This window comes from Eptesicus fuscus, chromosome 15 (genome assembly GCF_027574615.1).
Source record: "Eptesicus fuscus isolate TK198812 chromosome 15, DD_ASM_mEF_20220401, whole genome shotgun sequence".
NCBI classification, from domain to species: Eukaryota; Metazoa; Chordata; class Mammalia; order Chiroptera; family Vespertilionidae; genus Eptesicus; species Eptesicus fuscus.
In genome coordinates this window covers 78,148,721-78,215,448 of record NC_072487.1, presented here as the reverse complement: position 1 = coordinate 78,215,448, position 66,728 = coordinate 78,148,721, and the positions used below count along the sequence as shown (strand labels likewise).

Below are 66,728 nucleotides of genomic sequence, written 5' to 3'. Positions count from 1 at the left end.
GGTGCCGCGGGGCAGCGACTCGTCCGGGGCCCCGGAGGGCTGAGTCGGGGTGCTGGCGTCAGTGCCGCCCCGGGAGGCCCACAGGCGGGGTCTCACCTGGCGGCATCACCCTGAGAGAGGCCGCGTGGGGCTGGGCGGACCTCACCGCGCAGGGGGGAAGGTCACGGCTTCCCGCCGCCCTCCCGTTGGGCAAGGGACCGCCCAGGGCCGGGGAGGCCACGTGCGGACATGGCGCCATGAGGGACCGCTCGGTGTGCTCAGGGGACGCCGAGGCACATCAGCCCCCCTGCCCGCCCCCCCCCCCCGTGAGCACCAGCTGTGCCCTGGGTCCCGGCTGGGCGTGGGGGCCCTCACTGTCTTCCTGCCGCCCCTGAGCTCCCCCGCCCCGCTGCCTTCCGCACCCCGCCTGGGGAGCCCTCCTCTGCTCAGCCCCCGGGCCCAGGGCAGGGGCTTCTCCGTCACATCTGTCCACATGTGTCCGCCCCGGCTCTCCCACCACCGGGGGCCGCAGGGGGATGTTGGGGTCACAGGAACACTGCCGCCCCAGCATCCTCCCGGAGCCCCGGGGAGCGAGGCCTCCGGATCCCAGCGGCAGCAAATTCCAGAGCCTCCTCCAGGCCCCCGCCCCCGCCCCATGGCCCTGCCCCCCTCCACCTCCCGGTCTCCCCTCCAGCCGAGCTCCTTCCTGATGGATGGCGGTTGCCCGGCTCAGGCCGCCTCCATGTTCGCCTCCAGAAAGAGCGTCACGGTGACCCCGGCCGGCCCACCAGCCCGCCAGCTGTCCAAACACAGGGCCGCGCTGGCCTGGGGGGACCGCCTGGGATGTGGGGCTGCCCGGGGGCTTGGGCCGCCTCCCTGAGCAGCCTGAACTCCCTCCTGCCCGGGACCCCTGGCCAGCCCGTCACGTCAGGCCTGTCACCATCGGTGGCCTTTAGGAGGTGGCCAGAGGGGTGGCGTGGGAGACTCTCAAGGGAGAAGTTGGAGGAGAAGTTGGGGGAGAAGTTGGGGGAGGCGGGGCTCGGCCTTGGGGTCCGATGGGCTCTGGGGGGTCTGGGCCCAGGGAGTCCATGGTGGCGCGTGTGACTGAGCTCAGGAGGTAGCACAGTGCAGAGTGGACCCGTGGGCTGCGGCTGGGGACCTGGGTGTCTCCTGAAACAGGGTCCTCGGCCAGGGCGGCCGCGGGAGCAGAAGGAGCTGGGGAGGCGGGGGGCACCTGGGGCAGAGAGGTGCCATCTTGTCGGGGGGACAGGGGTGGGCAGGGAGGGACGGGGTTGAAGGTGTCAGGCAGGGGCTCCGTGGGTCAAAGGTGGGGGACAGGAGCTGGGGGGGCTGGTGGGGTTCTGGGGTGAGATCGCTGGGAGAGCAGCTGCCAGCAGCCTGGCCGACCCAGCTCCCCGCCCCCCCGGGCCGGGCCCTGCCATGCGCCTGCCGGGGAGCAGCCGGAGCTCACCGAGGGGCCGAGGGGAGTCTGCGGGGGCCTCTGCGGGGGGCTGGGCCTGGGTGGAGGGTGGGGCTTCGGGGTGAGTCCCCAGGCCTCACGGAGGCGGTGGGTGGGAGAGGACACTGGAGGGGCAGCCTGCCTGGCGGGGGGACTTGGGGTGAGTCTCCCGGGCTCTGGTCCTGAGAGCCCCGCCTGCAAACTGGGACGATGGCAGCCCCTCTAGTGGCTGCAAAGTGAGGGAGACTGGATGGCAGAGGTGCCCTGTGGGAGCAGCGGCAGGTTTGGGGGGTCGGGTGGCTGCTGGGCTCTGAGCCTGGCCCTGGCACGCAGCTGCTCCCGGGCCCGTGTTCACACACGCCCGGGACTCGGTGCGCTGCGGGGCTGCTGGGAGCCGAGGCCGGAGCGGACAGGTGCAGGGAGGCGGGCCAGCGCTGGGGAGGCCGCGTTTCAGGGCAATAAACTCCCCACCAGCCGAAACCGGGGGAAGGAGCTGGGAGGAGGCGAGCGGGCCTGCTCAGCCCGAAGCCATGCTATTACGGGAGCCGCGCCCGCTTGCCTGGCCCGCAGCCCACGCCCGGGAGCCGCTGCAGGGGCCGGGGCTCCGCTGGGCTCCCCCGGGGGGGGGGGGGGAGGGCGGAGGTCAGGGGGCTGGTGCTGCCCGGCCGACGACCTCGGGGAGGCGTGTGGGAGGGGGTCTGCTCGGAGCGAGGGTTCCTTCTTTTCAAGGAAAAGATGATGTGACCTCAGATTTATCGTCGGCAAGAGGGGCGAGACCTGTTGTAAAACGGAAAAAAAAAATAAAAGGCAGCCGCTGTGAAATGCGCCCAGGCGCGTGGCCTGTGAGAACGTGGGGCGTGGGCTGCGGCCAGCAAAGGGGGTCTCCAGGTCAGGCCCCCTGTCTTTCCTTCCTTCCCTCCCCCGCATCTGCCGGGTCCTGTGCCCTGAGCCGGTGCCGCCCGGCCCACCCCACCGCAGTGCCATGGGTGCGGCTGCGGGCAGGTCCCGGTCCCACCGTGAGGCCTGGCTCCTGGGACCGAGCCTCCCCGGCCCCACGGCCCTGCTCCCCCCGCCCCGTGACCTCCCGGACAGGCCGTGTCATCGCCGAGCCCTCCTCCTCGAGGGAAAGCATCACCCCTTACAGGTGAGGAAACTGAGGCAGTCAGTAAGCGCTTAGGGAGCGCCTGCTGTATGCCGAGTTCAGTGGAGGGGGTCGGGGAAGGGCGGGACATACCCGCTGTCCCCAAGGGAGTGGAGGGGTAGCAGCAGGTGGGGCAGGCCTCCCCGTTGCCTAGGGAAGCTAAGCCCTCTCCAGGTAGAGCAGTCCAGGAGGACTCCCTGGAGGAGGCATTTCAGGCGCCTCTCTGGACCTTCAGTTCTCCTCTGTGGGGACTGCACGAGTCTCTGTGGCCCAGTGTTCACCGGTGAGCCGGGCCCAGGGCAGACCCAGGCTGTGGATCCCCCCAGCCCGGCTCACAGAGCCGGGGTGCAGCTCAGGGACCTGCCGAGGGATGGAGCAGCTAGAGGTCTGCAGCCTGACCGGGTGCAGGGGGGGCCCGGTCCCCGCTCACCCCCTGCCGAGGCGGCAACAGAGCAAAGAGGAAGCGGCTGGGAGTCAGTGGTGCAATCGGCCCTCTGTGTCGGCGACCTCACGGGCTTGTGCAATGGACGTGGGTCCGGAAGGCTGGCCGCACGCAACAGGCGGCCGCGGGGTCACCCGGAGGCAGCCCACCGGCTCGAAGGGCCCAGGCCACAGTCACAGCCGCCCACCAGCTGGGCGGGGCCGGCCATGGGATCCCAGCCCCCTGGGCCTGCGGTGAGGCCACACCCGCCCTCGCTCCCGTCCCACTGTCCTTCCTCCCAGCCCCCGCCCGTTGCCTGTGTCCCGAAATCCCCCAAACCTGCCCCCAAGGCAGAGCAGGAGGCCTGGCTCTGGTCCTAGAGCCGCCCTGGGGTCCCAGCCGCACCCCCCTGCCCCCCGCACGTGATCAAGACCCTCCCTCCTCTGTACACGGGGTGGGGGGATCCACCGCAGGATTTGGAGGCCCTGAGGAGTCCAGGGCGCACGCCCTCGGCCACTGCCCTCGGCCAGGCCCGCCCCGGGCCCTGCTGGAGAGGCTGCAGGGGTCAGGCCAGGCTCCGGCCGACCACACTGGGCAGGAGCCATGCGGTCACTGCAGGCCCGGGGGCAGGGGGGTGAGTCCGTGCGTAGATGGGCCCCGGTGAGCCCCGAGGGGGCGGATGCGCTGGGCCTGGTGGCCCCCACAGCTCCGGCTGCACCGTGGGGAGACGGGGGGAGTCAAGATGTTCCCCTGGCCCCCAGGAGTGGCCGTCCCCCAGAGGACAGCCCCCGGATGTGGGAGGGAGGGGACTGCAGACCTGCCCCCAGGACACCTGGGCCCCGGCGGCGGGTGTGGGGCAGGGAGGAGCGATGGGCCGGTTATCTGGGCTCCCTGACAGGGCGCTGGATACAGAGCCCAGAGCCCCGCCAGCCGGTTATCGGCGCCGCTAGCTGAGCTCACCAGGCCCGGGCTGGGCACGGGGGCGGGTGCCCAAGGCGTTCCCGGCTCGTCCCGTGCCCGCTATCTGGGGTGGCCTCGCCTGTCCCAGATAACTGCCCAGAGCAGAGATAGACGCTGGGAACCGGCTCACGGGGCCCGCTCCCAGCAGGGAGGAGGCTCGGCCAGGCCAGGCCGCAGTGGGGGGCTGGGGCGCCCGGAGGCGGCAGAGGCCTGGCCCAGGGCGAGCGCTGTGGGCGGAGCTAGAAAGGAGAAAACTGAGGCCCAGAGGGTTAAACCGAGGCCGCGGGGCTCAGGTCGGCCTCCTGCCTCTGCCTCCTCCTCTCACGGCCTTTGCCGCCCGTGCTGCAGGCCCGCTGGGCTCTCTCCACCGGGGAGGGAGGCGCAGGGTGGAGGGGTGCGCCCAAGGGTGCTGACCCCGCACGGGGCTCCCAGAGCTGCCCGGCTCTGCCTGGGACCGCTGGCTCCAGCCCCTGCCCACGGGCAGCCTCTGTGCCAGGCCCAGCGTGTGACTTATGGCCCAGGAGGGGAGGGGAGGGGAGGGGGGGGGAGACACCCATTCCACGCCCACCGGGGCCCCGGGGCCTGGTGTGGGCTCGTGGGAGCAGAGGGGGGGGCCTGCTGCTGTGGGGGGTGGGGCTTTCTGGGTTCCCACACGCAGGGCCTCCAGGGCCCCGGCCCGGACCCTCCCAGCGCCCGTGGCCAGCTTCCTGCCCGCTCTTGCGACACGGCTGAGTGCGTGGCAGACACCTGAGTCTCGGGCTCAGGCCCCGACCTGCCCCTGCCAACCCGATTCATGTGGCTCTTCTCCTGGGGTGTGGGGGGAGCCAGGGACCAGGCCCCCATGGCTCCAGCCCTCAGGTCCTCAGGAGGGGGCGACAGCAACACTGAGGGGCCCCCAGGGGCTGGGCAGGGGCCTGGGCAAGCCCACTCCGTCCTCACAGCTCAGTTTCCCACCTGCCAGCGGGACGTCTGCCCCCAACCCTCCTCAGGCACCTCTGGGAGTCTATCCACTGCCCCTCCTGGTGGCAGGGCCGCCGCCCCGGGCCGAGCCTGTGCCGGTCCTGCCTTCTCCAGGGCAAGGCCACAGTGTCTGTCTCCCGGGACCGGGGTTCGCTGGGGAGATGGCGGCTCTGCCCGGGCACGTCGGGCCTCGGAGCTTCTCAGGACCAGGCAGTCAGAGCGGAGAGAAGCCACAGGTCCGGGTGGGCCCTGGGCGCTGCTGACCCCCGGACCTGCCCGTCCTGGGCCCGCCGACCCCTCTGCTCCTCCGGCCGGGCAGGCTGGGGGCGGGGGGGGGGGGAGTGGGGGGGCGGGCGCCCTGCTTCCTGCCCCCAGCACAGGTGCCCGAGACAGGGCCTGCCTTCCTCCCGGCAGAGGGTGGAGGAGCGGGGTGACGGGGTGCACAGGCGATGGGCCCCCTCCCTGTGGGGAGCGGCGGGGCAGGGTCCTCAGACGTGGGCTCGAGGGAGGGGGCTGGCCCTGCGCAGAGGCTCCTGGGGGCAGGCCGTGTCGCCCACGCGGGCCGGGCCCTCCAGCCCTCCAGCCGCTCCGCACACCCAGCCACAGGGCTGCCGCGTGGGGTGCAGCGGGGTGCGCTCTCGGCTGAGTGTCAGGGCAGCGGCCTGTCCACACGAGGCATCTTTCGTTTCTTTTTAAAAAAAATATATTTGTATTGATTTCAGAGAGGAAGGGAGAGGGAGAGAGAGAAACATCCGTGATGAGAGAGAATCATGGATTGGCTGCCTCCTGCACCCCCCACACTGGGGATGGAGCCCGCACCCCGGGCCTGTGCCCTGACCTCCTGGTTCATAGGTCGACGCCCACCCCCTGAGCGGGGCAACACGAGGCACCTGTCTGGAGCACGGATCGGGGTCTCCCTGAGCGCCAGCGTGGACCCAGGAGGCAGACTGATCCTCTGCTGGCAGCTGCCTGCTGCCCCCTCACCTGCGTGACCCCTGTGACCCCCACCACGGCCCTCGGTCTGGGTCAGGGTCTGGGTCGCACTTGCCCTGCGGGGGGTCCTGCCTCCTCCGCGCTCCCCGCTGCCCTGCTGTGCCCATCGGAGTCCCGGCCACATGGGCCGTGCTGCTGCCTGGCCCCCGGGACCTCTCCCCCGACCCCTGCCCTGGGTCTGTGGGCTCTGCCAGGGCGGGGCCTGAAACAACCCGCTTCGGAGCCCACAGAGATTTGGGGGAGGCGGGGAGGGAGGGCGGGGTGGGCACGGGCTGTGGGACCCAGGACCCGGGTGGTGAGTGAGCCGAGGGGTGGGGAGCCCCTGGTCAGGGCCTGGCGCCGCCCCAGGGGCTGGGTCAGCACACGAGGTAAAGTGCCCCCGTCAGCCACAGAGGCCCCTGTACCCACCAGCCCCCACGCCCCTCAGCCCTGCTCCTGCCCCCCGCCTCCTGCACAGATGTTGGGGGGGGGGACCCGACCTTCTGGATCTCACCCTCCCCCTGCACAGGGACCTCAGCACCTCCCTGACCCCTGACCCCCTGCCCGGGCAGCACCTCCTGGCCCTGGCCCCCTCCTCCTTCCCCCTCCTTCTCTGCACAAACAGGAGCCCACGAGGGGCCAGAGGCCAGACCATGTGCTCCGGGCTCTCAGTGACCACGGGGCCGGGCGCTGCCTCCTGTTGGGGAGCAGGGGCCTCTCGGGGAGTCTCCGGGCCGGCACAGCGCTGGCTTCAGTGGCCTGACGGGCGAGGGGTGGGCAGTGCTCTGGGACCTGCCTCTCGGCAGACCTCGGTGGCCACGTGGCCACACCGCCCAGCTCAGCCTCCTGGTGGGACACGCACGGGGCTACAGCTGTGGGCAGCGGTGGGTGGTGGTGGGCAGTGGTGGGCAGCTGTGGGCAGCGGTGGGCAGTGGGGGCGGTGAGCTGGGCAGTGGTGGGCAGCGGTGAGTGGTGGTGGGTGGTGGTGGGCAGTGGCGCGGTGCTGAGGGGCAGAGCTGATGGGGAGGGGGCACTGCAGCCCGAGGGGAAGGGGTGGTGCCAGGCAGCTCCGGGAAGGGCGAGGAGGGGGCACTTGGCTGCTGGTGCTCACGCCCGGCCTCCTGCCACACCTTCCTCCGCGGCATTTTCTCACGCTCGGAGCTGGCACGGGGAGCGGGCCCGCCGGGACTTGTCCTCCTGATCCTCCGACGGCGGGCGAGGCTCTCCTCCGGGCCCGGGGCAGGGGCCCTGCAAGTCGAGACACGGCCGGGAGTGGGAGCAGCTGCGGAGGCCAGCCCTCGGGGGCACGTGTCCCAGCCTGCCGCCTGCCGCTGCACCCCCCCCCCCCAGGGCAGAGGGCAGAGGGCAGAGGGCACGGGGCGGGGTGGAGGAGGCAGGCTCCCGGCCTTCCTAGAGTGGGGCCCAGGGACCTGGGCCAAGGCCTGGCCCTCTTTGGTCCTCAGTTTGCCTCCTTTGTATGTTTTTTCTTTTTGTTTGTTTTTAAATATGTTCTTATTGATTTTGGAGTGAGAGGAAGGGAGAGGGAGAGAGACAGAAACGTGGATGAGAGAGAAACATCACCAATCGGCTGCCTCCTGCACGCCCCCTGCAGGGAATCGAGCCCGCAAGCCGGGCTGTGCCCTGACCAGGAATCGAACCGTGACCTCCGGGTTCCTAGGTCGACGCTCAGCCACTGAGCCGTGCCAACCGGGCCAGTTTCCTTCCTTTGAAAGTGGGGATCCCTCCTTTGAGGGTGGGACACCTACAGGGAATGAGGCAGGCAGAGTGCTCAGCACCCTGTCAGGCCCCGGATGGTGGTCGGCGTTGCTGGCCTCAGTTTCCCCCTCTGCAGAGTGGGGTGAGGGGGCGGCTGCCCGGCTGGTGGGAGGCTCAGTGGGAAAACCTCGCAGCTGGGTCTGCGTCCCCCAGGCATCATGGAGGCATCTTTGAGGCAGAAAGTCGGGAATCCCTAGGGGCCCCCGAGTCTGATGGGCAGGGGACAGAGGCCTGTGGCGCCTGGTTCTCGGGCCTCGCCCAGGTCCGGGCTGCTGCCTCGGCTCGGCCCAGCAGAACCGACAGGCCCCCTCCAGCTGAGGCTGGAGTCGCCCATGGGCCTGCCCAGACCTCCAGCGCCGGCCAGTCCCCGCAGAGGTGTCTGGGCCCCTCCGGTGACAGACCCTGCGTCCCGAGCGAGTCGGTTTCACTGAGGTCAGGCCGGCCTGTGGGTCTCCCCAGCCCACCGGGTCCCGGGGGGGCCTGTGGTTCTCAAAGACAAACAGGTTCCTTCCTCTCTGGACACCAGCCCACAGGCCGCAGACGTGGGCGCGGGAGCAGTGGACGCAGGACAGGCTAGAGGGGTGCCTCGAACAAACCCTCCTCTTTCTGTTGTCGGATGGGGACACTGAGGCCCCGGCAGGCGCAGCCCCAGGGCTGGGGTCATGAGCCAGGCCAGGCCCCGGGGAAGCAGGCCTCCGAAGTGCTCCACCGCCCCGCCCGCCTCGCTGGGCGCCGGGGCGCAGACCCCGCAGACTAGAGCTCCCTCTGCAAGCCCCGGGCGCCGTCAGAGGCTGGGGATGCACACCCCCTGGAGCATCCCCTGGACACCCCACCGCTCCTGGCGGGCCCCCAGCCAGGCGTGGGAATGTGACAGGCGGGAATGGAGCCTCTCCCCCGGGAATCGCTGCTGGGAGCCGGCCAAGAGGAAGCAGAGTTCAGCTGCAGCAACTCGACTTGGAACCACTGGGGACAAACACACTGTCCAGACCAAGTCCTGGCCCAGCTGAGCCCTGACCCCAGCCACAGACTCAGCCCTGATCCCAGCCACAGCTGAGCCCTGATCCCAGCCACAGACTCAGCCCTGATCCCAGCCGCAGACTCAGCCCTGACCCCAGCCACAGACTCAGCCCTGATCCCATTCATAGACTGAGCCCTGAGCCCATTCATAGACTGAGCCCTGATCCCATTTATAGACTCAGCCCTGATCCCATTCATAGACTCAGCCCTGAGCCCATTCATAGACTGAGCCCTGATCCCATTTATAGACTGAGCCCTGATCCCATTCATAGACTCAGCCCTGATCCCAGCCACAGCTGAGCCCTGATCCCAGCCACAGACTCAGCCCTGATCCCATTCATAGACTGAGCCCTGATCCCATTTATAGACTGAGCCCTGATCCCAGCCACAGCTGAGCCCTGATTCCAGCCACAGACTCAGCCCTGACCCCAGCCACAGACTCAGCCCTGATCCCATTCATAGACTGAGCCCTGATCCCATTTATAGACTCAGCCCTGATCCCATTCATAGACTCAGCCCTGAGCCCATTCATAGACTGAGCTCTGACACAGGCCGAGGCCACGCCCCAGGGTCTGGAAGGTGATGGATGGCCCTCCCTGCTGGGTGTCGTGGCCTCTCCTGGACGTGGACCAGACAGAGTGGAATGGGGTTCGGGGGAGAACGAACTGCAGGCCTGGGGTGCCAAGGGAGCCTGGCGGGCTGGTGGGACCAGGGCTGCGAGCCCCTGCTGCGTCAGCACGTCACCCCCACACACACAGAGGGCGTTTCCAGGGGCCGCCGTGGCGAAGAGGAGCCCCTCTAAACAGGAACAGTGATTTGTGGACGTGCCCCACACGTGACCCACACGTGACCCAAGTCGGTCTGACCAGAAGCCCAGTCGGCCACGTGCTGGAGACAGGCCTCAGCCTGATCCCACCGGCACCCACCTGGGGGCGGAAGCTGCCTTCAATGGGTGGGCCCCTTCGGGGGGGGGCGAAGAGGTGTGGGAGACCCCGGGCTGGTAAGTCAGAGCTGGATCCCAACCGGGGGTGGGGGGGGAACGGGGTCAGCCTGGCTCTGAGGCCCCTGTGCCATCCAGGGTCGTCCGGGAATCTGCTGGGGGGCGGGGAGCGGTTTATTGGCAGCTCTGATCTCCATGCTTATCTGGCATGTTTGCCCATCGAGAGTTCAAACACGGGCTGAGGCCACGGGCCGTGGGGAGGGGCTGACAGTGTGTGCAGGCTGCTCCCAGCGGTGCTATAAATAGCACAGGCGCTCAGCGGGGAGGGGACCCCGCGGGCACCAGGTGCCAGCTGCTGGCCTGTGCTGTGGACATTCCCCAGCTCCAGTTCGGCTTCCGACGGGCCCCCGAGGGTGCGGCCAGCGTGGCCCTTCTCATAGGGGAGCCCTGAGCCAAGGCCGCGTGCCCCCGCCCCCCGGCTGAAGCCCACACCGGGCTGTGGGAACGTCCCCTGCGAGGGTCCCGGCCAGGCCCCCTGCTGCCACCGGCACTGGCTGGGGCTGAGAGCAGCACAGCCCGGAGGAGGCCGGGCCCAGCCCCAGCACAGCCCCCCCCCCTCCCCCCCGGGTGCGAGCTCAGCCCCAGGAGCTGGGGAGCCTGCCGGCGAGGGGGCAGCAGCGTCAGCGTCAGCAGCCTGGGCAGGGTAACTCGTGGAGCCTCAGTTTGCCCAGCTATGAAACGGGTGCTCGGCCCACGTCACCCAGTTATGGGGAGACGGCTGACATACCCAGCCCCCAGCCCCCTGCCTGTGCCCTGACCAGCCTCGCCCGCTGCTCCCAGGAGGCCCTTGCCTGTCTGGGTTTCCTGGGCCTTCATCACCCTCATCACCCCGTTTATGGGCCTCCGGGCAGCTTCAAAGCCCTGTTGGTGCCAGCAGATTGGGGCCCTCCTGCCCCCCAGATGGGCGCCCGCCGGCCGTTCCCCGAGGCCGACCGAGCCCATGGCCCCGCACGGCTTTGAGGCTGAGGGACCAGAGTGAGTCAGGGACATGCCTGATGGCCTGACCCCGAGGGCCTCGAGGGACAGCCAGCCCTGCCCGTGCCATCGCCGCACCCACCGGCGCTGTGGGGGGCCTGGGCCCAGGCACAGGTCTGGCAGGCGGTCAGCAAGGCGCTTTGCCGTCCCGAGCCTCTTCCTCCAAAAAGAACAAAAATAGTGAGAATTAGGTTGTGTGGTTGTGTTGGTCTAAAGAGAAATACCAGATAAAAATTGTTTTTTCTTCTGACTAAAAGGCATGGACGCCCCAGCCGGTTCGCTCCGTGGATAGAGCGTCGGCCCCGATGGAAGGGTCCCGGTTCAGTTCCGATCCAGGGGCCGTGATTAGGGGAGGGAGGCACTGATCTATGTGTCTCTCTCTCTCTCCCCCTCCCGCCCACTCTCTCTAAAAGTCCGTGGGAAACGCCCCTCGGTGAGGAGAAAACAGAGAAAGACACGAAGGGACTCCCCTGGGCTCCTGAGTGTCTCCTGGGCCGGGGCCCTGGGCCCGCTGAGGATGGGCCCCTGGGCGTAGCATGGCTCCGGAGCCACCTGCCCTGGGCTCGGGCTCAGAAAGCGGCTCAGAAGATGTGCCCCGGAGCCGAGGACCAGACCTGAAAGGAGCCAGCACTGGGGGGCGGGGGCTGGGGGTACGGGGGCAGGCAGAGCAGCAGGGCCTCCTAGAAATGGAGGAGACAGGTTCCACCAGCCTCCAGGCCATGAGGCTGGGAATGGGGGGCTGGGGGTGGGGCCTGGGGGCGGGGCCTGGGGCAGGGCCTGGGGCAGGAGCCACCCACCTGGTGGGCAGGGCTTTATTCTGAGGGCAACGGGGGAACCACAGGAGGTTTGAGCCAGGCCCGGCCCGTGTGGCTCAGTGGTTGAGCATCGACCTATGAACCAGGAGGTCACGGTTCGATTCCCGGTCAGGGCACAGGCCCGGGGTGCAGGCTCGGTCCCCAGTGTGGGGCGTGCAGGAGGCAGCCGATCCATGACTCTCTCTCCCTCTCCCTTCGTTTCTGAAATCAATAAAAATGCCCTTTTTAAAAAGGGGTCTTGGGGGCACGGACAGGTTTCCATCTGCGTCTCAGGGCCCGGGAGGGGGCGGGGGAGGCGAGGCTGGCGCTGCAGCCCGGAGGCAGGAGACGCTGCCGTAGGCGACGGGGTGAGGCAGGGTCCCAGCGAAAAGGGGCTGCTGAGGGAGAGGCCAAGAGGCTGACTGGGCCCCAGCCTCAGTTTCCCCACCTGCACATGCAGGGTTGGGCTAGTTGGTCTCCAGGGAGGTCCCTGAGGGCCGACAGAGGAAGTGTGGGCTTGGGGCGAAGGGGGGGTCACTCAGGCTGAGGGGTCTTTATCCAGCTTTCCAGGAGGGGTGAGGGGGAGGGCAGGGCAGCTCCCCCGGGCCCCCTGCACCGCAGCTTCCAAGCCTCAGAGCTCGGCCCCCCCCATCCCCCCGGCCCTGCCCACCCCAGGGGCCTGTGGCCTGTGGTTTCCCAGCTGCGCCTCCCTCCTGCTCCGGCTCCCGTGGCCAAACCGCCATCCCCAGGCCTGCGACACCTGTGGCTCATTCCCACGATCCCTGCCCGCCGCCCCCTGGGGGGCCCGCCCACCCTCTGCCGGACTCGGGGGGCCCAGAGGCCCTTGGACCTGAGCCAGGAGTCCGGGCCTGGCGGCGGCAGCCCTCCGTCCGTGAACCTGGGAGACGCCGGCCACAGTGCGCGCAGGGACAGTTCCCGCCCCTCACAGCTGCCTCGGGGTGCCCGGCCCGTTACAGGTGAGGAAATGGGCACCGGGGCTCCCCTGCCCTGGGCTCTGCACCTGAGGGGGTTGGGAGCCGGGAGGGCCCTCCGCTGCCCCTCCCGTCCCCCCGTGTGCGTCTGGGAGCCGCTCCCTCTCACGTGTCAGGGCTGGAGGCCGCCTGCGGAGGGAGAGGGCGGCCACGTGGTTCCTGAGATGTGCTCAGGGGCTGGGCGGCCTGGGGGCGCCGTGCCTGGCTCGAGGCTGCCTGTTCTGGGGCTCCCGGCATCCTGTTGGGGGGACCCAGAGCCTGCCCTGACCAGCTTCCTGCTCTGTACCTCAGTGTCCCCGGGACCGTGACTCTGGGCCAGGACAGGCCGCAGGGAAGGGACAGGCAGAGGCCGGCGACCAGATGCTGCAGCGCTGATTTGTGTGGGGGGCCTGGGGGCTGGCACACCCTGCCCCGCCCACCTTGGCACAACAAACACCCCTTAGCCCATGGCCCCTCCCACTCAGGGCACCCCAACCCCCCACTGAGCTCCCTGCCCATAGCGCTGCAGACACTGCCCACCCGTGGGGTGCGCACTGTGGGGGCTCACGGCTCAGTCCCTGGGGGGAGGGGAGGACGGGGGGGGGGGCTGGCACAGCCGGAGGCCTGACGGGGGCTTGTCCTCCTCCTCGGAGACCCGCCCGCCTCCTTCCCCCAGTACCCGCTCCAGGCCCACCCTGCCCAGCCGGTGCTGCAGAGGGAGGCTCCCTGGACCACTGAGGGGTGTCTGCCTCTCACCCACTCACCCTGCATCCCTGCCCTCCCAGCCTCCCCCAGCCTGCACCTAGCCTCCCCCAGCCTCTCCCAGCCTCCTCCAGCTTCTCCCAGCCTCCTCCAGCCTCTCCCAGCCTCCTCCAGCCTCTCCCAGCCTCCCCTAGCCTCCCCCAGCCTGCACCCAGCCTCCCCCAGCTTCCTCCAGCCTCCCCCAGCCTGCACCCGGCATCCCCCAGCCTCTCCCAGGCTCCCCTAGCCTCCCCCAGCCTGCACCCAGCCTCCTCCAGCCTCTCCCAGCCTCCCCCAGCCTCCTCCAGCCTCCCCCAGCTTCCCCCAGCCTGCACCTGGCCTCCCCCAGCCTCTCCCAGCCTCCCCCAGCCTCCCCCAGCCTCCCCCAGCCTCTCCCAACCTCCCCCAGCCTCCCCCAGCCTCCCCCAGCCTGCACCCGGCCTCCCCCCAGCCTCCCCCAGCCTGCACCTGGCCTCCCCCAGCCTCTCCCAGCCTCCCCCAGCCTGCACCTGGCCTCCCCCAGCCTCTCCCAACCTCCCCCAGCCTCCCCCAGCTTCCCCCAGCCTGCACCTGGCCTCCCCCAGCCTCCCCCAGCCTCCCCCAGAATGCACCCGGCCTCCCCGCAGCAGTGATTAGTAAGTGACGTGGGACGAGGAGCCTGAGCTCAGCAAGGCCCCCACACGCCAGGCCAGGGCTCAGGGTTAGCCCAGCCTCCCGGAGGAGGGCGGGGAGATGGACACCCCCAGAGAGCTGGCCCCCTCCCACCCCTCCCACCCCTGCAGCTGGTGGACCGTCTACTCCCTGAGCTCTGGCGCCACCTGCTGGGCCCAGTGGACCCTGCGGCGCTCCACCCGCTTAACCACTGACACCACGTGGGGGCCCAGAGGGGGAGGGGCTCCCATAGGAAGGGGCCAAGGGGGGGAGGGGCTCAGATGGGGAGGGTCTGAGGGGTCCTGTGAGAGGCTGAGTGGCTAGAGGAGGGTCGGTGGCCACACACACACACACACACACATACACAGACACACACACACACACGCACACATACACACACACCACACACACCACACGCACACACATACACACACACACACGCGCACGCACACACACACACACACGCACATTCCTGGGTCCGCACTGCCCCCCAGTGGCCGCAGGTGGCTCCATGCGGAACCAGTTCAGCAGCCCGGCCCCGTCCCCGTCCCCGAGGCCTCGCAGGGACGCCCTCGCAGGGCGGGGCGCTGGGCCATGCGGGCAGCCGGACCCCGAGGCCTCGTGAGGGCAGAGCCTGGCACCCTGCCCCGTGCTCTGTCCCCCAGTCCCCAAGCTTAGTCTGGGGCTGGGAGCCTGGGTGTCAGACCAGGCCGTGCCCCACCCCGTGGCCAGTGCAGGAGGAACCGCACCCCAGCCCCCTCCCGGAGGGAGCCCGTGGGACCCAGACCGCCCTCCGGGGGTGCAGGCCCGGCCCAGGACTGCGGGGCGGGACCAAACCCCACAGAACTCAGGGCAGAGACCGGGGAGAGAAAACGGACGGACCCGAACGCTGGAGATCGGCGAGGGCCAGTGACCCTGACGCGGTCCCGTTTGGACTGATCGAGACGAAGGAAAGGCAGTGACCACTGTCAGGCACGGGAGGGGGCCGCCGCGCCCGGGTCTGCGGGCACGAGGCGATGATACTTCCCGTTATTAATGCTCCGAGGCCCACAGTTTGGCCATTCGAGCGGCATGGAAACATTCCTGAGACACGAATGATCAAAACAGGCACAGGAGAGAACAGCCCTGTACCTGCCCGGCCGGCGGGCTCAGCGGTTCAGCATTGACCTATGAACCAGGAGGTCACGGTTCGATTCCCGGTGGTCGGGGCACAGGCCCGGGTTGCAGGCTCGATCCCCAGTGTGGGGCGAGCAGGAGGCAGCCGATCGATGTTTCTCTCTCATCGATGTTTCTAACTCTCTATCCCTCTCCCGTCCTCTCTGTAGAAAATCAATTATATATATATATTTATATATTTAATTATATATTATATATATATATATTAAAGAAAGAGCATTAAAAAAAAGAAGACTTTTAACAAAATCTGGGTAAGTCGCCCCGGCCGGTGTGCTCAGTGGCTAGAGCAATGCCCCAGGTGCCAAAGGGTCTCGGGTTCGATTCTGGATCCGGGTTTCGGGTTGGATTCCCCCATCGGGGCGCAGGCAGGAGGCAACTGATCGATGTTTCTCTCTCACATCGATGTTTCTCTCTCCCCCGCCCCCCCCCTTCCCTCCTTTCCACTCTCTCTAAAAATCAATGGAAAAACATATCCTCGGGTGAGGATGAACCAAATGAAAGAAGGAAAGAAAGAAAAAAGGCGTGATGCTATCGGTAGAAAGTTCTGTTGAAATTACAAAATTAGCCAGTAGAACGAATAAGTGAATTCGGCAAGAGTGAGGAGCAAAGGGTCAATTTAGATGAACCATTGGGAAATTACATTTAAAAAAATCTACAATAGCAGCAAAAACATCAAATTTGTAGGAATCAAAATAATGGGAAAAATGTTTTTAATAGAAAGCTAGAAAACTTTGCTGAGGAGGAACGACGGAAGGGCCTAAATAATTGGATCTACTGCGCGTGTAGACGGGAAAACTCAACGTCTCTAAGAGAACCATTGTCTCCAAAGTAATGCACACACGCATGGGGAGTCCTATCCAAACTGGCCAGTGGACAGAGCGTCGGCCTGCAGACTCCAGGGTCCCGGGTTCGGTTCCAGTCAAGGGCAGGTAGCTCGGATGCGGGCACATCCCCAGTAGGGGGCGTACAAGAGGCAGCTGATCGATGTTTCTAACACTCTCTCCCTCTCCTTCCTCTCTGTAAAAAATCAATAAAATATATTTTTTAAAAATTCCAGCAGGCTCTTAACCAGTCTTTCTCAAGATGGTTCTAATTTGAACGGCGCTGAAGGCCCGAGAACAGCCAACAGAATTCGGAAAAAGCAGACGAAGTCGAAGGCCCTACCCTTTAAAGACGCGCTTTGAAGCTGTCGTAATTACGACGGCGTGGCCGGGCAGATGGCTAGACAAGCGGGTTAATGGGAAGCAGAGAGGGGAGTCCGGGAACAGACCGGCTCCCAGACACACGGCCCATCGGTTTTCAACTCGGATGCCAAGCCAATGCCATTGGCGAGAAAATCTGGCTCACAAATGGCGCTGGCAGAGCTGGATGTTCGTTCCTATAGAAAAAAGGAACCTCGAATCCACTCTTGGACCAAAAATGAAGTCAGGGTGGATCCTAGGCCGAAACAGAAAACCCAGAACCTTCTGGAAGAAAACTTAAGAGGAAAATCTTCGTGACCTTGGGGTGGGCCAAGATGTGTTTCAGGTCAGAAACGCACCCGGGGCCCAAGAAAAGAAACCAACATGTTGGTTTCCACCAAAATCGACATTTTCTACTCGTCAAAGACACCGTTAAGAAAACAAGTAGGCAATCCAGGAACTGGGGGGGGGGCGGGGGGCGGGGGTTTACAGGACAATCTCTGACAAAGGTTTTGTGTTACGAATATATAAAGAGCGCCGGGAAGCAAACAATCAAAATACAGACAACCCAGATTTGTTTAAATGGGCCAAGTATGAGAATGGACATTTCACACAAAGAGATGAACATGTGACCCACTGACTGATGACAGCCAAAGGCTGGCGAGGTGAGCCCGGCTCCGGTGTGACCCTCCCCCTCCCCCTCCCCCTCCCCCTCCCCCTCTTCCTCCCCCTCCCACCAGTGGCTCCGAGCACACCCAGTGCCCAGGCCTTGCTCTCACACCCGAGGGGACAGGCACCGGCTCCTGGGAGAAGCCCGGCTCTGGGCTGGGGCAGGAGACACTCGCGATGAGCTTGGAGCTCCGTGTGCTGCCAGAACCCCCAAGCCCCACGATGGGGGGCGGGGGCAGGTCAAAGGGACACAGACGCCCACCCGGAGGCCCCCCGGAGGCCCCGAGCTGGGACAAGCCGCGCAGCCTGTCATTTCGTGTTGGATTCCAACCCGGAGTGTGAGCGACCGTGGTGATGGGCACGGCGTGGGCGGTGGGGGGGGGGGGGGGCCGACAGCCGCAGCACCCGGAGCCCAGCCCAGCAGGGGGCCCCGGTCACCATCGCCATCAGCGGGCAGTCAGGTGGACAGCAAGCGTCCCGCGGTCGTCTCCCCAAACCCGCCATCTCCGCCACGAGAATACCTCCGAGGGCCCCTACGGAGGAGCAGCTTCAGAGCCCGGCCGGCCCTCCAACGCCAAGGTCGTCAGACGAGGAGCCTCTGAGCCCGGCCGGCGTGGCTCCGGGGCTGAGCGTTGACCTGTGACCCAGGAGGTCAGGGTTCGATTCCCATCAGGGCCCAGGCCCGGCTTTGGGCTCCATCCCCAGTGTGGGGCGTGCAGGAGGCAGCCGATCCGTGATTCTCATCATGGATGTTTCTCTCCCCCTCTCCCTCCCTCTCTGAGGTCAATAAAGATAAATAAATAACAAAACCAGGAGCGTCGGGGAAAGGCTCCGGCCGGGAGGAGCCGCGGAGACGCAGCGACAACGGCTCAGGGGGCTCCTGGGTCAGGAAAGGCCCCGGGAAAGCCCCGGGAAAGCGGAGGCGATCTGAATAAAGCGCGGACTTCGGTCCCCGATCCCGTGTCCGTGTGGGGTCACCAGCACCCCCTGCGGGGGGGGACGGGGGCACCGCGTGGGCTGAACTCTGGCGCTGAGCCCGATCCCTTCTGAACTGAAGGGTTCGCTTACACACCGTCAGGACGCGGCCCGCACACGGCGGCCCAGCAAACTGAAACACGCGTGCTCAGGACAGGGCCGGGCCTGCTCCCCCCTCCCACGGGGCTCCCCGAAAGTGTCCTCGTCCACGGCTCTCAGCCGGCGCCGCGGCCCCGTCCCGACTCCGTCTTCCCTCCGTGAACTCACCCCCACGCATCAGCTTGTCCTACACCCGTGCAGCCCCCGTGTTTGCCCGACACCCCGTCTTCCGAGTGGGAACTGGAACGCGGCTTCCGGGGGACCAGACGCTGTGGCCGTAAAGTGCCCGACGTGAGGCAGGCTCGCTCAGAGCCCGCTGAGTGCCAACGCCAGACGCAGGCCGACTCGCTGGCCGACCCCTGGACGCGTGCGAACGGCCAGGGCTGGCGGCAGGCTAGACGGCGGGGGGTGGAGGGGGGGGCGGGGGGACGGGGGCTACGGGAACTTTCTGGGTTAATGCCTTCATGCCTCTGCTTCCATAACTTTTTTAAAAATTGTTTTTTTATTGATTTCAGAGAGGACGGGAGAGGGAGAGAGAGAAACGTCAATGATGAGAGAATCCTCAGTCGGCTGCACGCGCCCCTGGGGGTCGAGCCCACAACCCGGGCCTGTGCCCGACGGGGATCAACCCCGGCTCTCCGTGGACGCTCCGTCACCGAGCCACGCCGGCCGGGGCTCTGCTTCACTTTTTAAACATTTCCTTTTCCAGTTGTGCTACGAGCCGGACAGAGCACGGACCCTCCCACGCGTCTAGGTCAGGGGCAGTGGCTCTGGGCCCGTGCACACCCTCCAGGACGGTCCTCGCCCGCAGGGACCCCTGAGACCCCCAGGGCCCCCCGCCTCAGCCCCGGCTCTGGCCCCGAGGGGACAGACGGGCAGCACAACGCTGACCCCTCAGTGAACCCCAGTGAGTGAACCCCCAGTGAGTGAACCCCCCGTGAGTGAGCCCCAGTGAGTGAGCCCCCAGTGAGTGAGCCCCCCGTAAACCCCCCCCAGTGAGTGAGCCCCCCATAAACCCCCCCAGTGAGTGAGCCCCCCGTAAACCCCCCCAGTGAGTGAGCCCCCCGTAAACCCCCCCAGTGAGTGATCCCCCCGTAACCCCCCCAGTGAGTGAGCCCCCAGTGAGTGAGCCCCCAGTGAGTGAACCCCCAGTGAGTGAGCCCCAGTGAGTGAGCCCCCCGTGAGTGAGCCCCCCGTAAACCCCCCCCGTGAGTGAGCCCCCCGTAAACCCCCCCAGTGAGTGAACCCCCAGTGAGTGAGCCCCCCATAAACCCCCCCCAGTGAGTGAGCCCCCAGTGAGTGAGCCCCCAGTGAGTGAGCCCCCCGTGAGTGAGCCCCCCGTAAACCCCCCCCGTGAGTGAGCCCCCCGTAACCCTCCAGTGAGTGAACCCCCAGTGAGTGAGCCCCCCGTAACCGCCCCCAGTGAGTGAGCCCCCCGTAAACCCCCCCATGAGTGAACCCCCAGTGAGTGAGCCCCCCCAGTGAGTGAGCCCCCAGTGAGTGAGCCCCCCGTGAGTGAGCCCCCCATAAACCCCCCCCAGTGAGTGAGCCCCCCGTGAATGAGCCCCCAGTGAGTGAGTCCCCCGTAACCCCCCCAGTGAGTGAACCCCAGTGAGTGAACCCCCCGTAACCCCCCCAGTGAGTGATCCCCCCGTAAACCCCCCCATGAGTGAACCCCCAGTGAGTGAGCCCCAGTGAGTGAGCCCCCCAATGAGTGAGCCCCCAGTGAGTGAGCCCCCCATAAACCCCCCCCAGTGAGTGAGCCCCCCGTGAATGAGCCCCCAGTGAGTGAGTCCCCCGTAAACCCCCCCAGTGAGTGAACCCCCCGTAAACCCCCCCAGTGAGTGAACCCCCAGTGAGTGAACCCCCAGTGAGTGAACCCCCAGTGAGTGAACCCCCAGTGAGTGAACCCCCCCAGTGAGTGAGCCCCAGTGAGTGAACCCCCAGTGAGTGAGCCCCCCCAGTGAGTGAACCCCCAGTGAGCCCCCAGAATGGAGGTGGAAGCGAGGGTCACAGATCCCCTAACCGTCCTGGGGGGTGTCTGGCCGGGTCTCGGAGAACGAGGCGTTGGATGGGAGCACAGGCCCCCCGCACCCCGGTGCTCCCGCAGAGCCCCACGGCGGGTCAGGAGGAAGCGGAGCCGCCAGGGTCCCCCCCCCCCCCCCGCCGCCGCGGGGCCTCGGCCAGGCCTCCGAGTGTGGACGTGCTCAGAACACGGACGCGGGGCCTCTGTGGCTCCGAGCACGTCGCACCGCCGGTCCGGCAGCGCTGCCCACGGGGCCGGGCCAGCACCACGCAAGCGGACGCCGGGCCCCTGTGATGGGGAAACTGAGGCACGGACAGGCCCGAGGGGTGAAGGGCGTGGCTGGCTGCGGCAGGTCAGGGGCCTGGCCAGAGCCGTGTCCCCTCTCGCCCGAGTGTGACGCCCCGGCCAGGACCAACAGGGACACGCCTGGCCCTGCCCCTGCCCCTGCCCACCGAGGGCCACTGTCCCCCGGCCTCAGGCAAGGCACAGGGGTCACGCCCCCGGCACAGCCACGGCCTGGGCCCCGTGTGTCCCCGAGGCGACGGGAACGCTTGGCCACCAACCAAGCCAAACGCCCAGACAGCGAGGCCGCGGGTCACAGGGGAGCGGCCTCACGGGGCCTCTTTCTGCAGAAACGGGGGGGGGGGGGGGGGGGCGGGGGGGCCTCCCGTCGTGGGGACGGCCGGTGTGACCGCGGGGCCGGCGGCCTCCAGGACCTGCCGCCACCGCTCTGCCCCCAGGTCCCACGGCCTGTTCCCACTGAGCTGGGGTCCTGTCCCCCGGCCTCACGCTGCACCCCAGGGAGCTGTCAACATCGCCACTGCCTGGTCCCCAGGTGCCGCGGCTGAGACAGGTCCCCTCCCCTGTCTCCCTTCGGGAAGTGGGGTGACCAGGCCAACGGGGGGTTACAGAGGGCGAGCCCGTGAGCACTGCGGCCCTTCCAGACCGGCTCCCAGGCGCGGGGGCGCGGGGGGGCGGGGGGGGGCGGGGGGGGGGTGCCCGCTCTCCAGAGCCAACACCTGGCCTCCTGGAGCCGCAGCCGGGGGCACAGCCTCGGGCCCGGGTGTCGCCCCATCCCCCAACCAACTGTGGTCCCTGTAGGAACCCCCGAGCCCCCCCCCCCCCCCCCCGGCTCATTGCCTGCGGCCACCCCCCATGTTTGCCCATCGAGGCGCACTTTTCATAGATAACGGGAAATGAGGTGCACAGTGTGGTGGCTGTGGGGGCGTGTCCCCCCCCCACATTCTCAGGGCCCCGAGGGGGGCCTGGTCAGCCCCCACGGGGGACTGCGGCGCTCTGGACGCCCCCAGCCGGTCACCGCTCTGGGGCCTCAGTTTCCTCGGTGACAGACGGGAGACGGGGGTCTGTGCCGACTCCCCTGCACAGCAGGTGGGACTGCCCCACTCCACCTGCGTTGCAGCCCAGAGCCCTCAGCGCCGCGTGTCCCCCAGGAGCAGATGTCACCCCGCGGTCCCCTCGCCCTGCCTGGGCCGGCCTGGTCGGTGGTCGGAGGCGGGGCGGCAGGAAGGCGGCGGAGCACAGCGCTTCCGCCGAGGCAGCGCCCACCGAGTGCAGGGCCTGATAAGGGCGCACATGGCCGCCGGCACGTCCGCCTTTTGTCCCGGCTCCCCCAGCCTTTCCTGCCGCCCCTCCCCCTCCGGACGCCCAGGCCCGGGCCGGGAGGGATTGGGGGCCCCAGGCCCAGCCCTGGAATCTGGACCGAGGCGGCCAGGAGCAGCTTCAGGCCTCCCTCCTGCCCGCCACCAGGCCAGCCGGCTCCTGGGGGCAGGGGAGCGGGGAGCCGGGAGCGGGGAGCGGGTCCCACCCTCCCAGTGGCTCAGGAGGCTCTGACTCTGCCCGCGTCCCAACCAGGCTCAGCCTGAGGTGGTGCCCCCAGGGCCCGCCCCCCTGCTCCACCTGCCGTCTGCCCTAAAGGGAGCCGCAGTGTGAGCGACCCCCCAGCGCCCGCCTGCCCTGCCCCCACGTCTGTTCCCGGAGCCCCCGCGAGTGTGGGAAAACGGACACGGCCCTAAAGACACCCTCCCCCCCGGGGCTGGGGCCCTCGGTGCTGACCCCCCACTGGCTCCGGGGTCCCCCTGAAGCATGCCACCATGTTTGTGGGGTTGGCGAGATGCCCCTCTGTCCGGCTCGGCCCCGGGCAGCCCTGGGACCTGGCCTTCCTTCTCCTCGCAGCGTCCCTGGGGCGCACGCTCCATGCGTTTGGTGTAACCCATGTTCACTTCTTTGAAGTTGTGTTAACATGTGTAAGGAACATGAAATGGGCCGTGTTGCTGTTTGTGCGTGTGCGGTTCAGGGGAATGAATCCCAGATGCATGCTGAGCACCCCCGGCGGCCGCCCCGCCCGCCCGCGGATCCGTCTGCGGGTCTGCACCCCACGTTCCACGTGAAGGGAACCAGACGTCTGTCCTGCGTCGGGCTCCCTCACTCGGGGGCTGGGCTCCAAGCTCCGGCGTCACCGAGGTCGGGACGCGGCTCCCGCTTGTGGCTGAGTGACACGCGTTCACGGAGGCGCCAGCTGTCTGCCCTGCCAGCTGACGGGCACCTGGGGGCCCACCTCTGGGGTGTCTGAGTCCCCGCGGCGCCCCCGTGGTGATTCTCCGTTACTTGGGGAGACACTGCCCCCCTACACGGGTCCCCCCAGTCCCCCTCAGCAATGGGCGGGAACGGGTCACAGACCCGCACACAGCGGGGACCCTCCCGAAGGCCCAGGGAGGGCCTGGCGGGGCGCCAGCCAGCAGGTGTGGGGCGTCGAGGGGAGGGGGGTCCTGGCGTCGCTCGCTGTGGGGAGAACCCGGGGGACGTCAGGACCACGCAGCTGCCCACGGGGAGTGTGGCATCTCAGAGGGGGCGTGGGCGCGGCGGGTGAGGACCGTGGCGGCGCCGGATCCGGGATGGGAGCCGCGGTCACTCTGGCCCGGTTCCCTCTCCGTGTTGCCGTGAGCCTAAAGCTGCCCTAACACGGCCCAGGGGAAGGCGCGTGTCTGACTGTCAGAACGGCACGGAACTGAGGCCCAGGCAGGGGGCCTCGGGGTGCCCGCCCGGCGCTGTCACGCGGCCTGCCTGAGCGCTGATTCCCGTGCACCCTCAGCGGGGGGGCCGGGGGGGGCGCCGCAGGCCCCGGGAGCCGCACAGATACCCGGCAGCTCACACGCGTGGCGGGCCCGTTTATGCCTCAGATGCACCGGGCTCTGTCAGCACGACACGCGCACACGGAGCCCCGATGACGCGCACACGGGCTTGCACGTGGGCTGTAAGCTGTACCAGGAGTCAGGGACGCTGGGCCCACAGGGACCCCCCGTCCTGCCCGTCACAGGCGCCGGCTTCTCCGCCAGGAAGGCCCTGCAGCCGTCCGGCTGGGGCCCCGCTGGAGGCTTTCTTCCTTCTGCGTGTTGCTGCTTTAAATGGGGTGCTGAGCGGGGCGAGGGTTGGGGGAGCCCCTGTGCCTTGTGAGTCAGACGCAGTAAAGCATGACCATCACCATCACATCCCCGAGCCCACAGCTCTGCACGAGCCCCACGGGGCCTCCTGGAGGCGGGCGGGGGGGGGGGGGGGTTCCCGAACGCCCGGCCGGCCGGCCCCTGGCCTGGCCCACGCAGGGCAGCCTCCCGCCCCTCCCAGGGCCGCACGTGGCCTGGCCTGACCCAGCCCGAGCCGCGTTTCCTGCCATTGTCCAGAGGCCGCAGGAAGCCGCCACCCCCGGGAGGGGCGCCCGGCCAGGCGGGCTTGGGGACATCCTGGCTGAGCGTCCCGCTGGCGTCGGGGGGCTGAAGTGGTGGCCTGTGGCAGCAGCACAGACACCCCAGACTTGGGCGACCCCCATGCCCGTGCGCTGCCCGGACGGAGCCGCTGCCGGCCTGGGAGGGCCCCTTCCCTCGGGCACACTGGCACTCGTGGGGCGCACAGAGTAGGCCCCCCGGACAGCAAGGGGGTGCTGGTGGAGAGTGAGCAGAGTCCGGGAGGCCGAGGACCCTGTCCCAAAGCGCCCGCTCGCCTGGGGCCACTCCAACCCTGGAGCGGGGGCGGGAGAGGGCAGTGAGCCAGCTTCGGCCGCGCGGAGGCCGCGTGGGGTCGCATGGGGCTGCGTGGCCCCTCCGAGCCTCGGTTCCCCCAGGGCAGGGGTCCCAGGGGAGCCCTAAGGCTTAGCGAGGGGCCTGGTCGCTATCGTTATGGATGGAGGACACCAGGGTCTGGGGAGAGTGGCCCTGGGACCCGGGGCCCTAGACACAGCCCAGACCAGCTGCTGCTCCCCTAAACTGGTGGGGCCCTGCCTCCCTGGTCCTGGCCCCACCACCCCAGATGGGGCGGGCAGGAGCCAGGACAGCGCGCCGGGAACGTTCCCGGGGTCGTCCCAGCGACCCCTGCCCCTCTCGGGGGCTCGGGGACGAGTCCCGGACATCAGGGGAGACAGGCCCCTGCGGCCCCGGTGGGACCCGCCACCCAGGCTGGGTGACAGCCGTCCCCTGAGAGCCCACAGGCCTTGGTTCCCTCCGAGCCCGGCCCGGAGGAGGAGTGTCGGAGCGGCTCCACGCGTGTTTCCCGGTCCTGCCGGGTCGGGAGCGGCCCCCCAGCCGCCCTGGGCCCTGGGGTTGGCGGGGGGCGCGGTCAGACACCACCTGCTCGGGAGGTGAGATGGGGCAGCTCCTCAAATGAGTTAACCCGCTTCTGGCGTGGACCCGAGAGAGGGGGACACGCATGTGCATGCAGGCTGTGCACGCGTGTTCACAGCAGCGTGACTCACAGCAGCTAAAGGCGTGGGCGAAGGAGATGCAGAGATGCAGCCCACCACAGAGTGGACGCGGGCTCAGAGGGGGGGATGGAGAGGGGAGGGGGACACGCCTAAACACACACACACACACACACACACACACACACACACACACACTCTGTAGCAGAAACCCGCGCAATGGAGCCCAGACATGGAAGAGGCGGAGGTGGCGGCGGCCGCTGGGACTGGGGGCTCGATGCATGGTGGTGACCGCTGAGGGTGTGGGTTTTTCTTTCTTAGTTTTTTTTTTTTTTTTTTTTTAATATATTTTATTGATTTTTTACAGAGAGGAAGGGAGAGGGATAGAGAGCTAGAAACATCGATGAGAGAGAAACATCGATCAGCTGCCTCCTGCACACTCCCTACTGGGGATGTGCCGCAACCAAGGTACATGCCCTTGACCGGAATCGAACCTGGGACCCTTCAGTCCGCAGGCCGACGCTCTATCCACTGAGCCACACCGGTCAGGGCTCTTTCTTAGTTTTTAATCCTCAGCTGGGGGTATTTTCCCACTGGTTTTTAGAGAGCAGAAGGGAAGGAGAGAGAGAGAGAGAGAGAGAGAGAGAGAGGTCAATTGGTTGCCTCCAGGGATTGAGCCTGCAACCAGGTACGTGCCCCTGACTGGAATCGAACCCGAGACCCTGCAGTCCTCGGCCGACGCTCTGACCCCTGAGCGGCCGGGCCGGGCTGGGCCGGGGCGGGTGTTTTGGGGAGACGGAGCTGTCCCCCAGCTGACCGGCGCCGGCTGCTCGGCCTGAGGCCCGGGCTCACGCCCTGGGCTCGCAGTGGACGGGGGATTGAGCGGTTCGTGAGCCACAGCTCAGTGAAGCTGCTCCATTGAAACAAAACGGAAAGAGCCCTGGCTGGGGCGGCCCGGTGGGCAGTGTCAGACTGCGGGCTGCAGGGTCCCGGGTCTGATTCCGGTCAAGGGCACAGGCCTGGGTTGCGGGCTCCATCCCCATGTGCGGCGTGCCATGGTTCTCTCATCTTGGGTGTTCCTGTCTCTCTGAGAAAGGACCCTGGCGGTGGCCCAGTGGTTAGACGCCGGCCCGCACACTGAGAAGTCACGGGTTCGATTCCCAGCCAGGGGCATGGGCCTGGGGTGCAGGTCTGATCTCTGCCGCGTCGGGGCACGTGTGGGAGGCAGCCCATCGACGTGTCTCTCTCGCTCTTCCCCCTCCCCTCCCTTCCACTCTCTCTAAAATTCAAAGGAAAGCATCTCTTCGTTCCTCGAGTGAGGATTTAAGAACTTTTTTTTTTAAGAAACTGGCTGAGCCCTGGTTCTCACGGCGCCAGGCCCTCCCGCAGCCGAGGGTCCCGCAGCCCCAGGGACAGAGCCGGCCTGTGGCGCTGGCCTGCGGGCCCCCTGCTCCCGCCTCGCCGGCCTCTGCTCCCGCTTCCTCAGGGGCGAGGGTGGAGCGAGGTTTCCTGGTCCAGCCCGTGGGGCCGGCGAGGGTCCAGGGTGCCCTCCTGTGCCGTGGGGTCCCCGTCCCCTGCACCGCACCGTGGCCCCTCCAGGGAGGCCCTGCAGCCCCACCCCCGTGGCCCCGGCGAGGCTCTGCCCTGTCCGGGCCTCCGTGTACCCCTGGGGGCGAGGCCTCAGCACGAGGGTCCCTGAGACCCAGGAGCCCTGGCAGCCGGCGGTGGCCTTGCCCTGCCCCCAACACTGAGACACTGATTTGGGATCAGGAAGAGAACCGAGACTGAATTCACGGGGGCCAGAGCCGGCGGGAGGTCAGGCCCCCCCCCGGCCCCCGCCCTGACGCAGTTCCCCTTCCCCTCTGGGGGGGCTCCCATTGTTCTCGTGCCCCCCCCACCTCCCCCGCACTCACTTCCTGTTTCCTGGCCGAGAGGAAACAGAGATTTCTGGCCAGGCAGCGAATTCTCGTCCTTCCTCTGCGTTTTGAAGGCTGTGAGGACATAATGGCGATGACAGGAGCCGTGGCGCTGAGGGGTGGGCCGCAGGGCTGCAGGCACCCAGGGCCTCGCTCTGGACTCGAGGGGTCCCGGCCCCTTGGAGAGTCTGGTGGGAGCTGCAGACCACGCCTCTCCCCCCTCCCCCACCGAAGGCCCGGCACACACTGCCCACCGGGATGGAGTTTAGAGACCCCCAGACTTCCCCGGGGCTCCCACACCTGCCACCCCCTGACCTGCCACCTGGGGACACGGAGGCAGAGACCCAGGAGCTCATTGGGGCCCAGGGAAGGGTCCCCCCACACCTCCTCGCAGCCCCCACTGACCGCCGGGTGCTGGGGACAGGGGCCTGCCCGACGCCCCCAGGCCGCTGCGCCCCTCCCCCCCTCCCCCCTCCGGCTGGGCCCTGCGGCTCTGGGCGGGGGGTCACCCTCTCCATGACCCTGGGAAGCCATTCCTCCTCCTGAATGGGTCAGACTGTGGGGTCACCCTCACGGGGCGGTGACAGGGGGCCAGCAGCTTGCAGCCTCAGCTGGCCCGTCTCGTCATTCCCGCACCCCAAGGGCTCCCGAGGGCCTGGCCCCCGCTCTCCCCTCGTGGGCAGGGAGGGGAGGGGACAGGATGGCCCGGCGGGGGCGGGAGCGGAGGGCTGCTGAGCCTGGCCCCTCCGTGAGCCTCCCCTCACCCCCATTCACGGGGACTTCCTTTTCCGTCCCCGGAGATAAAGTGTTTTTTCCACCTTAACGGCGGCCCCATCCGCCCAGCTTAGCAAAGTGCAGCTGGACTGAGCGGGGCTTCCGCACAGGGTGCCAGGGGGGAGGGCAGCCCCCTTCCTCAGCCCCCACACGCGGGGGAGCTCCGGGGGGCGGCACGGCCTCTGCAGGGGGGAGGGAGCCCGAGTGGGAGGGCCGGGCACTGGGACGAGCCAGGGAGGGGGAGGGTGGGCTGGCGACCCTCGAGGGTCTGGCCAAGCACCGGTGGGTCTCGGACTCAATTGTGGGGCTCTCCCTGCTGAGCAAGGCTCCTGCGGGAGTGGGCGGCCACCCCGATGCCCACCGCGTGGCCGCAGTCAGCACTCTGACCCCGGCCTGGCCAACAGCTTCGGGGACAGGCATTTCAGGGGGCCTCCTGGGAGCCAGGGACACGCTGGGCACCCCCAGCAGACGTCAGAGCCAGGCCCCAGGCTCAGGCCCAGCAGGCGGCCTCTTTTCTCTGCACCCCCAGACTCGCTCAGGCCCTGGACCAGGGGTGGGGGACGTCCGGCCCGGGGGCCGCAGGAGGCCCGCGAAGCCATTCGGTCTGGCCCTGCCAAGGCGTTGGGGAGTTACCGACACGTGTGAGCGATGGAGAGGCTGGCTCTGAGGCCGGTCGTTTGTGTGGCCCGAGGCTGAGGTTGTAACCGTCCACATGGCCTTTGGCAGGAGAAAAGTGCCCCCCCGTCCGACCAGCTCAGCGCCCGCAGCTCACACGGCTCGGCTCAGCGGAGCCGGGTCCGGCCGGGGCGGCTGCCCTGCTCCCCGAGGGCCCGGCCACTCTCACCCCCACCGGGGCCTCCCAGGAGCCTGTTTCCCAGGAGGAAACCTGTGGTTCAAAAACACAGAAGTGATCATGCAGCAGCCACTGCAGAACCAGCGGAGTGGCTAACAGGATGAGACGACAGGACCAAGTGTTGGCGGGGAGCGGGCGGTGGGCGTGCCCACACGGCTGGGGGCGACCTGGCCAGCTGCCGGGCAGCACTAGCTCCACGCCGCTCCTGGGGCTCGCGTTCCTGCAGTCTTGTCTGCAGTGCCCGTGTGCAGCCCGCCTGGGTGGGGGCACCCGCCTGGGTGGGGCACCTGCAGGGCTCCCTCTGCCCCGTGTGCACCTGCAGGGGGTTGGCTTGGTCCCGCTGCAGGGCAGGCAGCAGCGAGCGAGACGCGCCCCTCGCCCCTCCGCGGAGCTGGTGCTCGGGGCGCCGGGCGTGGGGTCCCAGTGCGCTGGGAGGCCTCGGGGAAGCCACGGCAGGGATGTCACCCCCACAAGCTCCCTGACCACTGGGCGGCGGCCGGGGGCCCCCAAGCCGAGGAGGACGCCATCCCGGCGGGGAGCGTGCCGACCTGGATCTGGCTGGGCAGTGGCCGGAGGGCCGTGTTCGGGAGACGGGCCCACGGGGACCTGCTGGGAACCAGGACGGGCAAAAGGCGCGTCCTGGGCCTCCAGGGTGGCCCCGGGCAGGGAGGCGGGGAGCAGGAGGTGCAGGACTCCCGTGCCCGCTGACCGCCTGGGCGTCCTCCCTCTGAGCTGCGGGTCCGTGGGCGATGCTCAGCCCCGGGTGTCCGTGAGCGCTGAGGGCGCCTGGCACAGGGCACTTCTAACGGATGTGCCAGGCAGGCGTGGGGGGCAGGCGAGGGGAGGGAAGGACCCCAGGCAGGCAGGACAGACCCCATGCTCTCTGCCAAGCCTGTTCCCTTTGGGGCCTGGCCCCACTCAGGTGCAGGCAGCTCAGGGGGCCCCAGGGGCCGCCCTTCCAGCCGCACGGGGCAGGTTCGGCGCACCTGGTGGGAGGCTGGGCGGCCATCCTGTCCCTGCGCCCCGCGCCCAGCGTGTGGGAGATCAACAGGAAGCTCATCTCCCGCTCCGCGCTCCGCTCTTTCCTCCTGCGGCGGCTCACACGCCGGTGTCCCCGGCCTCACGCCGCCTGGACGCCCACGCCGGCCTCTGCCGGGCTCGGTCCATCCTCTCCTGGGGCAGCAGAGGCCAATGCTGGGCGGCGAGGGGGCCCAGGAGGGTCCCAGGGGGCCCCGAGGGCCCTGCTGACCCTGCCACGCCCACCCCCGGAGCAGCGCGCTGGGGGAAGGTAAGCAGCGTGACCCCCTCCAATCTCGGTGCCTCGACAGCCCGAGTGCTGAGCCCCCCCCCCCCGCCCCCGGTGCCCCCGAAGCTGGCGGGCTCCAGGCCAGATCTCAGCCACCCGGTGTGGACAGCCTGGGCCCGTGGAGGTCACTGACCATCCCACCCGGTGGCCACCTCTGTGCTGGGCCTGCGGGGCGGGCCGGGCTGTGCCCTGGGACGTAGGCCTGGGGCGGACTCCCTGCGGGCAGGCGGTGTGCTCCATGCCATCAGAGGTGAGGGGGGGGCGGGGGGGCCGGGCCTGCCCAGCACGAGCCCCTCCAGCCCGGAGCTCGTGGTGAGCCCAGCATTCCAGTGCCGGGAGGCCCATGGGCGCAAAGTGGCCTTCCTCGGCTCCAGGCCCCAGGGACTCTGCTGCGTCTGAGGGTGCCAGACAGCGCCCGCCTCTGCCCTCCCCGATCTCACCCCCCCGGCGCCCCTGCCCGCCCCCTGGACAGAGGCCCAGCCACCTCCTGCACGTGCCCCTGAGGCTCCGGGCCCTGAGAGTGGGCCCAGGTGGGTTTTAGGCGCCCAGGTGGGTTTTAGGCGACGGGGCAGGACGAGGCTGGTGCGGGGTGGGGGCCTAGAGGGGGGCTGGGCCAAGGCCCTTCCTCAGATTGGTTCTGGTCTCGGTCCTGGAGGGTCTGGGGTCAGGAGGGGCTCCCAGAGCAGCAGGCGGGGCTGGCACCCAGGAGCCAGCACTGAGACTGACTCCACGGGACCCAGGACCCTGCCTCCTCCCCTCCCCGCGCCTGGCTTCACTCCGCAACCTGGGCGTCTTTCCAGAAAGTTCCCTAACATGCCCCTGCTTTCGAGGGAGGGGCGGCCCATTACCCTGCCCACATGTCTGGCGAGCTAGCTGCTCCGGTCCCAGGCCGTCCCTGGCGGGGCCACGTCTGAGGGGGGCACGGGAGGCCCTGGGGCTGCTGGGAAAGGCACAGGGAAGGGCTGCTCCCGCCCCGGCCCGCCTCCCGCTCCCCTTCCAGCTCGCCCTCTGGGCCTCAGTTTCCCCGTCTGTACACAGAGGGGGTGGATCCAGCCAGGCCTGGTGTCTGCCGGTTCCTCTACCGGGGGGCTGGGGGCTGGGTGGTGTGGGCACCTCCTGGGAGGGGGCAAAGCCCACTTGGCCCTACTCTTTGGCGAGGACCCTCGGGAGGACACCCAGCCCCTGGGCAGACGGGCCCTCGGGTGGGAGAGCACAGGGGCCCGGGCGAGGCAAAAGGGTGTCCGGAGTGTGGCCACTGCGGGCTGGAGGGGAGGGGGGGGCCTGTGGCTCCAGCTCAGGGCAGGGGCACCTCAGCACGGAGGCCCCAGGCCCCTCACCCCTCAGACCAACAGCACCCGAGTCCCAGGGACCCCAGTCCCACAGCCCTGGGGGCCGGCTCCTCTCTCGTCCCCGCGGAACAGATGGGGAAACTGAGGCCCAGAGAAGCCCCGGGCCCTGCCGGCCCTGCCGCCACGTACACCCTCGGCCTGAGGGCCGGGAGCAGGTCCCTGCGGCTGTGGGGACCCCCCTGCCCTCAGCGTTCCGGGGGGGAATCTCCCAAACTGCTCCCGCCCCCTCTTGGCCAGGACGTGGGGGTGCGGGGGGGCGGAGGGAGGTGCAGGCAAGCGGGGGGTCAAGGCCAGGCTCAGCCAGGGCTCCCGCCCAAGGCCCTCGGTCCGCTGTGTGGCCGGGCAGGTCCCCAGCAGCGGCCCCCTCCCTGGTCCCCTGGGACCCAGCACTGTGGTCCCCGATGCTCGGCCTGCAGGCCCGGGGCCCCCTAATGAGGAGCCGGGCCAGGCCGGGGGCTGGGCCCCTCTGAGGAAGCACCCTAACGGCCCGGCCTCCCTCCACTCGCAGCCCTGCACCCCTCAGCCTGCTGGAGGCCGGGCACCCCACAGGCGCAGGGGCTGTCCTCTCCAGGGGCACCCTCCCTGGGGGACACAGCCCGATTCCGAGGGGAGGCCCTGCCTCCACGGCCACTCTGGGCTCCAGGGATCCCCAAACCGGCTGCTCTCAGACCACCAGGCTCCGGGCGCACCCCCCGCCTCTCCTGCTGGCTCCTCCCCCGGCTCCCACACACATGGGGGGGGGCTGCGTGCCCTGGGGGCGTCCACAGTCACCGAGCCACGGCCCCTCCTGTGGCGTCACACTACTGTGGGGGACCCACGGCTCTGAGAGGGCCCGGCGCGCCACGTCCTCCCTCCCAGGTGGGGCCAGCGGGCCCCGGGTCACGGCCGGGCTGAGCTCGCCCAGGGCTGGACTCTGGCTGCTTCAGGGCTGGACTCGAAGCCCCGGGGGGCCGGCCCGCCTCCCCTCCCGAAGCCGGAGCTGGGCCAGGCCCCTCCCCCGGGGCCCCCCGCAGCCCCGGCCTCCTGTTTGTGCCGCAGACCCTTATCAGCGGGGAACACACACAGGAAGTCCGGCGGGAAGGGCCCATCCCAGTCCCGACTGGCTCGGGAGGGAGCATAAAAAGCCGCCCTTCCTCGCCCGGGAGGCGCCTCGGGCCCCAGCCGCTGTCCAGCATGCACGGCCGGGAGGGCGGCTGCGGCGGGCGGGCCCGCGGGCGGCCTCAGCAGGTGCCGCGGGGCGGCCGGCGAGGGCCAGGGTCCACCCCGGGCCCGCGGCGGCGGCGCTGGTGGCCATGGCCCAGCGGGGGCCTGGGCGGCGTCAGGTATGGCGGGAGCGGCCCCGGAGGGGCAGGAAGCGGGCAGTGGGGCGAGCACCCTGAGGCCCCCCGGGCCCCGCACCCGTGGCTGAGCTCGCTGCGCCCCGACTCCGCTCTCCGGTGCCGTCGCCTTGTCCTCCCTGTTGTGCCGTCCCCACGGCACAGAGGACACTCGGGCCCCCGGCGAAGGGCGCCCACGGGTGGGTGGCCCCGGAGGAGCAGGTGGGGGCGGCCGGCTGCCCTCCTGGCCGCACCCTGCCTTCCAGAGAAGCCCCGCTCGCCTCACCCCTCCTCAGACCCCAAGGGTGGGCGAGCGCTCGCGGGGGCAGGACGGGAACCCCAAAGCCAAACCTGCAGCCGGGGTGAGGTGTGCACGTGGGGGCACGGAGCCCCCTGGCCTGGCCTGGTGCCGTGGGGTGCGGCACTCCGTCTGCCCACCTTGGGCCCTGGGGAGGCCCTGGTTTCCCCCTCTCTGCCCCACCCAGAGCGGCCCAAGTCCCACCCAAAGCCCCGAGCTGGGCCCTGGCGCCGGCAGCCTGGCGTCCCCACCGGCGGTCTGACGGGCTGAGGGCCGCCCGTGCTCCAGATGGGGAAGCGGGAGGCGAGGCCGAGAGGACGAGCTGACCCAGCTCCGGGCGGCCCTTCTGCTCAGGCAGGAGGTCACAGGGTCAAGTGACCACGGCTTCAGGGACAGGATGGGGGCAGGGGACAGGGCCGCCTAGGTCTAGCTCTTAACCCTTTCCTGCCTGTGGCTGGACGAGGGCCACCCTGAGTGGGTTTGGGGCGAGGAGACCCAAGGCCCAGAGTAGGGCTCCCAGCAACAGCTGTCCCTCCGACCAGCTGCCAGGGGTGCTAGGCACCCCCCCCACCCCCCGTCCAAGGCCGTGGCCCCTGAGGGGCAGGAAGGAGAGGCCTCTTTCTGGGGACTCCTGTCCAGCGAGGTGGGTCCCCCACCTCCCGTCAGCTCCCAGGCACCGAAGGAGGCCCCAGCCAGGCGTCCCCCGCTGCTGGCTCCACAGGACGCCCCTCCCTCCCGGGGAGCCGGCTGGACCCTCACCTCACCGGGCTTTGCAGAGAGCTTCCTTCCATCCCGGGGCCTAGGGCAGGAGCCAACGGCCCATTCCACAGACGGGAACCCCCGTCGGCCTCCAGGGTCGCTGTTTACGGACTGACCGCAGATCTGGGAGTCCCGTTCAGCTGGGGCCACCACGGGGTGGGGGCGGAGGTCCCACAGTGGCTTCTGAGCTGACCCTGTCCCCCTTCAGGGTGACCAAGGCTGTGCGCTCACCCACACTGTGTCTGCCCCACAGACCCCAGGACAGGGGCGGCCCGGGTGGCCCCCGGCACGTGGGAGAGCAGCCGCCACCAGCGTCCGGGGCATGACGGAGCGCCCTTCTCCAGGTGAGTCCCACAGCGAGCCCGGGCTCTGGGCGCAAGGGGGGGGCTGAGCCTGGGGTGCCTTACACCCTCAGCTGACCGGGGACGGGGCGCGGGCGGAGGGGCAGGGGGGACCAAAGCCATCCCAGTCCCCAGGGAGGCGCCCTGCCTGGTACCAGCTGTGGGGCGCCGTCCCCCGAGGGCACGCCTGCTCCTGGCCACTCTGGCAAATGCGGAAACGGAGCCACGGAGAGGGGACCCACCCCCCCGCCCCCCGGAGTCCCCAGAGGTGGCAGGGGTTTGGGGGAGCTCCCGGGGACTGGGAGGCACTCAGGTGGCCCGAGTGTCTGAACAAAGGGGTGCTGACTCGGCACCCTGCAGCGGCTGAAGCTCGGGGTCACGGGGACCCAGCCGTGACCTCGCGGGAATAAAGGGTCTCCGGGCCCGGGGGGTCCTGTGAGCGCCCTCGGCTTAGCGAGGGAACTGGCCTCCGCGGCGGCGCTCGGTTCCAGCTGACTCACTGCCCGGCGCGGGCACGGGCGCTGCGAGGCCTCAGTTTCCCCATCTGCGCCATGGGGCTGGCGGGGGCACGGAGCGCACCCGGGGCGGGGCCGGGCGGGCCAGGTGGGGCGGGGCCGGGGCGGGGCGGGGCCCCCGGCGCAGTGGCGGCGGCGGCGGCGGCGGCGCGTGCGCGCCCGGACCGGGCGGTGAGTGCGGAGGGAGCGGGGCGCCGGGCCGGGGTGCGCGGGGGGCCGCGGGGAGCGCCGGGGGCCGGGGGCGCTCGCCGCTTGGGCGGGGGTGGGGGAGGTCGGGGACATGGCCGCGCGCGACGCTGCGGGGCGAGGCGGGCGACGGCGGGGAGCCGGGAGGGGAGCGGGCGGGGGGCGCCGGGCTGACACCCCTGCACCGGCCCGCGCTGGGTCTGCAGAATGGGCCCAGCGGCCGCGGGAACGCGCGCCCCCTGCTGGTGACGGGCGCCGGGCTGGGCCTCGCGGGGAGGGGTCGGGGGCGCCGCAGCCCTCGTCCCCCACCGGGGCCTCACTGGCCCCGCACCCCGAAGTCCAGGCGGGGGTGTCACTCCACTGTCACCCCCACCCGCCGCGAAGCCGGCACCGGGAGGAGGAGGCGTGGGACGGCGGCGGAGAGGCGCAGCCCCAGTGGGTCCGTCTGGTCTCACCCGCCTCCCTCGGACCCTGACACGCCGAGCGCCCCCCAGGACCGTCTCCCTGCGGGGGGCCAGGCCTCTCCCTCTGCAGCCCCCGCCTCCCTTCCCCGTGGGGCTCCGGGTGCGGCCGGGCAGGCGGTGGGCAGGGCTCACGCTGACACTGGGGGGACAGGACACTGTTGCTTAGGGACCTGGAGGCTCGGCCCCCCCGCCCCCCGCCCTGCCTGCGGCCCAGCAGGGCTGCACCCCGAAGGGGAATGAAATTCTGCCAGCCCAGCACAGACGGGGCAGCGCCTGGCTTCCTCTGGCCCAGGGCAGGCATGACTTTCAAAAACTGTTTCCTAAAACCGTCCCTCGCTCACCAGCTGGAAGGCGGGTAGCCGTCTGCTCGGCGGGCAGGCACGTCTGGGGAGAGGAACGCAGGGTCTCCCGAACCCTGGCACGGCCCTGCCCGGCCCAGCCCCCGCCGCCTTCCCCGGCCTGCTCCCCAGTGCCACCTGTCCCTCCAGCCTGCCCCTCACAGCCCTGCCCAGCAACTCCGAGAACCCCTGCTGCCCCCAAACTAAGTCCCGACGCCTCCGCTGCCCCGCCCCTGGCCACAGAGGAGAGGGGGTTCAGGAGGGACCCTCCCCAGCTGCCTTTCCGCCCGGGTGGGCAAGAGTGAGCAGCGAGCTCCCAGCTGAGTGGCCAGCGGAGGAACAGGGCACCCCCCCACCCCCCCACCCCCCCCCCACCCCCGGTCACAGCCCGCTGGTGGGCGGGGCGGCTGGTAGCTGCTCACGTGGTCACCGTCTACGGGACTGACCGCACAGCCAGGGGGGCCCAGACCCCAGGGGTGTCCTTGCGGAAAAAGCTGGAGAAGGGTCCACCTGACTGACTACATGCACACACACGCACACGCACGCACACCCACGCACATGCACAGCAGCTTCTTTCTGGGCCTTTCCGGCTGGGGGCCTGCAGGGCCAGGGCAGCGAGGGGCAGGGGGACTCCGGCCCTTGGGGCCTCGGGTGGGCACCCGGACCACAGGAGCCAGGAGCTCCCCGGCCCCCCAGGCCCTGGCTGCACAGATGCAGAGCCCCTCCTGCCCCGACTGTGCAGACCGCCCTCCAGGCCCCCGGCCAGTTGCAGACCATTAATTCCGGGCCGGCTTCTCACATTCCCAGGGGTCCACGCCGGGCCTCCTGGCTCCCGTCCCCAACAGGAGCTCCATGGCCTTAATCCACTGGCATGGGGGGTTGCTTCAGTGCCCGGCCCGGGTGCCCCGGGCGCTGTCTGGGACTGGTATCCCCAGTACTCCGGACTGGTATCCCCAGCGTAGGAGTCCCCTAAGTGCAGCCCCTCCCCCCTCTGAGGCCAGAGCATCTGCGTGCCCAGTGCCCACCCCCGGGGCAGACTCCCACGCTGCCCGTGGCCGGTTCCCTGCAGGGGACGCTGAGGCCAGGAGGCCCAGGCCAGCTGGGCTGGGGTCCAGCTCTGCCCACTAACCCCCATCTGCGGGCTGAGATTGGGGTGCAGGCGCTCCCCTGTCCTGCCATGGCAAGGAAGCTGAACCCTGCGGGGCGCTGGCGCCCACCTGCCTCAGCGCCCCGTCCCGGAGCCTCGATCCTCCCGGTCCACCAGCCCGAGACCCGCAGGGCCAGGTGCCGCCGGCCCCGAGCGAGGGCGCTGGCTCCCGGCTGCAGCGTCACCTGTGGGTCCGGGGGCTGTGTGTGGCGGGGAGGGACCCCGCCAGGAGCCTGGGTGGCGGGGAGTCTGCCCGGGACTCAGGGCGCTGCTTGTGCTGCAGGCCACCCCGAGGAGAAGGCCGTCCCGCCTGCAGGCGCGGGCCATGGGGGGCTGCCGGGAGCTGCTGCTGCTGTGGGCCCTGGTGCTGGCGGCGGGCGGCACGGAGCTGGTCTACAGGCCTGGGTGAGCACCCCTCCCTGGGCAGCCCCTCCCCCAGTCCTTGGGGTCCCAGAGCTGGGAGGGTCCTGGCTCTGAGCCCCCGGCTGACTCGCCGCCCCCTCCAGCCGCCGGGTGTGCGCTGTGGGGGTTCCCCAGGGCCCCGTGACCGAGTCCTTTGTGCAGCGCGTGTACCAGCCCTTCCTCACCACCTGCGGCGGGCACCGCGTCTGCAGCACGTACCGGTGAGTGCCCGCCCGCCGCGCGTGTGCCGGGACCAGGAGGGCAGTGCACCCCGAGGCGGGAGGGGGCCAGGGCAGCAGAAGGGCTCCCCGAGGCCACGCGGGGCCGGTGGCGGACTGACCTGCCTGACCGTGGGGCCTCGCTCTTCTCCCCCCTCGTTGTTAGAGGGGTCCCCATCCTGTGTGCCTCCCTCCATGTTGGGGTGTTCATCCCACCCCCACCCGGCACCACTGGCTTCAGGTTCTGTCCCCGGGGTGATGCCGCCTCCGTTGCCCAGGTCCTGCCCTCAGGGCTCCCGTGGGCACCCCTCTCTCCCCGACAGTCCGGTGGTCACCCCTGGAGGGCGTATCTGTCCCCCCGAGGCCTCCCTGCACCTGTGGCCGGCGAGGGGCACGCGTCCCCGTTCTCGGCGTTGGAGATGTGCCTTGAACATCTCATGTGCTGTCGGGTCTCTGAGTCCCGGGGCCCTGAGCCCAGTGAGGGGAGTCCTGGTCCCTGGACGCGGCTCGGTCCTCCCCCAGCTGCTGGCCGGGCCTGGGTGCCGGGGGCTCTGTGCTTACAGCCCCGCTCCAGGCCTTGCTCAGAGGTTCCCGTGGCGGTTTGGGCCTCACTGGGGCAGGGAGCACCCTCAGCAAATCGGGGAGCCCAGCGGGTTCTGCACTGACCCGGCAACCTTCCGCTCGGGGCCTCATCCCCCCTGCAATAGGGGACGCCCCGCCCTGTGCCAGGCACAGCGGCTTCCTGCTGCCTGAGTCCCGCTCAGCCCCCCAGCACGGGGCGGGACAGGGCTGTGCGGTGACCCTCACCGCTGTCCCTGGGGAGGAGCAGCTCTGGGGACCCCGCGGTGGCCTTGTCCACTCGGGGAGACGGTTGGTGTGGCTTCTGGAGGCTCAGACCAGGAAGGCAGGGCCTGGGGGAAGCCTGACCTGAGCCCAGGAGCCCTGGCAGCAGCCGGTGAGGCCGCCCCGTGAGGGTCGGGCCCCTCTGAGCTGCCTCCCCGCCCCCCCCTCGCCCCCAGAACCATCTACAAGACTGCCTACCGCCGCAGCCCCGGGCCGGCGCCCGCCAGGCCGCGCTACGCCTGCTGTCCGGGCTGGAAGAGGACCCGTGGGCTCCCCGGGGCCTGCGGAGCAGGTGAGGCCGGCCCCGGCACAGCCTCCTCTCCTCTCCAACCCCGAGCCCCCGCCTCTTTGCTGCACGGCACCCCTTCCCGCTGCCCCTGGCTCCCCGGGGCCCGGGGGCCTCTCCTGAGTGAGTGACAGCCCCCCCGCCCCCCCCAGCAATATGCCAGCCGCCGTGCCAGAACGGAGGGAGCTGTGTCCGGCCGGGACGCGGCCACTGCCCGGCCGGGTGGCAGGGAGGCAGCAGTCAGACAGGTGAGGCTGGTGCCCCCGGGGAGGGCCCTCGGGGTGGCCTCTGCCGGGTCTGCCTGGACCCCACCCCCCAGACCTCCAGGCTCAGGGCCCCTGCCGGACCCCCCACAGACGTGGGTGAGCGCAGCGCCGCAGGGGGCCGTGCCCGGTGGTGTGTCAGCGCGGTGGGGAGCTGCTGGGGCCGGCGTTGGGAGGGGCACAGCCGCTCTGCGGACAGGGTGCTCTGCCTGCCCAGGAGAGGGCCCCCCGGGGTGGCCCCAAACCCCACCCGAGGTAAACCCCCCACATGCCCCCGCTTGCCGCTGCACCGGGGGGCCGGGCTGGAGGGGCGCAGCGGGCAGCCGGCCCTGGGCGGGAGGCCAGCTCCCTGGCCGGGCAGAGGGGCTCGTCCTCGGGGGAAGGGCTGGTGGCCGGTTCCCTGGGCTCGGGGGGAGGGCTGCGGGGGCGTCTCAGCCGGAGAAGAGGACGGCCCGCCGGCCCGTGTCCCCGCCGCCGCCCGGAGACCGCACCTCGCTGGCGACGGGACATTATTACTTTTGGTACGCGCTGTGACACTTCAAACTCGTACCGTGAGTAATAATGCGCCGTCGGCAGCCCGGCACCGAGCGCGCAGCACGGACTCAGCGGGACCCGTCGGCGCGGCGGGGACCCCTCAGCACGGCGGGGACCCGCACCCAGGGGCCGGCGGGTGGGGCTGTCTGCCCAGGGCACCCCCCAGACCTCCAGGCGGCCCCGGGGGACAGTGGGAGCCCAGACGAGGGGAGGGGCCCCGCCTCAGCCCCCGCGTCTCCCCAGGAGCGCACGGGGAGGTGCAGGAGGAGGTGCAGAGGCTGCGGACGCGGGTGGACGTGCTGGAGCAGGTGAGGCTGGCGGGGCTGGGGCTGGGGCAGCCCCGTGGTCTGTCGGTTGTGTTCAGTGGGGAGGGTCCCCGATACTGACAGCCCAGGGGGCCCCTGGGCCTGGGTTCCATGCCGGGCGGGGCAACGGGAGAGGACTGGGACCCCACAGGAGGGGCTGAGAGCTCGGCCCCATCCCTCAGGCCACAGAGAACCTGACCCCAGGTCCTGCTCACCCCGCCTTTGTCCCTGGGGGGCAGTGTCCTGTGGGCCTTCGGCCGGACACCCCTGAGGTGCTCCCGTCCTCAGGGACCTGGGCCCGGCTGGCCCGGCTGTGCCACGGGCCTCTGGCTCTCCCGGCACCATCGCCCCCTCTGGTGGACGCCCGGGGCCCTGCAGCTAGACCTGCGCACAGCAGTTCCCTAAGGCCTGTGGGCCAGAGCGGGGGAGGGGCTGGCCCAGGCCACCCGCCCTGACCCTGGCCCCCGCCGGCCCCCAGAAGCTGCAGCTGGTGCTGGAGCCCCTGCACAGCCTGGCCTCGCGGGCGCTGGACCAGGGGCTCCGGGACCCCGGCCGCTTCCTGGCCCACTCCTTCCAGCAGCTGGACCGCATCGACTCGCTGAGCGAGCAGGTCTCCTTCCTGGAGGAGCAGCTGGGGTCCTGTGAGTGCCTGAGCGCCCCCCCCGGCCCCCACCCACAGCCCCCGGGAGCCTGAGCTGCCCTCAGGGGGGCCAGTCCGTGCCCACAGGCCAAGGGCAGGGGCACATCGGGCTGGCCTGGCAGGTGGTGGGAGCAGTGACCTCTGACCTCAGCCCCCACCCCTCCCCCACAGGTTCCTGCAAGAAGGAGCTGTGACAGGCCTGCCTCCTCCCCAGCTCTGCACTGCACCCCTCTCCTGGGAGGACGCCCCACCTCTCCTCACGGAAGGACGGGGCAGGGCGGGCCGAGGGGTCCTGCGTGAATTCAGCCCCTGCACCCAGCAGGCCTGTGCCCAGGGGAGTGCGACAGAGCCTGGGGCCCTGGGGCCACTGACCCGGCAGCGTGCTAGCTGGGGAGCCCCACCCTGACCTTTGTCAGAATAAAATGAGACTTGAAGAGCTGCCGTGTCCGTGGATGGATTGTGGGGGGCGGGCGCGTGCTGGCCGGTGGGAGGGGAGGGTGTGGCTACGGGACAGGGAGGGGCTCCAGCCCACTGGGCCCACCTAGGGGGGGTCTTGGTCCCCCTCCAAAAGGGGCTGGAGCAGTGGCTTCTGGGAAAGTGACACAGGCCAGAGACGCTTCCTGCTGGTGACAAGGTGGCCCGCCCCTCGCCAGTGGCCAGAGAGCAATCTTCAGCCTCCTGCCCAGTGCCTGCCAGGCCTCGGGGCGCACCGCTGCCCCCTTCAGCTGTGGCCCGGCCCTGGGAGGTCGGGGGGTTAGAAGGCTCCGGCCCGGGCCCCGGGGAGGAGGCCCGCGGCCCGGAAGACCCCCTGCGCCGCCGGCTGAGCCATCCTGTGGCCCTGAGCAGCCCTGCCCACCCTCTGAGTGACCACAGCTCACCAGGCACTTGCAAGAGTCCATTTATAAAAACAGCCCTGTGCGCCCCGGCTGGTGGTTCAGTGGTCAGCGTGCCGCCCTCGGACGGAAGAGCCCCAGGTTCGGGTCCCAGTCGAGGGCAGGCACCTCCGTTACAGGCTCAACTCGCAGCCCGGGTCGGGGGGCGTGTGGGGGTCGGGGGGGCATGTGGGAGGCAACCAGTCGCCGTGTCTCTCTGTCGCTCCCCTCCCTTCCACTCTCTGAAAATCAATGGAAAGAAAATCCTGGGGGAGGATTAAGCACAACGAAAAAGCCACGTGCAGTTCTGATTCAGTATTCGCGCCCCGCGGCCGCCTCGCCCCAGCCTGATGCAGGCGGGGGAGTCCGCGCAGGCCGTGTTGGGGCTCTGCCCTCGGCGTTGGGGGAGGCCCGGCGGCCCTGCAGGGACATCGGCAACCTGGACCGGATGCCGAAGGAAAGCACGAGCCACAGGGCCGGGACACGGGAGAGGATGCTTGGCGGCCCGGGCGGGGCGGGCGGGGCCGGGCCTCTGTCCGTTTTCTGCCCCCAGGTCCCGCCCGGCTGCAGGCGCGGTCACTGGGCTGGCGGGGCGGCCGGCTCCGAGGCGGCCCCGTTCTCCTGGCGGGGCTTGGACAGGCGCAGGAAGGCGGTGCGCATGGCGTGGTGGCAGGTGTCCATGAGCGCCGGGACGTCGTCGGCAGTGAGGCCGCTGGTGGGGATGGCGTCCAGGACCTCCACCCTGATGGTGCCTGTGGGCGGGGCTGGCGTCAGCGGCCTGGGGGGGGAGGGGGCACCGTCCCTGCGGCCCTGGCTCCCCGCGGCCCAGCGCCAGCTGAACCCGCCCCTGCCGCTCGGCCCTGCGACCCCCCTCGTGGCTGGTTCGCAGCTACAATAACTGACCCGGTCGCCCCGGCTCCTGAGCGCACACCGGGGTGTGGGCAAGTGTGCCCCCCTCTCAGCACCACCCAGGCCCAGAGCTCCACCCCCCAGAGGGTGCCCGCGCCCCTCCCCGGCAGCCACCCACGCTCCACTGCCATCCTCGGGGGCCGCCCCGCTGCCCTTCAAACCTTCCCACGGGGGACCAGGTGCAGGGTCTGCAGGGAAGGGCAGAGGCCCCCGGCTCTGAGGCCCATGGCGTGGGGGGGCCTGGGAGGCTGCTGCCCTGGGGGTGGGGCCTGGCCCGGAAGCCCCCTCGGCCCGGGGCTGCCCACCCTGAGCCCCAAGCTGCGTGCACAGCCTGGGCCTGTGTGTGAACTTGGACCCACCCACCTGCTGGGAGCCTCCGTTCCCTCCCTGGGACATGGCCCACGACCACTCACCTCAGGCCCTGCCAAGACTCTAGACTCCGCCCCCCACCTCTCCCCCCGTCCCTCCCCCGCCCCAGTGGCGGCGGGTCTGGCCGACAGCCACCCGGCAGGGGGACCTGTATTCTGTGCGGGCCAGGCGCGGCAGGCACAGGCCGCGTGCGCGGGCGCTACCTGAGGTGAAGAGCTTCGTCCTGGGGTTGTAGAAGGAGGAGAAGCTGGAGTACACCACGGGGACGACGGGCACCTGTGCGCAGGGAGACAAGCCTCCTGAGAAGGGCCGGACCCCCCTTCCCCCAGGGCGAGCTCCCGGGGCGCCTGCCTTGCCCCCTCGCCCGGGGGTGCCCACAGCACCCATGGCTGGCAGGCACGTACTCTGTCCCGCCTCAGCCCTGCCACACGCTGAACCCCAGGCCTGGGACATGCTGTCTGGGCTGAGTGGCCCCGAGGGCCATAAACTCACTCTGAACTCCTTCACCCACGTGCCGCCGCCTCCGGGAAGCCTTCCTAGGTTGGCACATGTCCCCCCGATTCAGCTCTGTGTCCCCCACTGGGTCCTAAGATTTCCTAGGGGGCAGGGCCCTGACCACCCTCCCCAACTCGCCCCATCCCGGGAAGGTGGGGGGCAGCACCAGCAGGGGCGGGGGCAGGGCCGGCTGTGCTCCTGGAAAGCACTGGTGCCTGCAGCGGCGGAAATGGCGCCTGGGCTAATCATTAACCCTGCGGTCGGTCGGAGAGCCCTAACCTCTCCCCGGGCACTGGGCACCGGCAGAGGTCTGGGCGGGGGAGGGGGGAGGGGGCTGGGAACGCAGGGAGCCGGTCTAGCAGGCCCCGGAGGGAGGTGGAGGGCGACAACAGGAAATGATGCCCGGCCTCTGGCCACCCCCGTCCCAGCCCCACCGCCCCCTTTCCCACAACCCCTCCCCCACGCCACCAGCTAAGGGAAGTGACATCACCCACCTGCCAGCGTCCGCACCCCATGGCATTAGCCGGCCCGGGGGTGGAGGGTGGTGAGGCCCTGCCCCGGCCCAGGAGGAGGGTCCCCGAGCACCAGAGGCTCCGGCCTAACCTGCAGTCACCCCAGGCCCAGCGCCGCCCCCCCTCCCCCCGCCCCCCCGCCCCCCGCCCCGGGAGGGCGTGCCCTGCGCACCTGGGCCTGGACCGCCAGGTAGAAGGCGCCTTTCTTAAAGGGCAGCAGGTCCCCGTTGTCGTTGCGCGTGCCCTCGGGGTAGATCCACACTTTGAGCTGCGGGGAGAGAGGAGGGGCTGTGGGGGGGGCCGTGCCCTCCCCTCCTGTGGAGCCCGCGGCGCGGCTCGGCGGGGACCCCTCCCAGCGCAGCCCTGCCCCCTGCCTTCCGGCGTGCAATGTGCAGGCAGGCACCGACGATGTGGGGTTTTGTTTGTTTATTTGTTTTTAATAATTTTTATTGACGTCAGAGAGGAAGGGAGAGAAACATCAATGATGAGAGAACCGTGGATCGGCTGCCCCCTGCACGCCCCCCACTGGGGATGGAGCCTGCCGCCCGGGCCTGTGCCCCGACCACTGGGAATCGAACCCTGACCTCCTGGTTCACAGGTCGACGCATAACCCCTGGGCCCCGCCGGCCGGGCTGCCGATGTGGTTAAAAGCCCAAGGGAGCGGCCTGTGCGGCTGCTCTGACACCCGCCCCGTCCCGCCCGGAGCCGACGCGCCCCCGCGACGCAGGCCCGGCCCCACTCACGTTGTCCCGGAGCATGAGCGCGCCCACGTCGGCCATCACGCTCATGGCGGTGCTGGAGCGCTGCCGGTTGATGAAGAAGACGCCGCCCAGGTACATGATCAGGCCCACGGGCCCCGTGAACAGCAGCTCCCGCTTGGCGATCTGCACGCAGCGCGGGGGCAGGATCTCCATGAGGCCTGTCGCGTGGTCAGCGGGGGAGGAGGGGTTCAGCGCCTGGGGCCTCCACCCCAAGGAGCAGGGAGCGGCCTGCCCCCGACCACCCACAGGCTCGCCTGGAGTCTCGCCCGCCCGCCCGCCCGCCGGCCACGAGGGCAGGTCATCCAGCCCCTGAGCCGGTTCCTGCCCGGAAAGGGGGTGTGGACAGAGCACCCGCTGTTGGTGAGAGGAGGGCCCTGTGGCCCGCGGTCCGTTCCCCAGTGGGAGGCCTGTGGCTGGAGGGAGGCGCAGGCCCCTCACCTGCAGCTCCTCTGGGCCCGCCTCGCCCCCACCTCCCCGAGGGACCAGGCCCGCCAGCCCGGCGCCCACCCATCATGTCCCGCCAGCCCGGCGCCCACCCATCATGTCCCGCCAGCCCGGCGCCCACCCATCATGCCCCGCCAGCCCGGCGCCCACCCATCATGCCCCGCCAGCCCGGCGCCCACCCATCATGCCCCGCCAGCCCGGCGCCCACCCATCATGCCCCGCCAGCCCGGCGCCCACCCATCATGTCCCGCCAGCCCGGCGCCCACCCATCATGCCCCGCCAGCCCGGCGCCCACCCATCATGCCCCGCCAGCCCGGCGCCCACCCATCATGCCCCGCCAGCCCGGCGCCCACCCATCATGTCCAGGATGCTCTGGTGGTTGGACACGATGACGCAGGGCCGGTCCTCCCACAGCCGCTCGCGACCCTTCACGTCGAAGCGGAGGCCGAACAGGTACTTGAAGGTCCGGACGAACCAGCTGATGATGCTGAGGGGAGAGGGGAGAGGGGAGACGGTGCCAGTGAGCGGAGGGCCGCTGGGTGGGGTACAGGAGACACGCGGGGACCCCCCCTCGCTCTCGCGGCCTTTCCCTCCAGGGGGCCACGGAGGCTGCCCTGCCTCCCGCCATCGCGACCAGACAGGAGGGAGCCAGCCTCTGGGGGCAGATGCCCAGCGAAGAGGGGTGCCCTGCTTCCCCGTCTGCATCCCAGGAGCCGCCCAGCCCTCAGCCTGCACCCCTTGCCCGCTGGAGGGGGGCTGCAGGGCCCGAGCCCCACAGACAGGCTGGGTGTGGTTCTCAGCCATGTCACCCATCCCGAGAGGTCCCTGCGCGCCTCGAGGCCGGGCCCCACACCCACACCCTCCAGGGGCCGCGACCCGTCGGGGAGGTGACAGGCCCCCCTAAGAGGGCCACACCCGGAAGTGAGCGCTGGCGCCGAGTGGGGAGCGCGTGAGCAGCTAAAGCTACTTCCGAGTCCACGGGAGGCCCAGGAGGCGCCCTGTGGGCAGCGCCCAGGCTCCGCCCCTCACGCCGTGCCAGCCTCGGAGCAGCGCCAGGTCCTCCCCAGAGAAGACGGCGGGAAGGTGGCCTCGCCGCGTCACGGTCACGGTCACGGTCACGGTCACGGTCACGGTCACAGGGAGAAAGCTGTGGAGTCGATGCCGTGCCCCTCCCGGCTGCCCCACCCGGGGCTTGAGGGGCCTCGTCCCAGCAGCACCTCGTGACTGGGTGTGCGCGGGGCACCCGTGCCTTCCGCGCCCTAGCCGCCCCGGAGCTGTGTCTGGGCGGCGGGCTGAGTGTGGGCACGCAGGGAGGGCAGCCTCGCGCCTTGCTCTGCGGGGACGCGGTGCTCACACCTGGAGGGACAGGTGCCTGCAGGGGGCGGCCCTCGGTGACAGCCCAGGGTGAGCTCGCTGCGAGAGGGCTCCCTGCAGGGCTGAGTCCCTCCCACCCGTCCCAGTTCTCCCAGAGCACCCCTGTGCCCGCGCCCACGGCCCCGGGCCTGCGGGAAGGAGGGACTGCCCGCTGTACCCAGGCGCGGCCCCCACCACCCTCATCCTCTCCAGGACTTGCCAGCTTCCCAAACGGACGCCGTCCCCAGTAGACACCCACCCACCCTTCCCAGCCCCGCACCCCTGCCCGCTTCCTGTCTGTGGATCTGGCTCCTCCTGGGGCCTCATCGGAGCAGGGTCACAGGAGGGGCCTCCTGAGTCTGACAGACCCTCAACCGCTGGGGACAGCGGGCACGTCTCATTGTCTGATGCTGCAGATGGGGAAACTGAGGCTCGGGGAAGGCGCGGCGGTCAGCCCAGCCCGGGCCTTCCTCCTCAGCTGCCAGCCTCAGCGGCTCAGCCCGGACCTGCCACAGGCCCCGCGGGGAGGGCTGCCGGCCTGGGCACCGGGGCCCTCGTCTTCTCACCCGCAAAAGGCAGCGTCTCGGGTCTCCGTGAGGCCGGGGGGGGTGTGTGTGTGTGAACCAACAGGCAGTTCACAGAGAACACGTAAATGCCCGGCCCGCGTGCTCAGTGGCTGAGCATCAACCTATGAACCCGGAGGTCACGGCCCGATGCCCGGTCAGGGCACACGCCTGGGCTGAGGGTTCAATCCCCAGTGGGGGCCCGGGGGGCATGCAGGAGGCAGCTGATGAGTGATTCTCTCTCCTCATTGATGTCTCTCTCCCTCCCCCTTCCTCTAAAATCAATAAAAACGTATTTTAACAAAACAAACACGGAAATGTCCCACACACACGGGAAAGGCCCGTCTCACCGGGAAGACGTGCCAGTCAAAACAAGATCGCCTCTCACCCTCGACTGGCACAGAGGAGAGGTGGCAGGCGGCGTGGGGTTGGGAATGGCCTGGGGAGACGCTGGCAGAGCTGGGCACAGCAGAAGCCGGGGGCGGGGGGGCTGGCAGCACCGCGGACGCCCTCAGGTCCCCCCTCTGCTCGCAGGAAGGCTGTCAGCACGGGCGGGAGGGCGGCACACCCGTGTGGTCTAGATTAGGGGATCTGGAACTCCTGTCCCGGGAGGGGGGGGGTGTGATCGTCACAAGGGTCCATCTCGCAGCCCCTGCGCCAGGAAGTGACAGCAGCTCTGCATCTGCTCACAGGGGGCTCCCGCCTGCAACCCCTGGCTTCCCAGGGCAGCTCCCGCCTCCTGCACGCAAACCCTCAGGCCTCGGGCAAGGACGGCGCCCTTGGTGGTGGGATCGCCCGGCTGGCTTTGGTGTTTCTTTTTAAAAGACGTGGGACATACACTCACACGTTTCTTCACCGTTTCCAGTGACATTCGGTCTTCCCTTCGTTCTGCGCCAGCCCCACCACCTCCCCAGGACTTCCTATTCCCTTTGTATCTGCGTCTACTCCAAGTTTTGAACCAGGGAAGATACTGTGTATCAGCCTCCCTCAGCGGGGCCGGAGGGTCCGCTCCGCCTGCCCCCCCAGCCGCTCAGTCTGCCCCCCAGCCTCTCCGCCTGCCCCCCAGCCTCTCCGCCTGCCCCCCAGCCTCTCCGCCCGCCCCCCAGCCTCTATGCCCGCCCCCCAGCCTCTCTGCCCAGCCAGGTGGTGCTCCCAGGACCGGAGGCTCAGGGGGCACAGACAGCGGGGCGGCCAGGAGCTGCAGGGGACGGGCTCCAGGCAGCAGCCCTCGACAGTCCCGGGAACGGCACTCTCACAGCTACAGAGCCGCCCAGCTGGCCTCCGGGAGCCGAGGGGGAAAGGCGCGGTGTCCTCGGGACGAGCCCTTCTCCACGCCACATCACGTGGGTGCCCGCTCCTCCCCCTCCCGTGTCCCCCTTTTCCATGGTTCCCTGTGGACACGTGGCGGGGGGGACATGCTGTCATTTTAACAGCAGACATTTCCGAGTGCCCACCCTGAGCCACCGGGCCCGGGCAGAGGGCTGAGCGGAACCCCTGCTGTGTGCCCAGGGCTCCCCCGAAGCCTCATTTGCTCTGACAGTAACCCACAAGGCCCATACCCTCACCATACCCACCCTGCAGATGGGAAAGTTGAGGCTCAGCAGTGAAGTGACTGCCCACGGTCACACAGCAGGGAAGCCAGGACGGACCAGAACCCACCTCTTAACCAGCGGGTGGGGCAGCGGCTCAGGGACGGCAAGGGGTCCAGTTCCCACTGCAAGACTCCACGCGCTCCTCCGAGCCCCCTGAGCCCCCAGCAGCAAGGCGGGGGGCTCTGCCGCTCTCCTGGCGGGAACCTCAACCAACCTGTCATTTAGGCCGTGGTCGGCAAACTCATTCGCCAACAGAGCCGAATATCAACAGTACAACAATTGACATTTCTTTTGAGACCCTATTTTTTAAACTTAAACTTCTACTAACGCCACTTCTTCAAAATAGACTCGCCCAGGCCGTGGTATTTTGTGGAAGAGCCACACTCAAGGGGCCAAAGAGCCGCATGTGGCTCGCGAGCCGCAGTTTGCTGACCACGGATCTAGGCTGCCCCCGCCCGCCCCCCCGGGGCCTCTTCCTGCGTGCCAGCCTCCACTGCCGCACAGCCGTGCCGGCCTGGGACATGGCCACACGCCCCGTCCCTCCACACACCCCCCAGCCCCCAACACCATGACCCTGTGCCCCGCGGGAGGCCAAGGGGTGAGGCCAAGGTCGCCTGAAGACCAAGCGCCCAGGAGAGGGGTAGGGTGCCCAGCACAGCGTTCCTTCTGGAAGCACTGCCCCGGGGTGACTGGGGTGGGCTCCCCGGGCAGGGCAGGCGGCCCCCAGAGCAGGCTCTTCCCAACGGCCTGCGGGCAGCGGCTCCTCGAGGCCCCTTCCTGGTTTTCAGGAGCCGCTGCTGCCCCGCAGACGGGTGCCATGACCCTTCTCATCAGCCGGGCCCGCGGGACCCAGAGCGGGCCGCGCCGCAGCCTCCTGGGACAGGTGCGCCCGGCCAAGGACGGCTGGGCCCTCGCGAGCTCGCGGTCAGACGGACCCTTCTCACCAGCCGGGAACCCGGGCAGTGCCCTTGACCTCCCTCAGTGCGGAAAGAGGGGCTGAGCTCGCCGAGGCTGGGGTCCCCGGGACAAGGGGGGCCCTGGGCGCTCCCAGACACGGACAATGCCCCAGGCAGGAAGGAGCCCAAAGGGAATGGGAGCAGATCCGCCCCCACGGCCGCCGCCCCCCCTGCTGCCCCCTCCCCCCTCACTCGGGTGGTTGGGAGGCAGTTCAAGGCCAAGCCAGACTACCTGTGACCTTTGCCCTCGGCCTTAGCGGTTTTGGCCATGGTGTGCCTGCCCTCGGCCAGCCCCCAGAGCTAGGGATGTGGTGGGGGCAGCCCGCCAGGAGCCCCGGATCTGCTCAGGGGACGGGAGGCCCCGGCGAAGCCACCTGCCAGAGTTGGGGTGTTTTCCAACAAGTGTCATGTGAGCTGGGGCACCAGGAGGGGACAAGAACCGGGCTGTGTGGGGGTGCAGAGGCCCAGGTGCTGAGAGGGGGTGTGCAGAGGGGAATCCGGGAAGCCCGCCCGCCCGCGTTGAGGAGCATCTCGGGGCCTCGGGGGCTGCTGGGAGCTCCGGCCCCCAGGCCCAGGGGAGAGCTGGTCCCAGCAGAGCGAGGGTGGCCGTCCCCTCGAGGCCAGGCACCCCCCCCCCCCCCGCCCAGGGCCACACAGGCCCCGGCAGCACGGGCTCAGAGGCTGGCCATTCGGAGGTCAAACCCGGAGCAGCATCGACAAGACCCCACCTCGATGCGTGGGCACAGCCTACACAGGCCTAGCCCCGCACCGCCGTCTCTGCAGCTCAGTGCCATGGCCCAGCTCCTGGCCGCAGGATGGCCGCAGAGCATGTGGTTCGGTCCTGTGGTGGCCCGCGGGACCCCGAGAACAGCGGGCAGAGGAGCTGGGAGCTGCCTGGCCAGGCCGCCCGCTGGGGCTCCCGTGGTGCCTGAGAGAGTGAACTCTGGGTGAGCCGCTCTTGGGGTTTCCTGATCCTCCGCTGAACCCGACCCCACCACACGGCTTCCCTGGCCTTCACCTTCTTCTCTGTGAAATGGGTGCGACAGGACACCTGTCTCCCAGGACAAGGAGGCGGCTGCACACAGGCACCCCCAGCCCAAGGGGCCCTTGGTCTCAGCCCCGTCACTGCTCCCAGCACCCTCAGAACTCAAGGCTAAACAGCAGCGCCCCCCCGGGTGCCCACGCAGAGCAGTGGGGCTCCGGACATGGCCGTTGGGGGGCAGTGAGCACAGCAAGGGTGGGGTTGGAGAGAGCGGCACCCGGGACTCAGAACCGAGAGGGGCGGAGGAGCCTGAGGCTCAGCCCCCCACACACACACCTCCACCTCCTCCTCCTGGGCCTGGCCCAGCCCCTAGGGGGACCCAGCACCTCCTCATCTCTCAGCCTCACAGCCACACCCCTCTGCAAACTCAGGTGCACAGTCCCCCGCCCTGCCCTGCCGTGGCTGGGAGTCATCACTGCGACCCGCCCTGTGGGGTCTGGGGTACAGGCTGTGGGTTCCGGGCCCCCAGGCCCACCTTCTCCCTGGGGAGGGAGGGGCAGGGGGCTCCCGCCAAGCACCATCAGGGCCCCCAGGGTCCCGAGGAGGACACCCCGCTGCACAGAACCTCGGGGGAGGCGGGGGGCCCACGTGGGGCCGGGGGCTGCGGAGAGCCCGGCCAGGCAGCCTCGGCCAAGGCCGGCCAGGGTGGCGCAGAGGGCCTGCCAGGCCCAACCACCGCTCAGAAACTTTGGACTTGACCTCCTGACCCGGGAAAGCGGCTCTGAAGTCAGGTTCCTCTTGACAGTGCCAGTGGGGCCTTTTAACAGACAAGGGAGCCGCTAGCAAGAGGCCACCAATGACACGGCGGGGGAGGGGCAGGGGGAGGGGGAGGGTCACGTCCAGGACCTGCCGTCACTCTTGCTGGAAACCAGCTCTGAGCACAGCTCCCCTGCACCCCAGGGCCCCCTCTGCCTCTGAACCAGACAGGCCAGCGCCCTGGACCCAGCACCCCTCCTGACCTCCTGACCTCCAGGCCCAGCCGTCCGGGGCAGAGACAGCTGGGAGCCTCTATGGAGCCTGGGGCAGCGCCCTGGGTGGCCAGCCCAGCACGGGACCTGCTGTTCCCTGCCCGCCCAGAGGACACTCGCCTGGGAAGACTGCGGCTGGACGGGCCTCCGGGGCCTGGCTCCCTGGGCCGCTCCCTAAGACACTGCCTGGGCCATGGGGCGGGGGGCACAGTCTCACTGAGCACCCCCACTTGGAGGGCCCCCACTTGGAGCCCCCTATCAGTCACTAATCCCTGAAGAGGGGCCTGGGACCCATGCAGCGAGGGCTGGTCCTGGCGCACGGGCCTGCCCGGGACAAGGACAGAGACGGCCGAGGCCAGGACCCCTCACCCACTGCCCCGTGGCCACTGGGTGGTGGGGGGCACGGCCAGTGTCCCCACACAAGGTCACAGCCAAGAGGCTATTGCAAAACCCACAGAGCGATGTCGGCCACAGCAGTGTCGCTCCAAAATGGGGTGAGCTCTGCGCAGTGGCAGCATCGTAGCCAATGAGGTTTGTCCGAGGCAGGCAGGCGCGTTTATTGCTCATTGAAAAGAAAAACAAATGGGGTGAAAGGGCAAGAGGGAGCCCCTCTCTGCAGCCCCGCCCCAGCCTTTGACCCGAGAGGCCTTCGACTCCTCGGTCGGCGGCCAGAGGCCCCTCCACGCCCTGCCCTCGCCCCAACACCGCTCCTGGGGCCCGGGCGGCTCCCGGAGGAAAATTCCAGCCGCCACCCCTTCCTTCCCCGGACTGAGGCCGGACCCCAAGGGCCAACCCTGCCCCCCCCCCCCCGCCCCGTCACAGAGCCTCCCCTTCCAGGGCAGAGGGCGCCGGGGACCAGGTGCCAGGTGGGCGGGAGAAGGGGTGAAGGAGGGACGTCGGGTGCCCCGGCGCGCACGGCCCAGCAGGGGGCGGTGTGGCGCCGTCCCGGCCTCGGTTTCCCCGCGTGGCCCGGGCCCTTTCCTCTCGCAAAGCAGCTGCGCCACCCTCCGCCCGGCACCCCGCACCCCGCACCCCGCACGCCCTCGGCCGGGCGCAGGGACCCGTTTAAAGCCGTCAGCGCCGGCTCCCCGGCCGGGCCGCCCGGCAAGGACGCGGGGACATTGTGACGCCAGGTCCCGGGACCCCGCCCCCCCCGGCCGCCTCCCGGGCCGCCGTCTCCCCTCGCGCGCGCCCGGAGCCCGGAGAGGCGCGGGCGGGGCAGGAAGGAGGGAAAGCGGAGAAGAAAGTTGGGGAAGCGGAAGCCGGCGCGGCCCGGCGCTCCCCGCCCGCCGGCGCCCCCGCCCGGCCCGGCCCCCTTGCCTCATGTTCTCCACCGTCCGGCCGCCGTGGCGCAGCAGACAGACGGCGGCGGCCACGATGGAGACGGAGAAGCAGAGGGCGCAGTACAGGCTGACGCTGGCGTAGAACCGGGCCGTGCGGCTCAGCTGCACCAGCAGCAGCAGCAGCAGCAGCGCCGCCGTCAGCCACGGCCAGAGCTCCATGGCGGGTGCGCGCTCGGCGGCGCCCTCGGGGCCCCGACGGCCTGGCCTCGGGCTCCCCGCCTCGGGCTCCCCGCCTCGGGCTCCCCGGAGCCTGAGCTGCGGCCGCGGGCGCGAAGCCGACTCCCGGCTGCCGGCGGCTGGCCCCGGTCCCCGCCCCGCCCGCGCCCCTTATTGCGAGGACCGAGGGGCGGGGCGGCGCGGGGTGGGGAGAGGAAAGCGCCTAGGTGCGGCGCGCCCTCCCGCGGCTCCCCCTCCAGCGCCGGCCCCCGGGCCCGGCCCCGCCCCCCCCCCCCCCCCCGGCCCGGAGTCACCGGCCCGCCCCGCGCCCCGCCCCCTGCCCGCCGCCCGGTCACCTAGCCTCGGGGCGCGCGTCCCCCCCTTCCCCGCCCCCCCGCCCCGGCGTCCTGGCCGCCGGGTGGCTGGACTCTGGCACCGCCCCCCACAGCCCGGGCCTCCCCTCCTGTCCCGGTGCCACCGTCGCCCCCGCGCCCAGACCACAGCTCCCAAGGCCCCGGGAGGCGGCCGCCCTGCCGGCCGGTGGACCGCGCTCTGGACGGGCAGCCTGCCCCGCAGGTCCCCTCGAGCAGTTTCAGGGAGACCCCGCCGGCCTTTGGGCGGCCTCCCCTAAGGGTGCTGGGGGCGCCCCCATTTAGGAGGGGGAGCAGCTGGAATGGGGCGTGTTTCTGGGCGGGGCCAGGGTGCGGGCGCTGGGTGCCAGGAACAGTGTCACCGGCTGCTCCTGGGGCCGGGCCAGTGGCAAATATCAGGCGACCGTGTCCCAGCTCGGCCGCCGGCCAGCGGGCGTGAGGACGGGGCGGTTAGCCGGGCGGCGGCGGCCACGGCCACGGCCTCGGAGAGCAGGTTGGAGTTTCCAGACCCAGTGGCCCCCCTCCCCCAGGTCCTGTCCACCTGCCGGGCTGGTCCTGCGTTTGCCGGGGCTCGGACGTGCCCACCGCCGGGGGCGCTGGCACTGTACCCGCCTCTTCCTCCTTTCAAAGGCCGGGGTGACCCGTGGCTGAGATGACTCACGGAGACACCCCCTTCCTGAGCGGGACTCCGGCCTGGCAGGTGCGGCTCCTGCGGGGCTGGGCGCACAGGTGGCCGCTGTGCCCGGGCCGAGGGGCGGGGCGGGCTCCGCACCTGCGGGCGCTTTGCAGGGAGCCTCCCAGCGGCCTCTGGGGGCTCCCGGGCCTCGGGCCTCGGGCCGTGGTTCTGTATCCGCTCAGAGACCTCTTGTTGGAATCAGTCAGAGGAAGACAAGCATCACATGGTCACACTCACGTGTGGAATCTAAGGAACAAAATAAACGGACGAGGAGTGGATGGGAGACGTGGGCGCATGGGCCAGTGGGGAGGGAGATAATCAACGATAAAGGACCCTGTACCCATATATGTGCGCCCTGTGGCCACAGACCAGGGTGGGGAGGGCCGGGCGGGCTGGGGGGGGTGGGGCGGAGGGGACATATGTACTACTTTCAACAATGAAGAATTCTTTAAAAAAAAAAAAAAAAAGCAAAAAAATAAAGAGACTACTTGTCTCTCTTTCCACTGCCGAGGCGATACTGCCGCCCCCTGGGGGAGCCCGGAGAACCCCGGGAGGACCGGCCGGCAGTGCTGGAGGACGTGGGGGGGGGGGGGGGTCAGTGCCCTGCAGCCAGAGTGTGGGCTGGCCAGGCAGGCTTCTCGCAGGAGGGGGAGCGGCACCTTAGGGTCAGTACGGGATGGGGGACCAGGCCTCACCAACCCCAAAAGGGCTGCGCTACCCGGCCCACCACCTTCCCATCACCCCCTCCCTGCCTGTGGCCGCCTCACCCTCTCCCCAGCTCTTCTAGATCCTAGTTGCACGTGGGGGGGGGGCTTGCTGTCCCCCCTCCACTGGGAGGGCCACCCCATGGGGACCTGTCTGTTCTGTTTGCTGGTGTATGACCAGCGCTGAGAACCAGCGATGCCTGGCACACAGTAGGTGCTCACTAAATGCTCCTCCGGAGCCAGTGCGCCCCCATTTTACGGATGGGAAACCGGGGCTCCCCGCGCTGACAGTCACCAGTCAGGAAGGGACGGGAGGAAGCTGACCCCATCGCTGCGCCCCACGCCCACTGCCCTGGAGGCTTTCCTGGCCCCTGCGGCGGCGGCGGCGGCAGTCTGACCTGGCGCGCCCCGGGGCGGTTCTGACCGGCTGTTGCATCCTCAGACGGGTGAGAGGCTGTTGCCCGATGCCAGCTCCTTCCCCAGTTCCATCCTCCCCGGGGACGTGTGGAAAGAAAACCTCCACTTTCCCTCCGACAAGAAGGGGGGCGAGGCCTGGGCCTGGGGAGGCACGGAGGGGGGTGCGGGCCTGAAACAATATTCAGTCTTTGACCGCGATGCTCCGTTCGGGGCGGGCACACGCCCTGTTTCCAGAAGCTGAAGCCTGGGGGCCGGGGAGACGCCGAGAGGCATCTCTAACCTCCGTGACGCTCAGCTGAGCAGGGCCTGGCATGGGCTCTGCTCACTTCCCTCCCACCACCCTGGGCAGGGGCGCACCGTCCGTCCGTCTGTCCGACCGCTCAGGAAGCTGCGGATGGGTTGGGGGCTGAGTCAGCGCCACCCCCCCCCCCTCCGCCAGACATCAGCTGAGAGCCTCCTGGGCATTTGCTGGGAACCCGCCAGACAGGGCATCAGGTGACACAACCGAGGCTGGGCTAGCACCACCTCCCCGGCCCTTGGGAGCCCGAGGCCCAGGGGAGGGGACGTGGGCACAGGGCACAGGGCTCTGCGCGGGGATTGGCCAGGGGCTGAGCAGGCCACCGCCGGTCCACACGCCGCCTCCTGGGGGCCGGGGAGGGCCGTGGGGTTGGCTGGGGTCCGGAGGGAGGGGGGAGGCTCCCCATTCCTAGAAGCGATGTGTGACCTCCCGCCTGCCACGTGGCCTCAGGGGCCGGGCCGGGCGCCCAGCCTTTGAAGTCCCCGACCTCCTTCAGCCTCCAGGTTACCCGACCGCACCTGAGCCCCAGTTTCCTCCTCGCTGGGATGAGAGGAGTCTCCGTCCCCTGTCCCCGTTCCACCCCACCCCCCACAAGGCCACACCTGACGGCCTCTCGCGTGTGCATGAGAAAGCGAGGCCAGGAGGAGGCCAGGAGGGGAGCGGGCTGGGAAGCAGCCGATCAAATGGCTGGTGGAGCCTCTGGGCCTCTAGGAGGCTCACCTCCGGGGTGAAGGCTGGAGGGAGCCGGGCCTGGAGGCTGAAGGGGGCAGGGCGGCGGCTGGGGGAGAGGCCTGGGGGCCAGCTCCTGGGGGAGCCCTCCCGCCGCCTGTAAATAAAGCGCCCCTGAACCTTCCGTGGGCTCGCGTTGCGTTTAAAGATGGATGAGGCGAGGCCGCCCAGGCGCTGGGGCCACACGCTCCCCAGGGAGGCAGGAGGGTGCTGGCGGGCACGCGGCTGGGAGCGTGCGGCCCAGCTCAGGGGCCGGGGGGCGGGGGGGAGACCCCTGGGAGTGCGGTCGCACGGCTGGCTCCCAGGCTGGGCAGAGGCCGGTGAGGCCCCAGAGCCTGGCCATCATGGCCCCCCAGCATCCTGCCCTGACACTGGCGGGCACCCCAGCCTCAGATGGGTCCTCAGAGATGGCCCCGCCCAGCCCCCACAGCCAGGAAGGAACAGGAAGGAACAGAGGGGCCCAGGAGGTTGAGGGGCCCCCGAGGTCCCTGGCCGGCAGGATGGGGGGCGGGGAGGGCGGAAAGACTGAGGTGAGGGCCTGAGCGCCCAGCACCAGACCCAGGGCCCTGCCCAGCCGCCCCCCACCCCCCGCCCGGGGATCTCAGCCCAGCCCTTCCCTCTGGGCCTCAGTTTCCCTATCTGTGCCAAGGACAGCGGCAGGCTGTCAGGCTGTGTGTGAGACGCCCGCCGTCAGCAGCTCTGCCCCAGGCTGGCTGCCCTCGGCCACCTCACCCCTGGTCCAGTTGGCGTCCGGACCAGTCAGCTGCCCAGGGCTCCCCGGCCAGCCCGAGGCGCAGCCGGGCCTCTGCCTGCCCCACGCCCCTGGTGTGGGCTGCTGGCCGAGGGCCGCCTCTCTGGGCCAAGGGGCCTCAGAGGTGCCCGCGCCCTGCTGTCCTGCCTCTCGCCACTGGGCAGGCGGGGCAACACGCCGCAGGGCTGGGGTGTCCCGTCCACTCCGAAGGCCGCAACCTGCCTCTGACCCTGGGGGGGCTCTGGGCTGACCAGCCTCCTCCACGCCCCCACCCGAATTCGCTCGCTGCCCTGGAGAGCTCTGAGCTGCCCGCTGTGCCCACCAGGACTGTGGCCGGCAGGACGTCCCTCCCCTGGGCACTGCCCATGGCGTCACCCCCGGCAGACCCAGTCTGGGGGCCCAGACTCGCCAATCTAGGGAGCACTGTCCCCTCTGGGTGAGACGAGGCGGAAGGTGGGAGGCCGGGCGCTGGGCTCTGCAGGGACGGGGCCTGAGTCCTGCCCACCTGTGGCCGCGAGCCCCCCGCCCCCCCGGGCTGCCGGCTCCTGGCCACGTGGGAAGAAGGGACTCGGGGAGGCCAGGCCCTCACCATGGGACCCGGACCTCACCTCCCGGGGTCTCCTTGGCAGCGGTGTGTCCTCAGTCCCAGAGCCACACTCCTGGGGGTACCCGGGGGACCACACAGGCCTTCCCGGGGTCGCCCTTCCTGCTGCAAGCCAGGTGGTGACGTAAGACACATCCAGACCTGAAGAGAAGTCTCATAAGAGCTTATTTGGGCCTGGCCGGTGTGGCTCAGTGGTTGAGCATCAACCTATGAACCAGGTGGTCACGGTTCGATTCCCGGGCTGTGGGCTCGATCCCCCAGTGTGGGGGGTGCAGGAGGGAGCCGATCAATGATTCCCTCTCATCATTGATGTTTCTTTTTATATATATATATATAGCAAAGGTGGAGATTTATTGAAGAATGAGTACAGACCTCATCATTGATGTTTCTATCGCTCTCCCTTCCTCTCTGAAATCAATAAAATAATAAAATAAACATTTTTAAAAAGGAAGGGACGACCCAGACCAGTTTGGCTCAGTGGATAGAGTGTCGGCCTTCGGACTCAGGGATCCCGGGTTCGATTCCGGTCAAGGGCATGTACCTTGGTTGCGGGTGCATTACCCAGTGGGGAGTGTGCAGGAGGCAGCTGATCGATGTTTCTCTCTCATCGATGTTTCTGGCTCTCTATCCCTCTCCCTTCCTCTCTGTAAAAAAACCAATAAAATATATATATATTTTTAAATCCAATAAAATATATTTTTTAAAAAAAGGAAGGGACATAAGGAAGGTGGCGTGGAGGGTGGGATTACAGGCAGTGAACAAGATGCTGTGGCGGTCAGGGTGACCCCTCACCCCCTCACGGGGTGCTGTTTCCGGCACCCTCCCCGAGGTGCACCGGAGCCATGCCCTGGGTCCGCTCAGCACACGCGAGGCCCGGGCGCGGTCCCCTGTGAGCTGGCCCCCAGGAATGTGTGAGCATCGGCCTGCGAGGCTGCTTCCCACGCAACCTGCCTGTCTGTCCACAGCGTGAGTAAGACCCGGAGCCTCCTCCGAGGAGCAGGCCGAGGGGGAGCCGCTGGCAGGAGCGGAGGGGCGCCCAGGACCACCGGGCACGGTGCCAACCACGCTGACGGCACCTGCCCCCTGCCCCCCGGAGAGGGCGGGCCTGGCCCTCTGGCCTTTGACCTTCACCACACCCTCCACACGGAGGTCTGGACAAATGAGCCCCACGTCACGGGGCGTGGGTGAGAGGTCAGCCGGTGCCACCGTCAGCTCACCTGACTCAGCAGGGCAGGTGCGGCCTCCTGCGGACCATCCGGGCTCATTAGTCACCGAGCTAATGAGCGTGGAACGCGCTGGAGCTTCCGCCCCACCCAGGGCCCCGCGGCTCACGCCACCCCGAGGAGGCCCCCCTCCAGCAAACCCAGCACAGGCCGCAGGGGGCGGCGCCCACACAAAGACGCCCGAGCACCTGGACACACTTGTCCTGAGAATGTCAGTCGTCTGTCCTCATGGAGGGTGAGCCCCTTGGCTTTGGTCTGCCCCCCCCCCCGCTGCCCCCCCCCCCCCCCCCCCCGCTCTCCCCGCTGACTAGGGCCCCAGCCCTGCGTTCACCCAGGTTCTCTCCACCTGCAGCGGCTCGGCCCCGGCACCGGCTGGGCGGCACTGCCCCCTAGTGGGCAGCCCCGGGAGGGAGGGGGAAGCCGGGCAGTGGAGGAGGATGGGCGAGGGGCTCCGGGTTCCCTGACTCCTCTCCCCCGTGGCGTTGGGGGGGCTGTCCACCTGATAATCAACCACCTGATAATCAACCCGCCTCCACCCGCCCAGGGCCGGCGGCCCTCAGTGAGCACACTGGCCCCGCGGACGCAGGCAGGGGCCGGGCCGCCCTAGCCGTCGCCTGGAGGCCTGGAGCCCCGAGGCTCTGCCCAGGCCTCTGAGGGGTCCAAGTGGCGCTTTTCTCCTCCTCTCTGTCCCACTCGAGCTTCAGTTTCTTCCTCCAACTCCCCCCCCCCCGTGGGGTCCGAGCAGACTGCCCCTCCATCCCCTCCGGGCTGTCCCCTCCGGGCAGGGAGCAGGGAGCCCAGCGAGCAGGTCTCCGCCGGCCCCGAGGCTGCCGTGCCGTGGCCCCTGGAGGCTGTGTGGGTGTTTTTTTATTTTTAGTTTTTATTTTTTAAAAAAATATATTTTATTGATTTTAGAGAGGAAGGGAGAGGGAGAGATAGAAACATCAGTGATGAGAGAGAATCATTGATTGGCTGCCTCTTACACGCCCCCTACTGGGGATCGAGCCCGAAACCCAGGCATGTGCCCTTGGCTGGAATCGAACCTGGGACCTTTTAGTCCGCAGGCTGATGCTCTATCCACTGAGCCAAACCAGCTAGGGCTGTGTGGGTATTTTTTTAAATATATTTTTATTGATTTCAGAGAGGAAGAGAGAAGGATAGAGAGATAGAAACATCAGTGATGAGAGAGAATCATGGATCGGCTGCCTCCTGCACGTCCCACCCTGGGGATCGAGCACGCAACCCGGGCCTGTGCCCTGACCGGGAATCAAACCATGACCTCTTGGTTCATAGGTCAGAGCTCAGCCACTGAGCCAGGCCGGCCGGGCCCTGGAGGCTGTTGCCACAGCATGTGAGCGGGAAGCCCACATGGGTCCTGGCAGGCCCTGCATCCAGCCCAGCGAGACCCAGGGTCCCGGTGCACCCAGCCCTCGCGCTGCGCCCTGGGGACCTGCCTTCGGAGAGCAGCGGGGCTGCAGCCTCAAGGGAGAGGGTTGCGGGCTCTGACCTGCCTGTGGTCCCTGCAGAGGAACCGGGGCGCGCCTGCAGGTAGAACCTCCCTCCCTGAGCCCCCTGCCCATCCGGACGCGGCAGACAGCTGGACCTCGGGGCGGGGGGGCGGGGGGACTCCCAGCGCGCTGACACCCTCCCGTCGGGGGCATTCACCGTCACTCTGTGGCTTGGACACGGGCGTGCAGGCGTGACAGCAGGGCTGGGTGACGCCCCTGAGACTCCCCAGGCATCCACCCACCCCATGCTCAGCGTCCCTGTCATAGACTAGCCCCGTGACACCCGTTCTTCCCCACCCGCTCAGGGCGCCCCGACATGCCCTGAGTATCTCCCAGAGTGAGGTCACGCCAGCGCGTGGGGGCGTAGCCAGCCCTCCCTTCCCGCCTCCCCAGCTGCTTCCTCTGCGGGGCCTTGCGGGGGGGGGGGGGGGGTGGGCAGGCATCCTGACCAGGAGGAGCCCCAGGCCCCAGGCCCAGCCTAAGTTCTCTGCCTGCCCGCCGCCGGTCCCCAGGCCCACACCCATCGCCCTGGTCATGGCTGCACCGCAGGGGTCCGGCGGGTCTGTCTGCTGCGCGGTGACCTCAGTGTTTAGGGCTCAGGTTTTGTTACTCCCCTTCCCACCCCAGCTCCAGAGTCCCCGTGAAGTCCTTGGGAGATGCTGAATGAATGGATGAATGAATAAATGAATGAATGGATGAATGGATATCCAGGCTCCCTCCTCAGGGCTGGCCTGTCCTGGGCCTGGAGCGTCGGTTGAGCTCACCCAACATTCCAGCCGCCTCTGGGCCAGGAGGGGAGCGTCCGGGGCCCCGGGGGCCTGGCCACCTCACAGCCTCCGGGATAGTCAGGAGGGAGACACCAGGGGGGTCAGTGCGGGAGCCCCGAAGTGCAGGGCTGCCCCCACGCCCCACAGACCACCTGGGCCTCAGAGGGCCAGCAGCGCCGCAACCACTCGCCCAGGACGGGCCAGGACCGGACCTTCCGTCTGGCTCAGGCCTCTGCCTCGGCCACCGGGAGTGCCACCCCTCGCCCGTCAGTGCCCAGGAGTGCCAGCCCCATGCCGCCTGCCTGGAGCACAGGCAGCTTTCAGGGGAAGGGCACCCCCCTCCCTGTCCTGTGTCCTCTCTCCCGCCTCCTCCCCCAACCCCTGCCCCCTCCCCCTCCCCCCCTTCGCATCCCTCCCCCTCTTCCAGCCCCATCCTGACCCCCGCTGGTCCGGCAGGAACTTCTCCGGAGGCAGAGGGACCGGGGCCTCAGCAGGGCCGTGGCCGACCCTCTGGCTGTCCCTGCGCCTGGGCCCTGCACGGGGAGCATTTGCGGGGTCACAGGTGCGTTCGCCAGCAGCTCTGGCCTGGCCGGCTGTGTGCGTGCGGATGTGTGTGTGTGTGTGTGTGTCTGTGTGTGTGAATCTGTGTGTGTGTGTGTGAATCTGTGTGTGTGTGAGAGAGAGAGAGAGAGAGAGAGAGAGAGAGCTGGCCGTGTGTGTGTGTGTGTGTGTGTGTGTGTGTGTGTGAGAGTGAGAGAGAGAGAGAGAGAGAGAGAGCTGGGCATGTGTGTGTGTGTGCGTGCGTGCGTGCGTGTGTGTGTGTGAGAGAGAGAGATAGAGAGCTGGCCGTGTGTGTGTGTGTGCGCATGCGTGTGTGTGAGAGAGAGAGAGAGAGAGAGCTAGCCGTGTGTGTGTGTGTGTGTGTGTGTGTGTGTGTGAGAGAGAGAGAGCTAGCCGTGTGTGTGTGTGTGTGTGTGTGAATCTCTGTGTGTGTGAATCTGTGTGTGTGTGTGAATCTGTGTGTGTGTGTGAATCTCTGTGTGTGCGCGTGCACATCTGTGTGCGTGTGTGTCTGAGCTCCCCGTGCTGGGTGAGGACTCCGGCAGCAATTGGACGCAGGCAGAGGCGGACTCCCTGGGCCATGGCCGCAGGGGCTCGGGGTCCAGCGGAGAGCCCGACGCTGACGGGGAGGTGGAGGGGGGTCCTGGTCTAAGGCGGAAGCCCAGCATGGAGGGGGCTTGAGCGAGCCTTCAGGTCAGAGGCCTCTGAGAGGGTCCCCCCCATGTGAGCTGGAGGTGGCGGGTGGGATTCCCGACAGAGCGGCAGCCGCGGCCAAGGCTCCGAGGCAGAGAGCACAGGTGCATTCTGGGACTGAAAGAAGGATGGGCCTGGGGGTCCCTAAGATGGAGGCCCCACAGAGGCCGTGCCGGGAGGTGGGCAGGGGGCTCCCTCCCCAGGGCTCCCTCCCCTGGCATTGCCCCAGACTCCTCTGGGTCGGTGCTACTGCAGGGGCGGGGGGGGGGGGCTGCCCGCACCAGTGTCCCCCAAACCCCCAGACCCGGGAAGTAAGCGTCTCCCTCAACTACCCCCCGGGCTGGGCTCTGTGCAGGGTGCCGCCCGGCGGGCCCTGTCTCTCGCAGGAAGCTGTCCCGGGTTCCCGATTAAGGGATGGGCCCTGCGGCCAGGTCACCGCCAGCCTGTGCGGGGGACGGGCGTTTGCCAGCTCCCGAGGGCCACCGAGGGCCGCCGGGAGGTGACGGTTCCACGACCAGGCCCCTCGGGCAGAAGTTGTGCGGCCCTCACCCAGGCCTGGGCCCGCTAAAGGGGGAACATATCCCCCAGGGCCGGGTCCACCCCGCACCCCAGCGATGCCGCCGCCTGCCCGACACCCCTAAGAAGCCCAAGGTGTCGGGGGGAGCAGGGGGACAAGTCTTCCTGAGCCGCAGGGCAGCTCGTCGCCGTAGTGACGTCAGCCATCAGACAATCTCTCTCCGTCCGCAAGGCCAGGGGCAGCGTTTGAAACTCCGCTCAGAGCTGTGGCCCTGGAATCCGGCTGAGGACTCCAGTTCCACTGAGAAACACGATCACAGAAAAGAGACCCGTGTACATAAACGACACGCAGGCCTCACGCGTGTGCTCTGGGCTGCGTGTGACTGTGCGTCCACGAATAATAAGGCGAAACCCTGGAGGCCTGGGCCCCGGCGAGGACCCCGCGGGTGGCGAGGGCGCAGGAGGCCCCTGTGTGCTCCTGTCCATCTGGAGCGTAGTTGGCTCATAGAGCACACACTCAATCCATGTTGTTCGGGACACTTCCTCCCCCAAAGGAGCCCCGAACCCCGCAAACAGCCGCCCCCCTCCGCCCCCGCAGCCTCTAATCCAGTGGTTCTCAACCTTCCTAACGCCGCGGCCCTTTAATACGGTTCCTCGTGTTGTGGTGACCCCCAACCATAACATTATTTTCGTTGCTACTTCGTAACTGTCATTTTGCTCCTGTTAATGAACCGTAATGTAAATACCTGTGTTTTCCGATGGTCTCAGGCGACCCCTGTGAAAGGGGTCGAGACCCACAGGTTGAGAACCGCTAGCAGTGTCGCCTGAGACCATCGGAAAACACAGGTATTTACATTACGGTTCATTAACAGGAGCAAAATGACAGTTACGAAGTAGCAACGAAAATAATGTTATGGTTGGGGGTCACCACAACACGAGGAACTGTATGTATTAAAGGGCCGCGGCGTTAGGAAGGTTGAGAACCGCTGCTCTAACCTGACTTCCGCCTGTAGAGGTGTCTCTTCTGAACCCTTCAAATCCGGGGAGCATACAACACCTTCGGCGTCTGGCTTCCTCCACTTGAATGTTGGCGAGGTTACCCGGGGCGTGTGGTAGCGTGTGTCGGAATTCCATTCCCTTTACGCCAGGGACGTTCCACTGTGCGCACGGACCACACACGGTGCCCCGGACTCCGTTCCTACAGAGGAGCGTCCTGGGTGGCCACCTGCCTGTCTCCGCCCCGAGGCTGGGACCTCTGCACGGAGGACGCGGCTCGCCGGGCAGGGCTGGCTCAGGGGAGCTGTCCCAGCCCGCTCCCTGCTCAGCCCCTCCCCCCCGTTGCAGCCCCTCGTTGGGGCGTCAATCGTCGGGGTTCTTTCCCCCAAAGGGCTGCGCGTAGATGATTAAGAAGCAGTCCGGGGAGGAAAGATAGTTTTGAGAGGCATTGGGGGTCAGAGCGCTTCCAGCAGAAGGAGCTAGAAGACTCTCCTTGTCTCAGGACCCCGTGCTTTTATTAAACACAATTTGTCCCAAGGCAAGGTGGGAATATACACTTCAAAGGGTAGGTATCAAAGGGTTTACAGAGAGTGTCAGTTTCGGGAATAGCCTACAGCTGTTCAGGTGCTTGGCCAACAGGAGGCAATAGATGCCCTGAGCTGTCTGGCAGTTAGCAATCCCCCCATTCAGGTTTGGGGGAGATGCTTTGTAGCCGTTTCCAACAGGTAAACTACATGTGACGCAACCCTGTTGAGCTCCCCAAGCTTCACCACACTTTTGGTGAAACTCTTGTAATTATTACATGCAGGAATTGGTTCTCGGCACCCCCCACCCCCTCCACGGGCTTCCACCCTCCAGGGGTCCGAGCCTGCAGGAGGAGGCGTGGCGGCCGTGGGTAGGCCACGGCGGACACAAATCGGAACAGTGGCTCACGTCCTATTTTGGGCTCGTCCAGACCTCGGGGTGCTGACCTGCACATACGAACATTCACTGCACAAAACACAGCGTCCACGCGGGCCCACGGTCTGTGGCCTCTGCACGCTCCGTTCCCCTGCCTGGAACTGCCTCCCTCCCTCCCTCCCCCTCCCCCTCCTCTGGGTCCAAATGCAAATATCACCTTCCCCAGGCCTGGCCCCCATTCCCTCTCTTCTTTCCCCTTTTTAAAAACAAAACAAAACAAAACAAATTTTTATTGATTTCAGAGAGGAAGGGAGAGGGAGATAGAAACAGCAATGATGGGAGGATCATTGGTTTGCTGCCTCCTGCACGCCCCCTACTGGGGATCTAGTCTGCAATCCAGTCCTGACCTCCTGGTTCATAGGTCAACGCTCAACCACCGAGCCACGCCTCCCTGAACACCTGTCTGCAGGGAATGTGTGACCTCTGACCTCAGCCTAAAGGTCATCATGGTTGGGGGAGCGGGCGGGCGGTGTCTGGAAGGGCATGTGCCGGGGCCTCCGTCTCCGTTTGTCCGTTTGTCCTGCACACACTGGGGCCGGACACCGAAGGGGCCGGACCCTGGAATGTTACTGGGACGCCTGCTCCCAGAAAAGACTGGTTTCCCCGCCTTCTTTGCAGCGAGTCAGGTCATGTGACTAAGCTCTGGCCAATGGGGTGTGAGCAGCGGAGCCTGGCATTTCCAGGCCCGTCTCCACGGAGAGTCAGCTCCGCCCCCTTGGCGCTCCCCGCTGCCGGGCTCCCCGCTGCCGGGCTCCCCGCTGCCGGGCTCCCCGCTGCCGGGCGCAGAGTGGGCGCTGCCGGGCGCAGTGCGGGGGCTGCCGGGCGCAGTGTGGGGCGATGCCGGGCGCAGTGCGGGGGGCTGCCAGGCGCAGAGTGGGCGCTGCTGGAGCAGGGGCTGCGCGCAGGGCCCGAGCGGCGGGGAGAAGGACCTTCCGCTCCCACAGCCTTGGGAGGCTTACACTCAGCTGCGTGAAGGAGGACTCCGCTCCTCCCGCAGTCAGCCACTTGTTTTGGGGTCCCCTGACGAAACCTGTCGTATTTCCACGGACTCCTGGGCTGTAGTGAGGGGGTCAGTCTGCCCAGATTCATGTCCTTCCAGAACCCCGGATGTGGGTAAAGAGGACACGGCTCGGGCGTTGACCCCGGCTCCTGGCGAGCTGACTGCATGGGATGGTGAGCGCCTCTCGGGGCGGTGGGCTGCACCCCACGCCTTCTGCCTCCCTGGGCCGCTGCCTCCCGGCCCCTGAGACTAAGACTAAGCGGAGGCCTGGTGCCTCTTTGATTGCAAAAGCCTCCCAATCAGGGGCCCACCCTCCCCTCCCACCGCCCCCAGGCCCTGGGCTGACATCCGACTCTCCTCCTGAGCCTGCCCAGGCCCCCCCCCCCCCCGCCCCCCAGGCACCTTACCATCAGCTGCCTCACTCGCAAGCTCCCAGACCCCTCCTTTACCTCCATAACTTGTTTCCTAAGCCCATTTCTTCTAGAAATTACTTTTCCTGCCTCTGTGTTTACGCCCCTCTCCCCCCTCCCCCCCAAAAAAAGAAAACGATTTCTGACACCCCATCCCCTCCTCCTGGTCCCCACGCCTCGGTCGGTCGTGCAGCTTGTCCCGGATGTGGCTGCCCAGAGAGGGGCCTCTGCCGGTGGGCTGCCTGGAGGGGGTGCTGTCCAGGTCTTTGGATGTTCCAGGTCCCCCCGGAACCGCCCAAGAAAAGGCCCTCCTTCCCCCTCCAGGCCCGTGGCCTCTCCGGGGGACCAGTGTGGCCTTGGGCCTCAGGATAACCGCCCCTCGGTTGAGGACAGGGGGTGTCCAAGTGTGGACCACATGATTCAAAGTGTGGGGGTCATGGGTCTCCGTCAGAAAACCTTTGTGACCCCGGCTTAGGCCGAGACGTCTGAGATCGGTCACACACACGATGCACAGACCGCACAGGAAATGAACGCAGGGACCTCACCAAAACAAGACCCTCTCCTCCAGGAAGGACCTGGCGGCACGGCTCAGCGGGTGGGGCGTCCTCCCGGCCCCCCGAAAGGTTGCAGGCTTGATTCCCGGCGGGGCACAGGCCCAGGTTTCGGGCTCCATCCCCAGTGTGGGGCGTGCGGGAGGCAGCTGATCCATGGTTCTCTCATCACTGATGTTTCTCTCTCTCTCCTCTCCCGTCCGCTCTGACATCAATAAAAAGAAAAAAGAAACCGGAAAAGACCCCACAGACCTGGAGAAAGAAAACCTTTGCCGATCACCTGTTGGGCGTGGACTGGCGTCCAGCAGACACCAAGCAACCGGGAAGCAAGACGGGAAAAGGCAGAGGAACGGAAGAAGGTACACAGGCCGCCGCTAAGCCCGGGAAGACCTGCCAGCGTCCCGGGTGGCACCGGGCGGGGCGGCCGGGACCGGGCAGCTGGGCCCCCGCCCAGGACGGACAGGGGGCGGCTCTGCGCAGACACCACCGCCCCGGTGCCCGGCTGCTCCTCATCCGGGGCCAAGCGGGACGCCCTCCAGGGTGAGGGGCTGAAGGAGCCCAGCGTCGGTGCCAAGGCCGCGGGGCAGGGCAGGGGGCTGGCTGCCAGGGACAGGCCGGACGCCAGGGCCCTCGCGTCCCTCCACGGAGCGGGGGTCGGGGCTGCGGGGCTGGGAGAGGGCGTTGGCGGGCGGGGAGCCGGCCCGGACCCAGGCGGCTCCGGTGTGCGCGCCCAGGCTGCGCGGTGCGCGGTGCGGACCGTTTCCTTTCAGACCCGGGAGAAACGGGCAAGCGCAGCCGGGCGTCCACCGCCCCTCCACTCGGGACCTCTCCCACAGCTCCGGCCCCGGGCCTCCTGCCCGCCGGTCCCCCACGCAGGGGCCCCCGAGGGAGCCGCGCTCATCCCGCCCCTCCGCCGGCGCGGCGACCGCCCCGCGCACCACAGCCCCGCCCCCTCCG

General features: G+C 68.8%; 2 protein-coding genes and 1 non-coding gene across 8 annotated transcripts; 2 read left to right on the top strand and 1 right to left on the bottom strand.

The window, feature by feature from the left end:
- The first annotated feature begins 29,274 nt into the window (after positions 1-29,274).
- EGFL7 (EGF like domain multiple 7) lies at positions 29,275-40,137 on the top strand. 6 transcript variants are annotated; one of them, XM_054727083.1, is made up of 9 exons: positions 29,280-29,479; positions 33,473-33,563; positions 36,494-36,615; positions 36,717-36,833; positions 37,850-37,965; positions 38,112-38,207; positions 39,000-39,064; positions 39,540-39,702; positions 39,873-39,976. In XM_054727083.1, exons 3-9 carry the CDS (start codon positions 36,536-36,538, stop codon positions 39,893-39,895), a joined length of 660 nt encoding a protein of 219 aa, XP_054583058.1. In that variant the 5' UTR covers positions 29,280-29,479; positions 33,473-33,563; positions 36,494-36,535; the 3' UTR covers positions 39,896-39,976. The 6 variants fall into 6 exon arrangements, with proteins under 6 accessions (XP_054583060.1, XP_054583061.1, XP_054583058.1 ...); XM_054727081.1 differs by lacking the exon at positions 29,280-29,479 and adding an exon at positions 32,065-32,168 and having other exon boundaries at positions 39,873-40,137; XM_054727085.1 differs by lacking the exon at positions 39,540-39,702 and having other exon boundaries at positions 29,275-29,479; positions 39,873-40,137.
- MIR126 (microRNA mir-126) lies at positions 38,720-38,798 on the top strand. The gene has a single exon (NR_129252.2). It is a non-coding gene; the product is annotated as a microRNA mir-126 (primary transcript).
- A 446-nt stretch (positions 40,138-40,583) lies between the features above and the next one.
- Positions 40,584-52,288, bottom strand: AGPAT2 (1-acylglycerol-3-phosphate O-acyltransferase 2). The gene is made up of 6 exons (XM_054727506.1): positions 51,858-52,288; positions 44,417-44,550; positions 43,602-43,777; positions 43,031-43,126; positions 42,055-42,127; positions 40,584-41,325 (listed from the first exon to the last, which is right to left on the bottom strand). The coding sequence occupies exons 1-6, from the start codon at positions 52,037-52,039 to the stop codon at positions 41,150-41,152; spliced, it is 837 nt and encodes a 278-aa protein (XP_054583481.1). The 5' UTR covers positions 52,040-52,288; the 3' UTR covers positions 40,584-41,149.
- Between the last annotated feature and the right edge of the window lie 14,440 nt (positions 52,289-66,728).

Bases quoted from the DNA above. Each gene is read 5' to 3' on its own strand.
- EGFL7 (XM_054727081.1), top strand. From the start codon at position 32,139: ATGGCCCAGCGGGGGCCTGGGCGGCGTCAG. The intron at 36,834-37,849 runs GTGAGTGCCCGC...CCTCGCCCCCAG, and splicing joins CGCGTCTGCAGCACGTACCG to AACCATCTACAAGACTGCCT. The intron at 39,703-39,872 runs GTGAGTGCCTGA...CCTCCCCCACAG, and splicing joins GGAGGAGCAGCTGGGGTCCT to GTTCCTGCAAGAAGGAGCTG.
- AGPAT2 (XM_054727506.1), bottom strand. From the start codon at position 52,039: ATGGAGCTCTGGCCGTGGCTGACGGCGGCGCTGCTGCTGCTGCTGCTG. The intron at 42,128-43,030 runs GTGCGCAGGGCA...CCCTGCGCACAG, and splicing joins ACCTGGCGGTCCAGGCCCAG to GTGCCCGTCGTCCCCGTGGT. The intron at 41,326-42,054 runs GTAGCGCCCGCG...CCCCGCCCACAG, and splicing joins GACGAAGCTCTTCACCTCAG to GCACCATCAGGGTGGAGGTC.